Here is a 72,089-nt window from a genome sequence, read left to right as displayed (position 1 = left end):
CTAACAAACTAGAAGTAAGAGATCCGAAGCAAATATGCTAAATAATATAACAAGTGCTAATACAAATAACTATAATCAAGTAATCATTAGTTGAAAGAAATAATAAAATGAGACAAAAATAAAATATATACAAACATTAACTTTAGGGGAAAAAAATTACAAGTTCAAAATGATACTTGATTACAAATTTGTCTTACTTGATTATAAATAAGATTAATAAAAGTAAGAGAAAATAACACTCTCTATAATACTTTAACAAAAGAAGTCATCATATCTTTTAACCAAAAGAGTAATTAACCACTACTTCTCTATACTTAAATATATAATACCCAATCATAGTGTAGCAGAAGGTTAAGATACACTATAACAACAAATCTTAACAGTGTTATCTATTCTTTAACTTTTGCTTGAAAAAAAAAATACATTTCAACTAAAAATCTTTATTAAAGATGAAATGAAAGGTTAAGAGTCATTGAAAAACGCCGACTATATATATATATATATATATATATATATATATATAATTTTTATTTATTTTTTATATAAGGATTGGAAGGGGGGAAATATTTCAAACAAAAAACTTTATTAAAGGTTTTGAAACTACAACACTTCATTTAAGAACATTTCACGATTTATCAAAAAATATATAAAAAAGGTAAGTGAAATTTTCTTAAAATAACATTTAATCTTATCATACGATAATTGAAGAAATCAAAAGATGCATTAGAAATCCAATTTGAAACATGAAAAACGTAGAGCGTTAAATTGACCGACTGATAAGGTGAAATCTGAAAAGGATGAGATTCAAAGAAAAAAAGAGGCTGAATCCATTGAATTTGCACCATCACCATATCATATTGAAAATGTTTGTTTGGAAGAAATAAAAAGGCATATTAATAATGATTTATTACAATAATGTATTATGTTGCTTTGAAAATATCTTATTAATTTTAAGAAATTCAAATTTGTTTTTTCTTCCATAATAATAATAATAATTTGGTCTAATTTTTAAGAAGATAATTCTATTCTAAAAAGAAAAATTAAAACTCAATTTAATCAAAATTTCAAATATAAAGATTAAATTTAATATAAAACCCTATTATGTGATATTCTAGACACTAACACTATTACATGAAATAACAATGATATGATATACGACAAAAAAAAATCTTTAAAAAAAATCAAGTAAATAAATTAATTAAAAATACAACGAATTGATACATGACGTTAATTCAATTATTTTAACAAAAATTAAAATTTAATTTAAAAAAGGTCCAGATTTAACAATTAAAACAAAAATTAGATGCAAATAAGGATTTTAGCATAATAATAATAATAATAATAATAATAATAATAATAATAATAAAGGTTTAGAAACTTAAATAAAAACTCAAAAAGTAAGTTTATCTTATTTTTATTTAATCATGTTTTATCATATAGTGAGATAGACTCTTAAGTCGTGTAATTTTTGGATTAAGAGAAAAGGCATGTATACAAAAACTAACTCTGGTTTAAAATTTTAAATCATGTGTGATCTTTTGAGGTGTACCCAAACCCCACAAAATGGTAAAATCTCTCTAGTAACAAATTTAATTAAAATTTAGCTTTTCCAGATTAAAAAAACACACATTAAAAAAAAAAATCATAATTGGACATGTTTATAGATTAGAAAGAAAAAAAAAACGGAGACCAATGGACATCATAACAATTGTGTTCATTGTTCATCATTTCCCACTTGAGAGACTACGATCAATTCGTTACCAAACACTACCACTCTCTTCCCAACCACCTTCTTCACAGTATTGATCTTTTAAGGACTTTATTGTAATAAAATAAAAGATGTTTGGATAATTTATTTATTTTTAAAGAGATAAATATGTTTTTGGTTCCTCAAGTTTTAGTAAAATTTGTAATTATTTACTTTTTAAATTTTTTGACCAATTTAGTCCTTTATTTTAAAAAATATGTGAATTTAATTTTTTTAACTAAATTTTGTTAAGTTTATCTAACGTTTCAAACACATTTAACAATAACATTTGAATTGTTTACACTCTTTGACACATTTTCGCTTTAATATTAACTCAAATATTATTATAAAATGTGTTTAAAATGTGAAATATTTTTTGCAAAATTTGGTAAAAATGACTAAATTTACATATTTCTAAGGATAAAAGACTAAATTGGTATAAAATTAAAAAAAAAAAATTCCAAAATGCTTGAGAGAAAAAAAGATATTTAATCCATTTTTAAATTACATGTACCAAAATGCAAAAAAGAAAAGAAAAGAAGAACTATAGACATAGGGTTGTTGGAATTGGAGTGTGAGATTGAGATTCTTTGCTTGAGAAGAGAGGAGAAGTGAGTGTGGGTCCCAGCAACAGGGTCCAAGATTTGACAGTGCTATATTCTATTCTACTCTGTTCTATACTCTATTATTCTATGCTATGGTGTTTGTTTACTCATTCATCTAAAATTAGTGCATTTCACACTTTCTTTTTTTCTTTCTCTATAATGCACATTACTACTATCTATCTATCTATTATTCACTGCACACTACTTCACTGTTCTTTGCTTCTTCCTCGTAAAGTGCAATATTCTTCTTTCAAGCCGCATTTCCCATGCCACGTGTTCCAATCACACACTCCTGTCACATTCGCCGGGTCCCACCTCACACCGACCATAACCTTAAAAATCACTTTCCTCGCCGCGCGTAATTTGGTTTCAAACACGCCATTATTCTTAGTTCACACACATCATCTATGTCAAAACAATGTATATGTATACAATATTTCATATTATTTATGCTCCCATTTTTATGTGAATTTTATAAAATTGAGTATGAATAGCAGAAGATCTGAACTCGTGGAGGGATTAATTTTGTACATCAACTCTTGACACCTAAAAGAAATAGAGAAAAATGAAATAAAAGGATGAATGTAAAAAATTCTGATTTCAGATTAATTAATATCGGTCATTGTATTTAAAATATTTTTTTAAGTTTAAAATTTTATCATAGTTTTATAATTTATAGATATTGTAAATTCGAAACTTCACCGTAATTTTGTTTTTGAAAGATATTCCAGATAAATAAAGGAAGAACATATATTAAAATGGTAAAAACTAAAAACTAAAAAACTGAAAAGTGTAAATTAAATATATAAATCTTATGTATGATTGCTCTTTTAGGAAGTAAATTTACTTGACTATTCACTTGGCAAGCAGAAATTGTTGTAATAATCACCAAACCAATCATAAATTACTGTAATGATTAAAACATTAACCAAAAAAAGCGAGAATATGGGAAACAAAACTTATGCTGCAAAACTAACACGTGTCAACATAGTCAGAACAATCTTAATCCACAAGTTATTGTTCATTCTCTGGATTTGATGTTAGGTAAGAAATATGATATTAATGGAAGAAGGATAAATTCCTTTTATACTATTTATATTTCAAAAGTATAATTATTAAAATTAGTAACTAGTTAAAAACATTTGTTCTCGCAAACATGATTAGAATAGTCATTTTATTATCATAGCTTAATTATCACAAAATAGAGTTTTTCTTGATGCAAGTTTACAAAAATTAGTTTATATTCAAAAGAAAGTTTCATGCATATCGAATTTCTAGAATGTTTCTTTGGCATTCTGTGCAGAACAAGAAATAGTGTGTACTATTTCCAACATGCTCGGTATTTCCAAAAATGAGGCGCAATGACTTAAAGTAAATTTCAAATAGTATTCCCTCTTCAACAAAACATCGGAAACGGAACTCATTTTTTCCGTTCCTTCTTTAAAAAACTCTAACATTATTCATTCTTTTATTCAACAAAGTGATAGAATAAGGAAACATCACAAGTACTATACATCATAGATAGAAAACCAACATATTAAGATTTGATGTAACACTTACTACATAATGAAACATTTAATAGACATCACCAAACATAACACTATATTACTGTTAAATTTTCCCACCAAAAAAAAAAACAGAGTCTCGGCGTTTGAGTAACAACGAGGGTTCGTCAGAACCGTAGTTAAAAAGCGTTGTCGATGCAAATTAACGACTTTTAACATCGATGACTAATATCCCAACATCATTATTATCATTGTTATCTCGAAGTTGTTACGAAGCAAGAACGCGTTGTAATTGGCAAACATTTTTGTCTTTTTTGGTTCATTGGCTAGGCTAGTTCAACGAAATTGTATGCCACAAAAATATTATCCCACTTTCCAATTTGAAGTCTTCACAACAATCTTGCTTTTCTTTTCTTTATGTGATTGTGTTGATCCATTTATTTGTTTAAAATTTTGTTGCAAAGTATCTAACGAACCCATCACATCCTATAGTTGTTAATAATGAGAGTGGTTTATGTTTATTAAACACGAAGGAGCACACAAAATGAGATGACATATCAACCTCAACCATAGAGACAAAGATTCTGCGCGGAAGAAAGAAGTGGGAACACCAACCAGATTCTTTTCTTCACAGAAATGCTAATACAAACAACGTTACCGTATGTGTTGTGTGCCAAGGGGGTGTTTGGGCACAGTTTCCCATCACTCACTTTTACTTTTTTTTTGCTCTCAGTGTTTCCTTTGACTGTATAAATTTGACCAGTCAACAAACATGACTGATCCCTATGATGTTCATGCCTCATTGCCCCACCTACAATCCATGGCCCACCACAATTTTTTTTTATTTTTTTTTATTTTTTTTGCATTATTTTTCTCAAATATCCATTGCTCAACACACACATGTTCATTTCAATCACCACATGATAACTTATATTATTACTATATATCTATTCTTCTCTCTTTTCCTTTCAATCTATGGTTACTTTGAATACTAGCTAGCAAGGGACTCTTCTTGTAAGGTTACATAGGGTGCACTCAAAGCTAAATTTCTATGGGATCCAAAGGATATGTGTGAAAGTGGGATCAATCATTGTTTGCTAATTTTTTTCCACAAAGCGATAATGACACTATGAATTATAGTTAGTATATATATATATTATACTATTTTCCCACCAGCCTCTCCAAAGAATCTGATGATACCAATGGCTACGGGGACATTACACCCAATTTAGCAACAAATCACACAGTATACAACGTACTACCATCACATAATTGGACCATTCTTCTACTTTTTTCTTTCCTCTTTTGAGTGGGGATAATCTATAGATTCTTATGTTGTGTAGCAAAGTTTTGAAAACGGTGTGCTAGTTCAGTTTTGTATATTAGCATCAAGGCTTTTGGGTGTTTCAAGTTTAAATTATATGAAGGAATGTAACAAATTTTTATTACAATTTTGAACCTTGATACTCATATATAATTTAGTTAAATTTTAAACATTATAGTTATAGTATTGTTGTTCAGATCTTAAGTTGGTTGAGATAACATTGTTATATTCAATCATTATATATAATATTATCCGTTTTGAAACTTAAAACTTCTTTATTGTATTATCTTTAAAAGATATATCGGAAGATTGAACATAAAGAAGTATTTAAGTTGTCTTTGAAACTAGTGGTTGTATTAAAACAATTCCGATTGTAATTAACTTGGAATAATTAAGATTGAACAAAACTTATATATGGTTATGTTTATTTCTCTTTTAACTATTATGCGGGATATCGACAGAATAGCTATGATTGTTAGGTTAGCAATCAGTTCATGTTGGTCTTAATTGTTGGAACTAAAGAGAAAGAAATAGTATGACCCATGATTCATGTAAACCAGTGATTAAATATTTATAAAATGCAATGATGATCGTTAACTTTTCTCTAATCATTTTTGGAACGGTTGTGGAAAAAAAAAAAAAAGGAAGTGGCTCTTTTTTTCACCAGCTAAGCGACAAAACGCCATGTGTGAGGAAATGAATCTGATTAATTAATCTTTAGATTGATTAAAGAAAACAAGAAGACGAAAATAATCATTCTCTTCTGCATTGTCAAATATTGGTAACTATTATTCAATCATTCCCTGTATATTTGGCTTCAGATGAATCTTCGAGTCTGTTGTTTTTCTAAATCAATCGTGTTCCTTACAGTTGCAAGAATTTGCCCTAAATAAAGTAAAGAAATGTTGTATAACTGAGCATATGCATCAAATTTACATTTCAAACTTTGCTCAAATAATTAGAATCTTTAGGTATTGTATCATCTAAACTGTACTTACAAGGGTATGTACCTACGATTGGGTATAAACCTACAAAAAAATTCTGATGTTCAAGTCAGTGTCTGTCGGAATTTGTAACAAATAGAATAATAATTGAACAATCTTTTAACTTCATAATCACTGTCTAATTATCTAATTAATATTTCATGTCGGTCAGTTAAGGATAATCTTACTTAAGGGGAAATCCTATAACGTACATAAACCCTAATCAGCTGTGGAACTAAACTAACACGTGATTTTTTTTTTTTTGTATTTTTCTATGAAAGTATTGAAGATGAAGTTGTTAAGACAGTGTGAAAAGCAACCTTATTTTATTTTCTTTTACTTACTGATATGTTTAATCAGAGATGTATGGATGCAAAATGTGGATTCAGATTGAGCACGATTCTACAGTGAATGTCACGATCCCAACAAGATGAATCGATGAGTGAATGTGGTCTAAGAATCCACATGGATAGATATTCCAACAACCGCACAAACGGGATAAGACATGATGACAGTGGTTAGCAATGTAAAAAGTTATACCTCAAATATTGCATGGTGTTTATTTTTCTCAAATCATTAACAGCAAAAGTGTTGTTCTATGTCAAATAAAAACCGTGAATTTAGTATATCGATTATGTTAAAAACATGTTATACTAAGAAGAAGAAGAAGAGTATTAATTAATTTTGGTAAAGTATCGAAGTGTTATAATAGGAAATAATGGGAAATGCGTGTGGAGTGAGAAGGAAAAGAAAGGGCATGCAGGAGGAATTGCATCAATCCAATAAGTGGGAGTTGAGTAAGACAAGTCAGTGACTGTGTTTCAGATTATTATTGATCATCATCAGTAAGAGGGACCACCAGCACCAAAATTGAAGGCCCAAGTGACCCCAAAACAGGTAAAGCAAAAATTGACTCATGAATATGGAGTGAGTGAGTGAGTTAGTGAGTGAATGAGTGAGTGAGTGGTGACAGTAGTACTTGTTAGGTGTGAAGAATCAACCAATAACTCTCAGCCACCAATATAACGTGTTAATTCCCTTCCATCTCTCTGTCTTTACGTTACTGTTATATGTATATATGTATATACTATATACACATATATACATAGTTTTCTTCAAACAAAAAAACATTATGCAGATCACACAGATACAGAATGTTTGAAGTATGGTTGATGGATAATGAGTTAAAAAGATGAAATTTTGTGATGTGGGGATTGAAGAAGAGGGTTGGAATGTGAAGAATTTTGGGGTTTGAAGAGGAAATGGAAAAGAAGGGAATGAAGAGAGGAAAAAGACGAAGCAAGGATGAAGATGAAAATGGAGATCCTCTGTCACTGTCATTAGTGTCCCCTTGCCTGTCCCCAACATCATTACAAATCCACATCACCCGGACATTCAACAAACGACGACAATCCTTCCCTTCCATCAATTTCAATTAATAATATCTTCTTCCTGCTACACCCTCTTGGTCCCACTTCATCATACTTACACACATACCAAACAAAATCCTTTTTTTTTTTTCCATTGCAGCAAACCCTTCTTCGTTTTATTTATTTATTGCTCTCTTTTCTTTACTTGAAAAGAAGAATTGGGTTTAGATTAGATTAGATGGAGGGAATGATTAAAATTTAAAAAAAAGAAGAAGAGACGAACATAGGGACACGAGAGGACGAGGTTTTGTGTTTGGGGGCTGAGAAGATCGCAGAGGTTTTGGTTTTTTTATTTTGTTTTTGATGTTTGGATTTTGTTAAGGTGGTGAAGTGGAGAGAGAGAGAGAGAGTGGTGGATGTGTGGGGACCTATGGTGAGGTGGGGTCCATTAATAGTTGCATCCACGCGAGAGAGGGACCTTGTGTGTTGGGTTTATGTTTATGTTTCTTTTTGTTTTTGTGTTTTTTTTGGTTCGTATGAAACCGTTGCAGAACGGAATTGGGTAAGTAAGGAAGTGAGAATGCACTAGAATTTTCTTTCTTTCTTAATGCTTTCTCTGCGTGCAAGCCAACCTCATCCATCATCGTGTACGGCAAAAAACATCATTGCATTACACTCCCTTCTCTCTCTTCTCTTTCTCTCTCTTGGGATTGCTTGTGGGGTGCTTTATATATAACTAGTCCTACACAGGTTTCTATTACCTCACTTTGCATGGTCTCTCTTCTATACTCATCTTTCTCCACTTTCCCTTCTCTCTCAAGTACTCTCCTACACACACAAACACACCAAACTCCATACCCACATACACAATCTACCAAAAGCTCTTACCTTTCGAGTTCTTAAGTTATCACTTAGATCAGAAGTGCATATATTTTCTTTTGTATGGATGGATCCTTCCACCGGACAACACCAGGTAAATATAAAACAAAACAACGTATTTTAATTGTGTCTTTCGTGGATTCTTATTGTCTGGTTTTGTGTTTTCAATTTTTAGTTCATGAGATCAGTTTAGAACAGAGAAGTAATATATCTTGGTTTTGTTTTATATTTAACATTTTTATAGGAAACTTCTGTCCTCCCTCGTTATTCTAAACCATATACTTTACTATTCATGGTGTTTTCCATGTAATTGATATGTCTCTCAAGCTGAAAAGTAAGGGGAAAATTCCCCTTGAATGCAATAAAGTACAAAATCTGGAAGTTTAAATTAACCCTTTTGTATGCATGTTATAACATGGAGTCAAATTGGTTAATTTGGATGTGTTTTTTGTGTTTTTGTTTGTTGCAGCAAATGTCGAACCAGTCATTGGAGAACATGTTGGCATGTTCAAAAGCACAGCAAGAGAGGAAGCCAAGGCCTCAGCCAGAACAAGCTCTGAAGTGTCCCAGATGTGACTCAACCAACACCAAATTTTGTTACTACAACAATTACAGTCTTTCCCAGCCGAGGTACTTCTGCAAATCCTGCAGAAGATATTGGACCAAAGGAGGAACACTGAGGAATGTTCCGGTGGGAGGAGGGTGCAGGAAGAACAAGAGGTCATCATCGTCATCATCATCTTCATCTTCAAAGAGAATCCAAGATCAAGGATTCACACCCAATCCAAACAACCCTCTCACTGGTCTTCCTTCGTTGTCTTATGACTCCAGCGACCTCACTCTTGCACTGGCAAGGCTGCAAAAGCAGTCATGTGGGCAATTGGGTTATGATGAACATGACTTTTCAATTCTGGGGAACCCCACAAGCACCCCTTGTGATATCCTTGGGAACCCTGGCATGCACCACTCTTCCACAAACCCAGGGTTCTTGGATTCTCTCAGAAGTGGGTTCCTCGGAACACAAAGCAATGTTCAGAATCTGTACTATGGATATGGGAATGGGGACATGGGGGAGGTGGACAATGGCAATGCTTGTGCTGGTGCTGGTGGTGGGGTTAGTGGAGAGATGATGCTGCCTTATGATCAAGAAATGAGTGTTGCAACAACACAAGCAGTCACAGTGACCACCATGAAACAAGAACTTTGCAATGCAAGGGAGCAAAGTGAGAGTAGTAGGGTGCTGTGGGGTTTCCCATGGCAACTCAATGGAGACACCAACATGGCTGAACTTGACTCAGGAAGAGCTAATTGGAATGGCCTCACTTCATCTTGGCATGGACTTCTCAATAGTCCTCTAATGTAGACACAATCGTCAAGCTAAGGCACTGATGATTATTTCCACAAGTGTTTGATGAAAAACAAAAACAAAAACAAAAACAAAAAAACAGTCTAATTAGGATTTTCAATCCTCTCGAGTGCTGAGGTTAATAGGGGTTTGGTTGATTCCCTTGAATCATCTTCTTTTACTTTCTTGTTGTTTTCTTTTTCTTTTTCTCTTTTTGCTCCTTAAATTGTCAAATTTTTTGTACTACTATCCTTTAATTGGTGAATAGTCTAATGAAAATTTCAGAGGTTGTTTGCTAACCAAGTCAATGAAGTTGGAGCGAAGTAGATATAGAGCATCAATCATCATTTCCTTATTTGACAGATGAGAGAGTGAGAGAGTGAGAAAGAGCGAGCATGAGAGTGATGTTTCATGGTTTAATGCAGAACTACTCTCTGAACAGTTAGAATCATTTTCTTTCAGGAGCTTTGAATTTATAATTAGTGATAGTTTCGAGATATTCTTCTACGATTGCATCTTATTCTCACCAGGTAGATTCTTAGAACATGTTTGTTCTGACTATACTGACTGCTATTACTGAAATGCAGCATTAAATTAAATTAAAGTGGTTACCGTAGTTCCATTGTATATATGTTATGACATGATAGTGGAGGTGAATGAGGTGATAAGAATTTTAGAATAGAGATTTCAGTGAAGCATCAGCGCCAAGTTCGGTGAGGATTTTGTCTCTCTCTTAGGCACTTGGCAGACCAAATCCAACACAGGATTTTGGCGTGAGGAAATGGTCAGTAATAAGTTTGAAAATTGTTTGAAGTGGCTTAATCAAATGACCATGGTTTGAAATGTGGCATAAAAAATTGAATGGAGTCAGAGGGAGAATCTGATTTGTTTGAGAAATGGTTTGTTTTGGGTATGAAAACATGAAAATAGAGAGTCTCTATGTGCAGCTGTATAGCATTGAAGAAGTGATTAGTGTTGTGTCCTGAATTAAGGGTAGAGAGATTGGTGGGAAGTGATGGTGATATTTAATTAGGTGATTGTGATATGAGAAATTATTATTATAGAAGTAAAGGGACTGAATTTTTTAAAATTGACCGTCACATTCATTCACCTCAAAGAGCAACAAGTACTGGACCTACTTTGGTTGGAGTTTCAAATGAGAAGGAGTGGAGCAAGTACATCTAGTCAAAGTCTTCAACTAGCACTATCTCTTTGCTTATCTGACAAACCACATGCCACAAACATCATACTATATTATTCTCTCTAAATCTTTTCCTAAGTTTCTTAACCTCAATTAAATTAAGACTATTATTTGGTATCTTTTAAAAGAAGGGATTTTGGTACTTTTCCGCTTAAAATCACTTCAGTACCACATCATTCAAACTGTGATTGGTGGAAGGTTATAAAAACCCCTTCTTTTCTTGTATAACTAATATCTCATTATGCCGAGAAGTCGAAATCAACGTTAATCTAAAGGAAGATTCCTCTTTCAATTCTTTAAGATGTTTTTTGAGGTTAAAATTGTGATGAAATTTTACTTTTAAAATAATAATATCTCGCATATAGTGATTGATTCGAGAAAAAGTATATCATATGGAAAAAAATGATTCATTTTTGAGGGGAGATTGTTGGAACAGTCCAAATCTAAATATGAGTCAAAAGTCACACATTGTATAAAATAGATGAAGTCAAACGCTATATAAGAATAAAGGTTCATAATATCATTGTCTTAAGATTTTGGGTAAAAGTGGTGTCAAATATTTTATACCTGTAAAACTTATATCAGCACTTGAGAGTCACTGGCCAGATCAGCACGTAAGTTGTTCCTGGTTTGATAATATTATTAGTATATTCTTTTAAAATGAGACAACAACCACAACAAAGAATCCTGAGAAGACTAATACCATATTCTGTCTTTGAAATTGTCTTATGTAAGATAATAATTATATCAGTTATTCAAACTTGGAATTAGAAGTTCCTGTTGATGAACCTTAGTTTCACGTGTTACACTAAAACATTGCTACCCACGACAACAACTTACGTAAATAATTAGATATCATCTACCACAAGAGGTAAGGATTAATAAATCGACATAAGTTAACAAGAATCAAGCATAATTGGAAAAGAATTTCGTAAACATCTTCATCGTAGATGACATCTTGGAATGGATATACATCGGATTGAACCTTCACAACATTGAACCTAACTCCAAAAATATCTGCAACAGCATGCCCTTTTCAGCCGAAACCAGCAATAAGCACTTTGTCCTGCATAAGTCATAACCAGAATCAATTTTTCACTGGAAGGGAAAAAGGACTAAAAAAGAAGCAATATGCACTTACATTTTATTCGCACAAAGGCTCCAATATTCTTTCCATTTATGATTAATTGAGCTCGACCACATTTTTTTAATAGCAGAATTTGGTTGTTTAGCTTCAATCCCACTGTAAAATATGTCAGTTTAGCTGAACCTTTTGTTCCAGCTTATGGAGAATTTTCAAGTAAAAATAGCATACATACAATCAAAAGAAAAGTATATATGAGGCTAACACTTTTTCTAGAACAATTCCTTTAGCATAAATCCATGTTGAACATTTCTCTTTCAAAACATGAAAATTTCTGATGGTGAACTAAATTACCTTAAAATTCAAATAAATAGTTAAAAAGTGAGCTTTAAGTCTAACTCAACTCCACAAAACAACTTTTAAGGTAAAGTTTGCACCTTGCTTATATACTATAAAATTGTCTTATCTCTAGTCGATGTGGAACTTCCAATACACCTCTCACACCGAAATATATACATCTTGTACATGAGACTAAAAATTAATGGGTGGTCCGTTAGTGATCCGAAAGCGAATGAAACAGAATGTCCAAAAAATCTCACTAAAATAATTTTTTTTTTAAATAATAACTCTAATATCATGTTAAATGTTACAACACAAATTGATAAGATAAATTCATCAAGTGCCGCATAAGAGTAATTCGCGTCAAATAGATGTGTTTTAGCCTTAAACTTTCGTTGTAATGCAATTTGGTAAATAACAGTTCCAACAGTTTTTAGCATTAACAATGTAACTGATAGAAAGAAAACCTTGTTGTTTTGCAGAGATTGGAAGTAATGTTAAAAGGATAAAGAAAAAAGAGAGAACGAAAGAATGAATTAAAGGTGTATGAGAGAACGACCTACAGTTACAGAGATTGTGGGAGTAAAGTTGAAGAAGTGCTATGCATTGCTATGGATTCAGAGAAAGTGGAAAGTACAGTTTAAAGCACGCAAGTCTCAAACAGTGCTGCGTCTACAAAGGAAAGGTTAACTTTTTTTTTTTTTCATTTTTTTACATGCTGCAAGATTTTATTTTTTACACCGTTCTTTATTTAAAATTTAACATGAAAGAATTTTTATGCAATAAAAATTTATAAATAGAAATTCATATTTGTAATCTAAAGTAATTTTACGATAATTTCATATTAGTTATATATTTTTTTTCCAATGATGATAGGAACGAAAAGGCACTATTTTATTTTCTAAATTTTCTACCATTTAAATATTTCCATGATTTTTTTCTTGATTCAAATAAGATATCAATTTGACATTTCAACTATGCTTATACGAGTCCATTAATAATTGGTCAAAAAAAATCAAAACATGGTAAACCATACCAAATCTGTAATAATATTTATCAAAAATCTAAATAAATACATATATATACTTTTTTTAGTCATTTAACTTTTTTTTCTATCATTTTTTTTTGTTTTTTTCCAATTCTTTCATACACACTTTTCATATTCACATTATTTTTTTATTTTTAATCTTTGTATTTTTTGACTAATTTAATTTTTCTCTCTTATTCTTCTGTACTCCTTCAAATTTTCAACAATTATATTAAATAAATTTTGTAAGACATGTTTTTTTGTTTAGTGAGGATGATTTTAAGAAAATAAAATTATTTAGTTATTCATTTCTAAAATTCATATCTTATATATATATATATATATATATATATATATATATATATATATATATATATATATATATATATATATATATATATATATATATATATATATGTAGGTGCAAGAGAAAGTTTATGGAGGTGCAGCGAGAAACAAACTAAAGCATATTTGTTTTTTTTTTTTTGTGTGAAAGGAAATGCTCGGTAATGGCTACAAGCGAGCATTGAGCTAAATTACACACACAGATTTTAATAGGCCCAAATGAAATAACATTATTTTAGAAGTTTTACGAGAAGAATTGCCATGAACCAAGATACAAAAACCCAACACCAGCTCTAAATGGAAATGGCATTTAGACAATAAGAAAAAAAAAATGCAAAGAATAAGCCCAAATCAAATGTAAACAACATATAATTATTAAATACCTCATCAACAAATACATAAATGGACTTCTTTTACCTAGTTAAAATTGGACCTTTTTTATTCGGCTTTTTCTGCTTCTTATAGTTTACATGTTCATATTAACCATTAAAAAATAAAAATAAATGTATATAATTTTTATTTAATTGCCTTAAATATTTTGAGCGAGATGACATGTGAGTAAAATATTTAAAAATAATATATAACTCAAATATTATCCTAAAAACATCTTTAACAAAGTAAAATAATTTAGATCTATCATAAGTTAAAATAATTTAATCCAATTAAATTAAAAGAATTATATCTATTTATTTTTAAAATTTAAAAATAAAATTTTATCAAAATTTAGACATATTTCAATTTATAACCAAAAATTAAAATATCCCCTCACAACAACAATTATATTCAATATCGTTATTGTTTATTCTTCTTGGTTGCATCTCCAACTGCACGTCGATTCTTCTTTGCATTCTTTGAGAGGAAGAAGATGAGAATAAAACGTCACGTTTAACGGAAATTTTATTTCGAACGAGCTAGGGAGGCCCGAATACCCTGATGGGTTGGACTGGGTTGCCTGACAACCCGGACGGGTCGTGTCCGACTACCGACCTGTATGAATTTGGCAGATTTGACGACCCAAACAGATGGAGTCGGCTTGATGACCCGAATAGGTTGAGTTGATGACTTGGACGGACCGTGCCAGATGACCCGTTCGGATCGGACAGGCCTAACGACCCTGAAGGGCTAGGCGGGTCCAATGACTCAATCGTCTGAGGTCGGGTCGACACAACGATTAGACCTGTCGACCCTGAGCCGACGACATAAAGTTTAATAATACATTTTAAAAAATAATATATTTTTCATATTTAAAAAGAAAGTGTATGGGCATGCTTTTTTGCCATGTGGGTTTTGTGGGCTAGGACCTAACCTTGTGGGTTAAGCCAAATTGATAACTTTAACCAAATTGTATCGTGTCACCTTTAAGGACACAAATTTTAGAAAATTAACTTTAAATTTCTTTTACCAAAAATATATTCTAGATTTTGATCTTGATATAAATATTTGGACTGGATTTAAATTTTAATCCAAATATTTGGGTCTGGATTTAAAAAAAATCTAAACTAATTTTGCTGAAAAAATGAATTTAGTTAAAAAATCTAATCCAATTATTTAGATCTAAAATAGAGTGGATCATTACAAATTCAATCCATGACCACTCCCTAATTATTGATTAGTTTAATCCAAAATTTAGAAACGAGTATCATTTCGTTACCAAAATGTTTTTATATTCAGATTAACATTTCCATGATGAAAGAAAGTGTAGTTGCTTTCTGTAGAATGAAGAAAAAAATGTCTAGAGTTGTTTTCACCTATATATACTGTCACTTTGTTCGTTTAGTATTTCTTAAATATTTTGTTCTACAAAATTTGGTATTCCTTTTTTTAGCACATTTTTTTTTACTGGAATGTAACAAACTATTTGAACAAATGAGGAAATATCTCTAAGGTGCAACAAACTATTTCAAAACTCAGATTTTGAACGAAAAATTGATTATTGAGTAATAAATTTTGTTTTAGAAAGAAATTTAAAAACCAAAAATGTGTGAAAAATAAACAAGCTCACGTTTGCTTACTGGAGCAAATGCCAAAAATTGTTTTAGAAAGAAGTTTAAAAACCAAAAATGTGTGAAAAATAAACAAGCTCACTTTTGCTTACTGGAGCAAATGCGTAACCTTTTTTTCTATGAAAATTATCCATGGATACCAGTTAATAATAATAACAATGATAATAAAAGACTGTTTCTAAAAAGAGTTACGAACATTTACAACGTGTAGTACTGTCTTCAAATACTGCACATTATTCTCAAGTTTACATTATCCAAATACTGCGCATCAGTGAAAAAAATAGTTCAGGAAGTGAAACAGTGTGCATTATGAGACTACAATTATGTGCATCATCATGTGAAGCTTAATGTATTCAATAACTAAACACCAGCGTTTGAAGTACACTTCACAAACAGTTTCTGACGGAGAAGGATTTACAGTGCAGATTGGAAGGCAAGGATGAGACAAAATTGCAGAAGACATAAATAAACATCACATGAACACACTATTATTGAACTAAAATTCAGAACATAACAACATACATAAAACCAGACACTCACTATTTCTGAGGCTTCTTCCACAAGACCCCGAACTTCTTCAGCATGTTACCATTTTTCTTTCTCTGGAAATCATCATCCATGTCTTCAGCATAGGGTGAGCACTTGTAGTTGTTGTTATCCAGAGACACAGTTCTCTCTGTGATTTTCCCATTGTTCCCTGATGAAAGCATAGCAGCAGCTGCTTCTGCAGCCTTTCTCCACTGATCAGACTGCACCTTTAGTCTTCTCAGTTCTGCTTCCATTTCTAAATTTGCTGCTTGTGCTGCTTCTAGCTGCTCAGTCACTCTTGCAGCCTTCTTGTTGCTCCTATCTGCTTCCTCCATCACAATCCCAAGTTTCATCAGAGCCTCTTTTTCCGCCGCCTTAGCTCCCTCTACCTCAGCTGCAACTTCCTCACTCACTTTGCCACCACCATCTGAGAGCTTCTTGATTTCCATCTTCAGCATTTCATTCTCCTCAGATATGCTTTGCAGTGTTGTCTCCTTGTCCATCATCTCTGACTTCAGTTCAGCCACACATTCTTCTAGTCTTTTAGTTTCCATCTTGAGTTCATGCTCATTTTTGGATGACATGCTCTCTTGAAGCTTGGTGTTCAAGTTCTCATTCTCCTCCACAATGCCTTGTAACTCAGTTTCCTTATCCATTAGGTTAGCCTTCAACTCTTCAATGTCAGCTTTCTTCCTTTTCAACTCAGCCTCTAGCTCACCTTCCCTCTTACCGGTTTCAGATTTTATCTGCTCCACAAGCTCATATGCATTTCTGATCTGCACCGTGCTTTGGATCTTTTCTTCTTGGTATTTAGTCTCAGCAGTTTCTACGGCAGATTGCAGGCGTCTAACCTCAGACTTCAAAGAAACAACTTCTGCTTCTACATCATAAGAACCCTCTCCCTCTATCGATATTTCAGGTTGGTGTTCAAATTTGTTACTGATGGGGTCTTTCTGAAGCATGCTAACAAGTGCCTCTAGTGAGTTTACCCGTGCTTTGGACTGGTCCAACTCCAAAGCAATAGTATTGTAGCCATCAACAGCTTTTGCAACATCTGCTCTTAGGATTTCAATAGCATTTTTTGCAGCCTCATGCTGCAACATGGTTTCACTGACCAATGCTTGGGCCTGAGCTTCAGATTCTTTGTAATCCCTTAGTTGGTTTTTCATGGTCTCCACAAGAGAAAGAGCTTCAGACAAGTTCTGCTTCATGTTTAGTAGCTCCGTGTCTGCTGATTTTGCCTGTTGAGATTGTGCACTCTCACAATTGGCTACCAATTCAAGTTCGGTCTTGAGCATCTGAATTTCATTCATTGCAGAGGCCAAGGCAGAAGACTCAACTGAGAGCTGCTTTTTGGAGGCCTCAAGTTCAGATTGGCATGCCATATCACGCTCATCTATGATTTTCTGCAGCTCAAGAACACGACCTTCTCCGGCAGCACAAAGATCCAGAACGTGTTTCTGTGACTCTTCAAATTTTGCAGATAGAGCTAGTAGTTGCTCCTTGGACTCCAGGGCATCTTGCTGCGCTTGCCTCTTGCTTGATTCAGACAAAACAAGCTGATCCATCACCTTCTTCAAATCATTTTGCAGTTGAGAAATTTGAGACTCTAATTCAGATATTTTGCTGGGGCGCTTCCTCTAAAACAACACAAAATTACAATGCTTCATTGTTCACCACAAATTTCAAGGCTAGGAAAACTGTACTGATAAATTATAGAAAACAACTCATTATAAGCTACTATAATATCAAAGGAAAAAAGCATCTGAATAGAGATTGTAGTTCTTATCATCAAGGTTTTCTGTTCCAACATATCTAGTTGAAATTTGCAGTTAAAGTATCATTTGAAAAGGAAACCGTACCTCAACAACTGGGCTTCTGGGTGATCTGCGATCAGTGACTTTGGGGCTTCTCTCCTTTGATGATTTATTAGCCTGACTTGAAGAAGATACAGAATCAGTATCCACAGTAGTAGGCCTGAGTTGGCGCACAGCACGAGGAGACACCTTCTGAGGAACCTCAGAGGAACCACTTCTGAAATCAATTTACAAAAATGTAAGCAAGTGAACTTCACTGTGGGAAATTTAAACTCATATCTCTCCATTCTCGCCTCAAATACCTTGTAGCCATGCTAAACAGTATCCTCACACTCACATTGCAGCAGAAATCCTTTAACGTGATATAGAACTTAGACTAGATAAGGCGAACCATTCTTCAAAGCGAAATTTAAACAAACACATGGAGGCTAAAATACAGAGCAACAACCACCGGAGAAAGTTCCAACAAGTTACAACAAAGTCTTCCTAGTATAACATAGAGTCATCATCACCTTTATAAATTCCGTTTGAAAAAGAAAAGTTCTCCAGAAAAATTTAAAGACGCTTAAAAGCTACAAGAAAGTCTTCCTAAAACAACATGGGTGTCATCAACTTCATAAATTCTGTTTGAAAATGCAAAGTTTCTTCCAAGCACAAACGAAAATAACTCCAACAAGTTACAAGAAAGTCTTCTCGACGCATAACTTAGGCGCCATCAACATCATAAATTCAGTTTGAAAATGAGATTGTCTTCCAAGCACATGTTAGGAACTATTTTCAATTACCTAACACGGTGATTAACAGTGAAATTACAATAACAGATTTCTAGTAATTGAAAGAGAATCTTATTTTTTTGTTCAAATAGAAAAAACAAAGGTTTGTTCATTCATTAGAGTTGGTGATAACTGCCCCGGGTCCCAATCTTCATCATTCCATTCCGCAGTTATAGGGAGGAGGAACCACATTAACCAAACAAAATGGAACCAAAAAGGAAAGTGCAGAAGGATGATTAGGCCTATAGATTTGGAGACAAATATGATTACAAATCATCCAATTGTTCAACAAATTGGTCCAGTTTGTCATATCATATAGATAAATCAATAACATATTATTTAGGTAAACTCAATAATGTCTTTTCAATGTAATGGTATCTTTGGTTAGCTTTCAGCAATTGATATATTTCACATATAAAGGGAAAGTCCAGCAAAATTAATTAAACGAGAAAATTAGTTAGACTTGACTAATTGCTGTAAACAAAGTGAAGAATAAATAGAGAACTTATATCTATTAGCATTTTTCTCCTGATTTAGAAACACAACACATACCAATGTAAACAACACCACTGAAAACTCTTGGCATGTTTTAAAACCAGAAATCATTTTGAAATAGCAAACATTAATGAAACAGCATAAGAACAATGCACCAGTTCATCAAAGGTTACCTTGTCTTTGGTGTCTGCATGGCTTAATTGCCTCTTGTCCAGTAAAGAGAAACCAGTTTAATAATTTGGGCCTCGCTGCTTGAATGCTCCCTGACCCACAATGACTGTAACAGTTCAGACAACATATCACACACAGAGACAAGAGAATCCAATGAGAAGGTGGAAGTTATGGAAAAAAAATAAATGTGTTCATGCAGGATGTTATCATCTTCTTATCTTCACCTCATAAGCCATAAATGCAGAAGATTTGCTCAATAGGGTTTTCATTTCAATCTTAAAAAAAGCACCTTTACCTAATAATATATAACTACTTTATAAAGATAGTTAAAAAGAAAACACTTCATTACAACATTCTTAAGTGTCAATTATAATAAAACTGTGTAAAAACATGTCTCTGGAAAATGTTATGGACACCACTATCAAAGGAACAAAAGTCAAGTAAATTGGCATAAACACAAAATGTGTAGCACAGGTCCACACATGAGGGAAAACGTTCTCATTACCAACTGATGCTATGATAAGCTCTTTCAGGCTAAGAGCACCCAGTAATGATCAAGAGGGGCCTACAACTACAACAACAGAAAATGATGAAATTACACAGGTGCCCAACATCTGCAAATCTCTGAAAATGAAAATACCAACTTGCCCCTGTGAGTTAATGAACTAACAGTAACAGATCCAACCAGAACCTGATCAAAGAAAGCTTCAAAATTTGTGTCCAAACCAAATGTTACGACCATTACACCAAAACCGAGACTTTTTGACTTTTTAGCACAATGTTGTAATGTTGGTTAAATCTAGCTATGCCCACAAAAACCCATCAAAAACCTAAAAAAAAAATCAGACTTTCGAGGAGTTTGGACTTCATTTCAGAAATCTGGTTCGAATCAGGGTTTTCTCACCAACCCACTATAACCTGCAAATCACATTGGATCCGGTAACCCATTTTGAAACCTCTGTTCCATGTATACATGTACTAGGGGCATTATTGTAAACATGAAAACGAAAATGAAAATGTCTTAGCCCCAATTTTGCCGTGAAAGTAGGCATGGTCCACTGAACAAGAGTTTAGGATGTGAAGTTGTTGTGATATGAACACAAACCATTTTACCTAAAACCGCTCAAACCTTCTGATTCTGTCTGCCAGATGACCACTCCACTAGGCTCTAACCCATTTCACATTTTTTTTCACACCATTGCTTCAATGAGGAAACAAACAAGATGCTCATATAACATGTTGTAGTTGAATTTCGTGACAGAACATGTTCTATGTTCTATGTTCTATACATGCGCATTGCAGAACAGAAAAACGGCAAGACAGAGAAGGGAAAACCTCTGCCCCTAGGAGGTCACTTCATGCAAGGAATCTCTCTGGGAATAAGGGGAATCAATCACGTGTTACGGGAAACGAGAAAGCATGCAAAAACGTTGAACTCGACAACGAAAGGAAGATGGTGTAAGGAAGGAAAATAGAAAACAAAAAAAAAAACCCATCTTTTGAGAATGAAATGAGAGAAAGTAGAGAGATTAATTTATTGGGCATAAATAAAAAGCTGAAGAAGCAGATAAAGAAACAGACAAAAGAAGTACATTGTAGAATAGCCCCTTTTTCTTAATATATTCTTTTTGCTTTTGCAAAAGGATGAGTGAAATATATTATACACGAAAGCTACGAAACCTTGCAGCTAGGTCAAATATTGATGTGAGTTTGTTTTGGCATAACTTTTGACAAGAAAAAAAGCGCTTTTGAAGGGAGAAAAAACAGAAAGAGTTGCAGAAGAAACATCACATTTCAGGCTCAACAAAGTAACGTCTTTATTTTGGAGAGTTAAGAAGCAAAACGAGTTTTCTTAAAGATAAAAAAAAGATGAAACTGTGAAGCAACAAAATATAACTAATATCCCAATTCAAAAAAGAATAATCCTTTTAAAGAACCTTGGAGTTTGAAGTTTCTCTGAGCAATGTGGGACTTTGAAGTGTGTGGTGATGTCTTACCACTTTGCATTGAGAAAAAGTAGAATGTAGATGGAAATTAAGTAAGAGTGTAAAGATGGATCCATGAGTGCTAACCTTGTTTAACGTTGTGCCTGGTCTGGCATGTTGTGTTGCAGTGGTTTGGTTTTGTGTGTGAAGTGGAAGGTAACAAAGGAAGGTGAAATGAAAGATAAAGGGAGTGAATGTTGAGTGTTGAATAGTGATAGGAGAGTGAAAGATGAAAGAAGGAAACAAAATAGTACAGTCTTTGTCATTTGATGAAGGGAAGAGTGAAGTATTAATCGGTTTGAAATAGGAGTTTGAGTCCGCACACTGCACTCCATGTGTCCTACCCTATAATTCTCACCTGCTCCTTACACTTTTTTTCCAACTTCTTTTCTTAAACTCTTAATTAATTCAAACCTCATTTTTTAGTCTGATTTAAAAAGTGAGGAAGACTTTCGTTTGCTGTTGTCTTAAAAAAAATATTTTTTTAATATTAGTTTTTAGTTTTATTTGGGAGGAGTGGAACTCACTATCTTTTTTATTTTCTCTTTTAAATTTTTTAAATTTATATCTGTAAAATATATTAATGATCATTATTTTGAAATTTTAAAATATATTAAAAAAATTAAAATATCAATTTTGTGCATTTTTAATATTTGATGTAAGAAAATCATGTTTGGTTGATAGAGAAGTTAAAGAAAAATTTATTCTCTTTGATTTAAATCTTATATCTACTATTGATTTTAGGTATTTCTAAACAATTCATTAATATGAATTGATTTTACAAATTAATTTTGAAATGTAAAAATTTGACACATCCAAAATTAATGTAAAAAGGTATCTTGAAGCCTCATCAGATAAACATTACCAAAAATCTATAAAAAAAAAAAAAACTAAGTTCAGATATTTCATATAATACGTTTGTGCTGAAGTGGTTTTATTCTTGTTTCTCATCTCACATGCACGGGACCACAATCACTCTATCCCACAAATCTTCATTTTTCGTTTTCGCACACATCACTTGATGTAAAGATGAATGGCAACCTTAAATTTGTCTTGCCATCTACATTCACCTAAAACAAACATGGTGTATAAAGAAAAAATTGGTTTTTTTTCTAATTAATTGTTTATTCATTATTAGTTTCAACATGGGCTTTTATGAAAAATGAGAGAATTAAAGAGATGAGATTGTGGTTTATTGGAGGTGATGTGGAAGAGTTGGTGACAAAAGGAAGGTGGGCCCATTATGCGATGTATAAAGTTTTTGAATTTTGCAATGTGTTGAAAATAAGAAGTAATCACTATAAAAGTTAAATAATTAATAAAGATATATTAAAGATAATGAATTATATTCTTGGGATTTATGTCTTATGGCAATATAGTTAATTGTTTGAGTGTATAAGATAACAGTCAACTAAAAAGTAATAACTAATCCAAGGGTTAGTGTCTTTTTTTTCCAATATTTATAGGAATTGTTTAATTCTTTTATTACTTTTTTTAATGCAGTCCTAATATTTATTAAATTGAGTGAAGGTGATCTCAATATTTATTAGGAGTTAATATGATTCATTCAATTAAATCAAAGTTAACATTATTACAAAGTGATGAATTGACATGATATATATATATATATATATATATATATATATATATATATATATATATATATATATATATATGTATATACATATATATATATATATATATATATGTATATATATGTATATACATATGTATATATATATGTATATACATATATATGTATATGTATATATATATATACATATACATATATATATATATGTATATATATATGTATATACATATATATACATCTATATATATGTATATACATATATATATATATATATATATACATATATATATATATATATGTATATATATGTATATATATATATATATATGTATATACATATATATACATATATATATATATATATCATTTTGTCAAATCATTATTAACATGATCAAACAAAAGAGACTACATCATTACTAAAATTACATTGAGTCAAAAAATTAAGAAAAATATTAAATTATTGTTGAAAAAACGAAGGAAAATAAAAATATTAAACTTTAATTTAGTAAGATAATTAACTCGGCATTTTATATGTAAAATAAGCATATAAATTCTTTTATTCAAAATTAAGTGAAATATAAATTAAACATGTGCATAGCTATGATATTTTAATAGTATTTAGGGAGAATGAAAAAATAAATAACTTCACTCGCTTTATATGATTTTTATTGTAGGTCAAAGTGTTTGGAGAATAATTTTAAGACAAACTTTATATAGAAATTGGATAAGATATTTTGAGAGATGATTTAATATTTTGAAAATTTTTAATTGTTTTATGAAAAAATACGTTGTTTGGATAAGTAATCTTGAAAAAATTTGAAATTATATAATTTTATTAGAGTAATCAGATGACTTGAAATTAAAGAATATAAAATTTATGTGAATTTCAAATTCTTCATATTCTTAAATTCATATTTTGATCTTCGTAGTTTAGGTTGATTTGAGTTTGAATACTTTTTTTGACATGATGTGAAATTTACTCAGTTTATTTTGTTAAAAGATATCGATTCGATGTCGTGATCTAACATTAGCTCAATTTTACTTGGTCAAACCTAATATTATTTGTCTTGATTCTAATTGAACCCAACCCGAGCTAGATCTGACCAAACTTGACTCAAAATATACCTAACCCAACTTGACTTGATTTGGACTTAGGTCGACTCAGCTTGATCGACCCATGTTGACTTGTCTCAACTTTGGCCTTTGTTGACTTAACTCCTTGGTTAGGGCCAAGTCAACTACTTTCAACTCGCCTGAACCAACTTGATTTGTCCGGGATGAGCTCACTCAACTCGAATTAGGCCTAGGCAGATTTGAATCAACTTGTTCTTAATCAGGTTAGGCCATACCTGGTCTCGATAAGACTATGATCGACCTGGACCTAATCCAACTTGATTGAATGTGAGTAAACTCCAACTCGGATGAATGTGGACCGAACCTAACTTCATTGAATGTTGGTTCGTCCCAACCAACTCAACTTAGGCTCAAATCAACTTGGTTTGACTTGGAGTCGAACAGACTTAGATCAACTTAGAATTAAATTAATTTCTTACTTAAATATTTCTATATAGATGTGAACAAACTTTTCTTTTTCTAATTAAAATAAAAATCTTCCTAACATTTACCACGTTACTTTTGTCAAACAATTTAATATAATAATAAATTGAATACTTTGATAAAAATTACAAAGTACTTTTCACTATTATAATAATTTAATATTTTCAGTAATATTTTTTACTAGCTAAATAAGAGGTATAATCCAAACATGAAAACATTTATCACATACTCACCGAATGCTCCTTAAAATTAAATACCTTGCATATATTTTTGGTAAGGAAATACCTTACATGAAATTGATGTATATTTATTAACGAAGAATGTAACTTAATTAAGACTTGCTATGGTGAAGCTGAGTTAACATCATTGGAAATCTTCTGCGTCAGAAAAGAAAAATGTGGTGAGAGATACTCCTATGTTCAAAACACTGTTTGGTGGAATAAGAAACAATATTGTAACATTCAAGTGTACCTCATCAAAACTCAAACAGTGTCATGTTTTTGATTTTGTAATTAATGTCTATGGAGGTGAATAGAACACATAGTCGAGTTATATATTTCATGTTCCAGGTACACTTCAAAATCAATACTTAATATATTCCGATTTTATTTTATTAAATATAAATCCGCTAAATTAAAAATTAATTAAAAAATTGGATAATATAATTTAAAACACATACAGGTTATATTATAATTCATCGTAGAGTTTCAGATATCATAAAAAAACATTTATCATTTAAAAATAAAATAAAATGAAATAATATATATATATATATATATATATATATATATATATATATATATATATATATATATACTATGTGAAAATTAAACTACCATTCCATCAGAAAATAACACTATGTGAAAATTTCTACAACACATAGACTACCATTCCATGCTCTTTGACCCCAAGTACACCCACACTTTCCAAAACAAAAATTAAACTCAAATCTCACAACACTCTGCTACAAGAATATAAGAAAAGTCAAATACAAAGTTAAAGTGTGTTTAATTGAGGCAAAAAACATCATGGACTTAGAGTCCATTATAGTCAGTAACACTCGCTCCCTTCCCTTGGTTATCCTAGACAATGTGAGACTTTTCAAGACGTGTTATTTTCATCAACCCAACATTTGGTGGTTCCACAAATGCCATGTGGCAGAGACCAGGTGGGCTAAGTCGCAATCGAAGAGTGAGATTCCTAGTAGAACAATTGTTGAGGGGGAGATTGTTGTAGGTGCCATCAATTGTCCTGTAGCAGATACCAAGTGGGTTGGGTCACAATCGAATCATAGAATCATAGTGTTTAGGCTACTACACTCTTAAATAAAAAGAGTTGTGTTCTAACTATTGGTTATATTTCTTGATCTAATGGGTAACGCTCTATCTAATATATATATATATATATATATATATATATATATATATATATATATATATATATTATTAAACATATTTATTTGTTAAATCAAATACAAATTCACATTTAATAAAAAGTAATATTCAAAAAGTAAGATTTAATAATTAAAAATGTACAAATTAAAGCATCTTTAGTGATGTTAACGTAAACAAGTAACTTGATTTTAAGTAATCTAAAAGGTTTTCACTTCAATAAAAAATTATTGTTTTATAAGTATATAATAGGCTGTGATGCTCCATGGGAATATATGAACTTTTCAGAGACAGAGAGAAGAAGTTTGTTTTAATTTGAGTGTGTCAGTAGCAATGCAGTGTGTTTTATTCTCTGGTACAAAATGTAGTCTTTCCCAGAATTTATTTTATAATACGAATCATATTTTTACATATGATTTCAAATCTTTATTTTATGATGAGAATTCTCGTTATAACTTTGGTTTAATTATGTGTTAATTATGTTTTAAATTTCATGTGAGAACTTTCAATTGAATCCTTTAATTAATTTTTATGATTTTTGAGTATTTAATAAATTTAAAATTTTCAATTAAATCTTCGGTTAAGTAACTAATATGGTTATTATTTTCCATGTTACTTTGTTAAGTTGTAACTACATCTAATTTTATTATTTTACTATTTTTAAAAAATTATAAATTATAAGTTTATAATTTATTATTTTATAATTTTGTAATTTTATCGTCATATCATTATATTGTTATGATTTTATATTGTTATAATTAATTGACGAATTAATTATATTATGTGACTCATTTGAAATATTATGATAGGTCCGAATGTGTTTAATAAAATATAAGGACCTATTGATTATTATGAGAAGTCAAAATAAAATAAAATAAAGATAAAATAAAATTCAGCCCAACTTGATGGCGTTGGCTTATAAAAAGGATTAGGGTTTTGTCTCTGGCAATAAGGTTATTTAATGGTAAGTCACCAAGAACGTGTGAGAGAAAAAAAGAAAAAGCAGGAGAGAATAAAGAAAAGCAAAGAGATAGATTGGAAAACGGCGGTTAGAGAACAAACAAATTGAAGAAAACATTCTCATAGGATCTCTTATGATTTATGTTTGTGAATGGTTGGAGAACAAACACAATCTCGTAGGATTTTTTATGGATCAAGGTTAGTATCTTATTATGATTTATGTATGTGGATGTGTGAGAATCATGAATCTTAAGATCCTATACTAGTTTCCTATAATGAATTGATAGTATGAAAACTACAAAACTACAATTTATTTACATATATAATCATAATGTTGTATCCTTATCGCTTACCATCATAATGTTATTATTTTCCATGTTACTTTGTTAAGTTATTATGTGACTCATTTGAAATATTATGATAGGCCAGAATGTCTTTAATAAAATATAAAGACCTATTGGTTATTATGAGAACTCAAAATAAAATAAAATAAAGATAAAATAAAATTTGGCCCAACTTGATGGACGTTGGCTTATAAAAAGGATTAGGGTTTTGTCTTTGGCAATAAGGTTATTTAATAGTAAGTCATCAAGAACGTGTTAGAGAAAAAAGAAAAAGCCATCAAAAACGTAGGAGAGAATAAAGAAAAACAAAGAGATAGATTGGAAAACGGCGTTTAGAGAACAAACAAATTGAAGAAAACATTCTCATAGGATCTCTTATGATTTATGTTTGTGAATGTGCGTTTGGAGAACAAACACATTCTCATAGGATTTCTTATGGAACAAATTTAGTATCTTATTATGATTTATGTATGTGGATGTGTGAGAATCATGAATCTTAAGATCCTATACTAGTTTTCTATAATGAATTGATATTATGAAAACTCCAATTTATTTACATATATCATCATAATGTTGTATTCTTATCGCTTATCGCTTATCGCTCATCGCTCATCGCTCATCGCTCATCGCTCATCGCTCATCGCTCATCGCTCATCGCTCATCGCTCATCGCTCATCGCTCATCGCTCATCGCTCATCGCTCATCGCTCATCGCTCATCGCTCATCGCTCATCGCTCATCGCTCATCGCTCATCGCTCATCGCTCATCGCTCATCGCTCATCGCTCATCGCTCATCGCTCATCGCTCATCGCTCATCGCTCATCGCTCATCGCTCATCGCTCATCGCTCATCGCTCATCGCTCATCGCTCATCGCTCATCGCTCATCGCTCATCGCTTTATCATCGCTCATCGCTCATCGCTCATCGCTCATCGCTTTATCATCGCTCATCGCTCATCGCTTTATCATCGCTCATCGCTCATCGCTCATCGCTCATCGCTTTATCATCGCTCATCGCTTTATCATCGCTCATCGCTCATCGCTTTATCATCGCTCATCGCTCATCGCTCATCGCTCATCGCTCATCGCTCATCGCTCATCGCTCATCGCTCATCGCTTTATCATCGCTCATCGCTCATCGCTCATCGCTCATCGCTTTATCATCGCTCATCGCTCATCGCTTTATCATCGCTCATCGCTCATCGCTCATCGCTCATCGCTTTATCATCGCTCATCGCTCATCGCTCATCGCTCATCGCTTTATCATCGCTCATCGCTTTATCATCGCTCATCGCTTATCGCTTTATCATCGCTTATCGCTTATCGCTTTATCATCGCTCATCGCTTATCGCTTTATCATCGCTTATCATCGCTTATCGCTTTATCATCGCTTATCATCGCTTATCGCTTTATCATCGCTTATCATCTCTTATCATCTCTTATCATCGCTTATTATCGCTTATCGCTTATCATTCTCTTATCGCTTATCGCTTATCATCCTCTTATCTCTTATCGCTTATCGCTTATCATCCTCATATCGCTTATCGCTTATCGCTTATCATCCTCTTATCACTTATCGCTTATCATCCTCTTATTGCTTATCCTTTTATCATCCTCTTATCACTTATCTCTTATCGCTTATCCTTTATCATCCTCTTATCGCTTATCGCTTATCACTTATCCCTTATCATCCGCTTAGCGCTTATCGCTTATCCATTATCATCCCCTTATCACTTATAGCTTATCGCTTATCCCTTATCTTCCTTTTATCGCTTATCGCTTATCACTTATCCCTTATCGTTTATCATCCTCTTATCGCTTATCGCTAATCATCCTCTTATCGCTTATCCTTTATCATCCGCTTATTGCTTATCCTTTATCATCCTCTTGTTGCTTATCTCTTATCGCTTATCCTTTATCATCCTCTTATCGCTTATCGCTTATCGCTTATCATCCGCTTATCGCTTATCGCTTATCCATTATCGTCCCCTTATCGCTTATCGTTTATCCCTTATCTTCCCCTTATCGCTTATCCCTTATCACTTATCCCTTATCATCCGCTTATCGTTTATCTCTTATCATCCCCTTATTCTTTATCTTCCCCTTATCGCTTATGGCTTATCCCTTATCAACCCTTTATCGCTTATCCTTTATCATCCCCTTATCGCTTATCGCTTATCCTTACCGAGTAATAGGTATATACTCATACTTGCCCGTAACTATATTCACTTTATTATTATTTCAATATCAATTAATTGATTTTTATAAAATAATAAAAATACGTAAATGAAACATAATATTATTAAGTATTCAATATTATAACGAGTGTTGTTTCTTTCAATATCAAATGTTTGAAATTAAATTTGACTATAATTTTATTATAATTATATACATTTCCAATTAGAATATTAAAAAAAATTTAATTATAACCAAAACATTTATTAAATTTGCAAACATTAATGAAATATAGTTTGTAAAATGTAAAAATATTTAAAAAACATATATATTCAAATTAAAAATTATTTTAAATGTCTATTTACTTCAATTTTTTTAATTCTAATGAAATTTCATTTTTTATATACTAATAAAAGTTATATTACATCACATATGTACATCCTCATCTTCATCTTCATACTCATACCCAATTCAAAAAAAGTCATGTATTTTCTATATCTATAATTATACTCAGTCAATGCAGAGATTTCTCGTCAGAACATGTATGAGTTCAGACAATATTAACGGAAACAAATTTATTTGTCATCTCTACTTAACCGTCGGATCACTAATTTATCAAAGGTAGTGAACAAATAGAATTCAATTAAAATAATTAAATTTATTGAGTAATCAATAAACTATAAAAAATTATTAGAGATTCAATTAAAAATTTTCAAAATTTTACTAGAAACTTAAAACATAATTATACCTACACTTTTTTTTTTGGTAAACATTCAAATTGGTAAGTAAAAGAGAAATAAACCAAAATTAAATTGTTATTATAATCTTTGTATAAATGAAGTGACATACTTATAAATATTTTTAATTAAATATGTACAAAACTGTGCGTTTATTAACGGAATATTAAATAACCCGTATTAAAAAATGTTTAGTATTAAATATGAGTACTTAATTTTTTTTATTTAATACGATTATTTATCTGCTCACTCCATAAATTTACCCCTTATCGCTTATCGCTTATGATCCCCTTATCACTTATCGTTTATCGTTTATCATCCTCTTATCGCTTATCGCTTATAGCTTATCATCCCATTATCGCTTATCATCATCGCTTATAGCTTATCGCTTACCACTAATCACTTATCATTATCGTTTATCGCTTATCACTTATCACTTATCGCTTATCATCCCTTTATCGCTTATCATCCCCTTATCGCTTATCGCTTATCACTTATCACTTATCATTTTCATTATCGCTTATCGCTTATCCCTTATCACTTATCACTTATCGCTTATCGCTTATCACTGATCATCCCTTTATCGCTTATCATCCCCTTCTCGCTTATCACTTATCATCCCCTTATAGCTTATCACTTATCATTCCTTTATCGTTTATCGCTTATCACATCCCCTTGTCGTTTATCATCCTTTATCGTTTATCGCTTATCCTTTATCATCCCCTTATCGCTTATCGCTTATCCTTTATCATTCCCTTATCGCTTATCGCTTATCCATTATCATCCCCTTATCGCTTATCGCTTATCCTTTATTATTCCCTTATCGCAGATCGCTTATCCCTTATCATCCCCTTATCGTTTATCATCCCCTTATCGCTTATCGCTTATCCTTTATCATCCTCTTATCCCTTATCGCTTATCCTTTATCATCCCCTTATCGCTTATCGCTTATCCTTTATCATCCTCTTATCGCTTATCGCTTATCCCTTATCATCCCCTTATCGCTTATCGCTTATCATTTATCATCCCCTTATCGCTTATCGCTTACAGCTTATCATCATCCCCTTATCGCTTATCATCATCGCTTATCGCTTATCGTTTATCACTTATCACTTATCACTTATCATTATCGCTTATCACTTATCACTTATTATCCCTTTATCGTTTATCATCATTGCTTATCATTATCGCTTATCGTTTATCACTTATCACTTATCATTTTCATTATCGCTTATCGTTTATCCCTTATCACTTATCGCTTATCGCTTATCACTTATCAATATAGTTTATAAAATGTAAAAATATTTAAAAAACATATATATTCAAATTAAAAATTATTTTAAATGTCTATTTACTTCAATTTTTAAAATTGTATTGAAATTTCATTTTTTTATATACTAATAAAAGTGATATTACATCATATATGTACATCCTCATCTTCATTTCCATACTCATACCCAATTCAAAAAGTCATGTATTTTCTATATCTATAATTATATTCAGTCAATGCAGAGATTTCTCGTCAGAACATGTACAAGTTCAGACAATATTAATGAAAACAAATTTATTTGTCATCTCTACTTAACCATCATATCACTAATTTAGCAAAGGTAGTGAACAAATAGGATTCAATTAAAATAATTAAATTTAATGAGAAATCAATAAGCTATAAAAGATTATTAGAGATTCAATTAAATTTTTTTAAAATTTTACTCGAAACTTAAAACATAATTATACCTATAATTTTTTTTTTTTGGTAAACATTCAAATTGATTAGTAAAAGAGAAATAAACCAACATCTTAAATTGTAATTATAATATTTATATAAATGAAGTTACATATTTATAAATATTTTAATTAAATATGTACAAAACTGTGCGTTTAATAACAGAATATTAAATATTAAATAATTCGTATTAAAAAATGTTTAGTATTAAATATGAGTACTTAATTTTTTATTTATTTAATACGATGATTTATGTGCTCACTCGATAAATTTACCCCTTGTCGCTTATAGCTTATCATCCCCTTATCGCTTATCGCTTACAACTTATCATCCCCTTATCGCTTATCATCATCGCTTATCATTTATCGCTTATCACTTATCACTTATCATTATCGCTTATCGCTTATCACTTATCATCCCTTTATCGCTTATCATCCCCTTATCGCTTATCATCATTGCTTATCATCATCGCTTATCATTATCGCTTATCAATTATCACTTATCACTTATCATTTTCATTATCGCTTATCGCTTATCGCTTATCCCTTATCACTTATCACTTATCACTTATCGCTTATCGCTTATCACTTATCATCCCTTTATCGCTTATCATTCCTTTATCGCTTATCATCCCCTTATCGCTTATCATTTATCATCCCCTTATCGTTTATCATCCCTTATCGCTTATCGCTTATCTTTTATCATCCCCTTATTGTTTATCATCCGCTTATCGTTTATCGCTTATCCCTTATCATCCCCTTATCGCTTATCGCTTATCCCTTATCGCTTATCGCTTATCCCTTATCATCACCTTATCGCTTATCGCTTATCCTTTATCATCCCCTTATCGCTTATCTCTTATCTCTTATCATCCCCTTATCGCTTATCGCTTATCCCTTATCATCCCCTTATCGCTTATCGCTTACCCTTTATCTTCCCCTTATCGCTTATCGTTTGTCGCTTATCCCTTATCATCCCCTTATCGCTTATCCCTTATCATCCCCTTATTGCTTATCCCTACCGAGTAATAGGTATATAATCATACTCGCCCGTAACTCTATTCACTTTCTTATTATTTCAATATCAATTAATTGATTTTCATAAAATAATAAAAATATGTAAATGAAACATAATATTATTAAGTATTCAATATTATAAAGAGTGTTGTTTCTTTCAATATCAAATATTTGGAAATAAATTTGACTATAATTTTATTATAATTATATACATTTCGAATTAGAATATTAAATAAATTTTAATTATAACCAAAACATTTATTAAATTTGCAAACATTAATGAAATATAGTTTATAAAATGTAAAAATATTTAAAAAACATATCGATTCAAATTAATAATTATTTTAAATGTCTATTTACTTCAATTTTTTAAACTCTAATGAAATTTCATTTTTTATATACTAATAAAAGTTATTGAGTAATCAATAAGCTATAAAAAATTATTAGAGATTCAATTAAAAATTTTCAAAATTTTACTCGAAACTTAAAACATAATTATACCTATATTTTTTTTTTGGTAAACATTCAAATTGGTTAGGAAAAGAGAAATAAACCAACATCTTAAATTGTAATTATAATCTTTGTATAAATGAAGTTACATATTTATAAATATTTTTAATTAAATATGTACAAAATTGTGCGTTTATTAACGAAATATTAAATATGAAATAATCTGTATTAACAAATGTTTAGTATTAAATATGAGTACTTAATTTTTTTTTATTTAATACGATGATTTATGTGCTCAATCGATAAATTTACCCCTATCGCTTATCGCTTATCATCCATTATCGTTTATCATCCCCTTATCGCTTATCATCCCCTTGTCGCCGCTTATCGCTTATAACTTATCATTCCCTTATCGCTTATCATTATCGCTTATCACTTATTGCTTATCACTTATCATCCCTTTATCGCTTATCATCCCCTTATCGCTTATCATCATCACTTGTCATTATCGTTTATCGCTTATCGCTTATCACTTATCACTTATCATTTTCATTATCACTTATCTCTTATCGCTTATCACTTATCATCCTTTTATCGCTTATCATCCCCTTATCGCTTATCACTTATCTTCCCCTTATCGCTTATCACTTATCATCCCCCTTATCGTTTATCGCTTATCACATCCCCTTATCGTTTATCATCCCTTATCGCTTATCGCTTATCCTTTATCATCCTCTTATCGTTTATCATTCGCTTATCACTTATCGCTTATCCTTTATCATCGCCTTATCGTCTATCGCTTATCGCTTATCCCTTATCATCCCCTTATCGTTTATCATCCCCTTATCGCTTATCGCTTATCCATTATCATCCTCTTATCGCTTATCGCTTATCCCTTATCATCCCCTTATCGCTTATCGCTTATCCTTTATCATTCCCTTATCGCTTATAGCTTATCCCTTATCATCCACTTATCGTTTATCATCCCCTTATCGCTTATCCTTTATCATCTCCTTATCGCTTATCGCTTATCGCTTATCCTTTATTATCCTCTTATCGCTCATTGCTTATCCTTTATCATCCTCTTATCGCTTATCGCTTATCCCTTATCGCATGTCCCTTATCATCCTCTTATGGCTTATTGCTTATGCTTTATCATCCCCTTATCCCTTATCCCTTATCGCTTATCCCTTATCATCCCCTTATCGTTTATCATCCCCTTATCGCTAATCGCTTATCCTTTATCATCCACTTATCGCTTATCGCTTATCCTTTATCATCCTCTTATCGCTTATCCCTTATCATCTCCTTATCGCTTTTTGTTTATCCCTTATCATCCTCTTATCGCTTATTGTTTATCCCTTATCTTTCCCTTATCGCTTATCCCTTATCATCCCCTTATCGCTTATCTCTTATCATCCCTATATATCGCTTATCCTTACCGAGTAATAGGTATATACTCATACTCGCCCGTAACTCTATTCACTTTTTTATTATTTCAATATCAATTAATTGATTTTTATAAAATAATAAAAATACGTAAATGAAACATAATATTATTAAGTATTCAATATTATAAAGAGTGTTATTTCTTTCAATATCAAATGTTTGGAAATAAATTTGACTACAATTTTATTATAATTATATACATTTCGAATTAGAATATTAAATAAATTTTAATTACAACCAAAACATTTATTAAATTTGCAAACATTAATGAAATATAGTTTATAAAATGTAAAAATATTTAAAAAACATATATATTCAAATTAAAAATTATTTTAAATGTCTATTTACTTCAATTTTTTAAATTCTAATGAAATTTCGTTTTTTATATACTAATAAAAGTTATATTACATCAGATATGTACATCCTCATCTTCATCTCCATACTCATACCCAATTCAAAAAGTCATGTATTTTCTATATCTATAATTATACTCCGTCAATGCAGAGATTTCTCGTCAGAACATGTACGAGTTCAGACAATATTAACGAAAACAAATTTATTTGTCATCTCATCTCTACTTAACCATCGTATCACTAATTTAGCAAAGGTAGTGAACAAATAGGATTCAATTAAAATAATTAAATTTATTGAGTAATCAATAAGCTATAAAAAATTTTTAGAGATTCAATTAAAAATTTTCAAAATTTTACTCGAAAATTAAAACATAATTATACCTATAATTTTTTTTGGTAAACATTCAAATTGGTTAGTAAAAGAGAAATAAACCAACATCTTAAATTGTAATTATAATCTTTGTATAAATGAAGTTACATATTTATAAATATTTTTAATTAAATATATACAAAACTGTGCGTTTATTAACGAAATATTAAATATTAAATAATCCGTATTAACAAATGTTTAGTATTAAATATGAGTACTTAATTTTTTTTTATTTAATACGATGATTTATGTGCTCACTCAATTTAACTTATCCAAATTTGTGTTGATAAAGAAAACAAAACTAGGATACAACAATATTATTAATTTCAATTCCTAAGAGTATATTTAATGCAGATTCTAAATAAATTTTCTACACTAAAGACTTGGGTTTTAATAGAAAGGTTATATATATATATATATATATATATATATATATATATATATATATATATATATATATATATAATATGGTGTCTTTAAATTAATGTTTTAAGTTGTAAAAAAGTTAAATACAAAGAAAAATTATTAAATAAGAAATTGTTATTGAAATAAAACTTGCAATAAAATTTGGAGTTCGATAAAATCAACTAAAACTTCATAAAAACATCCTATAATACTTTTATATTATGATACTCTTCCAAACGTGAAGTTCTATTTTAGTTTTAAAAAAATAGTTAAATATTTTTTTTAGTCTCTAAATTTTGATGGAAAATTGAATTTTTTTTTTATTAAAAACTTTAATATATTTTGGTATCTAAATTTAGAAAATAAATTAATATAATTATTTTAATCTAATTATGTTAAATTGTTTTGACGTATTAAAATGTTTCTCAACTTACATTTAAGAAAGAATGTGTCAAACATATGTAAATAACTCATATGCTAGTATAAAATATGTTTGATACATAAAAAAATTTAATATATAAATAAAAATAATTTTCATAATTTTAACATATTTAATAGGATTAAATGTGTTTTTAACTCCTAAACATTTACGTGTATTTGTAATTTGTTTATGTCCCATTTTTTTTTTTACATTTTGCTCTCTAAACTTTACAAATAAATGAATATATTTTTGTTAATCTAATGACATTAAATTTATTTAACGTGTAAATGACATTTTTGGTAGACATTTGAGCTAAAAAATTGTTAAATGGTGTAAGCAGTTTAAACACCAAACTAAAATATCATTTGACACGTAACAAAAAATCAATGCAAATGGGTTAAAAAAATTATATTTATTCATTTTTTAAGTTTGATGATCAAATATTATCAAAGTTTTGAATAGAAACGAATCTCAATCTCGTTAAATTAAGATACCACAGTAATATTTAACCCTATTTAATATGTTTCACGCCTTCAAAAAAAATTATATCTATTTTGGCACTCCCAAAATAATTTCAGAACATCCGACATTGACTATATCAATTCATTTTTAAAGTTTGAGGACCAAAATATATTAAAGTTTCAAATATGGACATATTCCAATTTACATTAAAGTTAGTGAACTAAAAAAGTATTTAACCCAAAAATTAATTATGTCACATTGTTTCTCTTGTATCCACCTCCATTCATTTATTGTTTTAGCTTATGGAAAAGAAATGATATTGTTTCTTTCTTTCACATTGCGAGTGAATGAAGGTACAAATTTGCGGGATAAGTGCGAAGATGGATTTGGACTCAAGCGTGAAAATACGAGAGTTTGTATTGTTCATGAAGGTGTTTTTACGAATATGCCCTACATTTTCAGGTGTGTTCTTTGTGTTGATAGAAAAGAGCTAGGTGCAACATACAATGGCGACGAGGCTCACCTCACAAATGAGGGCGTAAAGAAGGGCTATCAGGATGACCACCAATTTAAACTCGACGATAGCGGCAAAGACCTTAGGAGGTGGCATCGCCAAGGATTGGAGGAGTCTGAGCTCCCAAAATGTGAAAGTGGAAGAGGAAAAAGATTGTGAAGGTAGAGTTTGGTTGGAGTGTCACGTTTTGAAACTGATTCTAAGTTGAGGAATCGATTGTGCACGGAGGGAATCAATTATGTCCTCATGAAATCAATTATGAAAACCAAGGAACCAATTCTAAATGCTTTAGAATCGATTCTGGATTTTATTAACTTCAAATTAATGTTAACTAAATACGTTATTTTTTTATTAATGTTAATAATAACGGTAAAAGTATAATCTTATATTTTAATTTATTAAAATATATTTTTTATCTATCACATTCATCAAATCATTCACAAACTTTAAGTCTCTTAAAATAGATAACACAACTTTTATCTTCAAATCTCTTTATATTTGATCACTCACTCTCCTCTAAATGCATAAATGAACGAAACTTTTAAAATTTTCTTCCAAGTCTTTTTCAAATAATAATATCTTATCTGAATTACAATTTTATACTTCACTATTTATACTTCAATTTAAAAAAAAACAATTTAATCACATAATTATTATTTTTTAATTAAAAACAAGTAACATGTCTTAGATTTAAATCCCTATTTCCGAGTATAAATCTTATTGTTGGAGCATTGAATACTATAAGAAATAAGTGTAATGCAACCATATTTAGATGGAGTACACTTCACGTTTTCATTATAACGTTTCCACTTTCTACACACTTGTATAGTGTTCTCAATTTTAGTTCCCATTGATGCCTTCTTCATGACGAGTTTGTCAACTGTGACAGTCAAACACGCAAACATGACATCAAACATTTTCTTATCAATTTTTGTCACATTGTCATTTTAATCATATAAGATTAAAAAAAGTTAAATAGTAAATAAAATGGATTATATATATATATATATATATATATATATATATATATATATATATATATATATATATATATATATATATATATATATATATATATATATATATATATATATATATATATATATATATATATATATACACACAAAGAAGAGTGATAATAAAACAAGACATGTAAAGAAAAAAAGACGTTACTTTAAACGAGTATTGTATAGTATCGTATTAAGTGAAGGAATTGATGAAGACATGTTGATTTCTTACTCAATGATTGAATTTCATATTTAATAGTATGATCCAATTAGAGATATCAATGATACATGTAGAATACGAGTAGTAGTTCATTTGTATCTTATCAATCAGATAAATATTTGTCTCGTACTTATATCCATATTTGTTGGATATTTGTTATACGGGTACCTGCATAATTTTGTAATATTTACGAGTACATGCGATATTTATAAAAAATAAAAATAAATATTTAACAACATATTTTAATCGTAAATTCAAATAAAATACAATACATAACATTTATAAATTTTAACAAAGTCCAAATAACAAATTTAAATAGTGTTGATTTATTAGATCAGTTCAATAAATACATTATTTGATTTTATCTTCCAAAGATTTAAACTAACACTTATAAAACCATTTTCAATCGAGTAAAATAAAAAATTTTGAACTTGATTAGTTAAAAATATGTAATTAATACTACAACCAAACCTACTTACCATTAACTTTAGATTTATTTTCAAGAACAAAATTTAAAATTGTTCAATATAATTTAGATATACACTTAAATTAATCATGAATAAATGCATGTTTAAAGTGGGTATGAAAACAAAAAGTAATCATTAAATCAACAATATAGTATGCAATGATCTAAATAATATTACTCTTAATATATACAGATTTAGTGAAACTAGTTAGATCATAAATATAATGTCAACATTTACATAACATAGTTGTCATTTGTGTATAGATTCAAAACACACATGAAAAAGGTGTTTGACCATAAAGTCAACTAACTATGAATTACGGTGCACCTTCCCCTGACTTTATGTCTGTGCAAATCGGTTTAGACTTTGCCTCCACAAAACAATAATAACACATTTATTTATTTGGACAGTAATAGTTTGTTTGATCAGTGATAGTCGACAAACATATTTTAAAAATAATTATAATTTTTTATTTATAATAATAATTATTTTAATAATCAATATTTTTTTATTTTTTAAATTAATATATAAATTGTCACAATAGTGATTAATAATTTATGATTATTAAAATTTGTTGTTAATAAGATATTTAAAATTTTATTTTCATTTTAATAAAATAAGAATTATTAATCATCTTATATGAAAACATATTCCATTTATGATTCTTATATGCGTCCTAAACGATCAAAAGACTAATTACTATATATGCATAAGAAAATTAATCAAGCATCATAATAAACCAAAAATATATTTTTATTGTCAAAACAAACGTCACTATAAGAGAATTTGTACATACATACAATACAAAAATCTAATTTCAAAATTTTATTTATTTATTTATTTATTTATTTATTTGATCTCCTTATTAATTTTCATTCTAATTATTGATCTATTTATTCAGTTCTAATTCTCAAACTACATTCGGTTAACTTCGTTATCTTAATTAGGGAACTATAAAATAAAAAACTATACATACGCTAATAAACATGCTATGTTAAAAACTATATATTTTATTTATTTTTTATTTCTAAAAAAAATAATAAATTACATTTTCAAATAAATAAAAAAACTAAAATCTTTATAAAAAAACAAACAAGAACTAAAATTTAACTATAAAACTTAGAAATCATGATGATTTTGGTGTGTGTGTAAAAGTTGAAAATATGCTTGAATGTACGATTTAAAAAATTCAAGTTATCTCTCCAAACACTATTTTTTTTTAATTATTATATAAAATTGTGTTCGTTAGATTAATTTTATAAAACTATAGTAATGAAACTGTGCTTCTTATACCGATTTCATAAAAAAAGATAAAAAAAATAATTTTAGTGAAATCATGTTTACAAGACTAATTTTATAAGAAAATAAAATTAAGAACATGCTTTTAAGCACGCGTACACACAAAAAGTCTACATAAAGCACAATTTACTGATTCCCGTAATTTTTAAAAAATTAGTCCATCTTCAAATGATTCACCTAAAGTTATACCATTTATGATAAAAAAAAACACTTGAATTCTAAATGTTTATTTTAGTGTTTAATGTGGCTTTATTATTGTTGAAAAGTAATTATTAGTATTATAGAACTTTTTTGAGGGTACACAATACGAATACATTTTTCCGTATTAAAGATAGAGTATTTTTGTGCTATATTAAATTTGAATTTAAATACAAAACTATACTAGATACTCATACCTTAAAGTTTAAAATATTTTTATCCTTTTGGATAAAATCACTTTTCACAAATAAAAGTCGTGTTCCATAGTAAGGTTAGACATAATTTTTGTTCCTTTATTTTTGTTCAATCTATATATCATGGTGTTTTCATTTTTAAAATGGAGAAATTCGACCTCCTATTTAAAAAATTATGTAATTCCTGTCAAATTTAATTTGTGTGCGTATTTTTATTTTTTATTGTAATTATATAATTGTTTTTATATAAACAAATATTTTACGTTTAGAGTTCATTTAAATCAGAATAAAAAATACGACACATGTAAATCCAATAACCACACTACTTTACCCTTTCAATTTTATGTGAGAAGAATGTGGTGCAACTTCTCACCTCAATTTGCAATAACCGCATGGGCCACGTAAATATCCAATAACCCGACCCATATCTTATGTCGGTAATGATTACAGAGAAAACCAACAGGTTTATTTAATTTGGATTGATGATTAATATTAATGGCATAATATATAAGAAAACAACCTTTAACCCAAAATATTATATCAAACCAAAATAAGTTAGATTATTAATTTTGTCACTCTTGTATGAAGCTCCATAAGAAAAGTATATTGATTTCTTATATTATATTCATTTTGTTTTTGGAAAGTTTACCTCTAAAACCAATATATGTTTTTCAAAATGAAATAGATTTTTTTCGTGTTGGTTTATTAACGAGTCTTTACTTACGGGAATGTTGGGTTCGGTTTCTCTTTGGGTAAAAACGATGTTGTGCGTCTATTGTTTTTTCAAAACGGTACCCTTTCACTTAAGTTAACTAATAAAATATATTTAGCTTTAATGATAAGATAAAACGGTAACGTTTCATTTATGTACTCTTTACTTTAATAAAAACCTTTAAATGGATATAGTGTTGTAGTATTGTAGTGTTTTTTTGTCTTTAAAAGTTATCGGGTAATGTTCTTAATATTGTAATTTGTCTTTTTTTTTCTTCAATACATTTAATGTAAAAATATATATTATATATTATTGTTTTTATATAATGATTTTCCTTAAAACATTCATGTTTCTATGTCTCTATCGACAAAGGTTGGGAGACTGGTGTACTGCACCTAGGCACCTACAGCCTAGGTGCCTACATAAAACCCTGCAAGCATGCAAACGGCTATCGGACGAATCAAGGAAGCAGGCGTAAGCGGCCTAAGTTGCCTACTCCAAATGATAAAATGAGACTTGCCAACTATTCCAGACTTAAGGTATTACAGGCAAGACCCCTAAGGCGAACCGTGATTGAACTAAAGGGCCTGGGCCACCTACAGCCCCAAACGATGGCCCAGCCCATGACATGGTCAAGCATAATCAATAACTCTATAAATACGTGTGGAACCCAATAATTAAAGGTACACATTCATTAATCCCTTAATCACGAGATTTAACTTTTTGAGAATCTGTTGGTTGACTTGATGTTGGAGTCCTTTCCGCAGGTAACCCTTCATGGGTCCAAGTCGTGACACTAGCAGAGGACTCACGCGGAGTGAGGAGAAGCCAACTAGAGAGGTTATGAATTGAGGTAACTTATCTTATTTGTTCTCTGCAGGAACATTTGCTAATCCTAATTACAAAGATTTGATTAACATAATTATAGGAGAATCATTTCTAATTCATTTAATTGGTGAACAATATATTTTCTATCATAACAAACTAACTTTTACTATTATTCTTGTTTATGCTACCTAATTACCAATAAAATTTTAATTGGTGTAATTAAAATCAAGTAACAAACTTTTGAATGTGTTGTTTTAAATTTGGTGCTTAAGTCTTAATTGTGGATTAAAGCTAACGGTTTATATATATTAAAAAGTATCATACACCCTATTTATTGAATAAAATTGAATTTAATATATTTAATGTGATCAAAATATGACGAGTTGACGACAAAACAATATCTATTTTACGTCTTCTCAATATCTGCACTTACACCCACCGTGATCTTTTGGAAGAGTTTCACATATGGGGTCATGTTGTTTCATATTCTTGTGTCATTTTAACTTTAAGTGTGTGCAAATCCTTGTTTAGAAAAAAAAAAAAAAACAAAGGTTCAACCTCAGCGGTTACAGGACAGATAAGGAGAATGTCTACTCCTAAGCAGTTGAGTTTTACAAACTTTTATTAGAACTGTGTGATGTTTTTGGATCCGCGTAAGAGGTTGGTATTTATGCATCTCGCATGTTGTTTTATTTTATGTGTTTTCTGTTTAAACGTGATTTTGTTGGACAAAATTTTGTTTTTTTAGTCATCTTCTGCATTGAAATAATATTTGACTTGTAAACTATGAAATGTTGATCTTTTCAAGGTTTGTAAACGACAAGAGTTTCTTTAATTTGATGAAGGATTTTATCTAGAATGTGGGAAAACATTAGTGATGGGGACAAATTATTTCTTTGATCTTAGAAAAAATGTCATCAACATCGAGTTTGAGGAGAATCTTATCGTTAACCGAAAGATCTGTGTTGTCCATGAGGTATTAGGGTTTTATAATCTTGATGATGTGGGTTATGCATGTACTTTGTATCGCGTTGATAAGTATTTTCGTTTAAGAATCTTTGATTTGGATTGAAATGAGATCCAATATCCTTTGGGAGGAGATTCGACCTATGCATTTCAATCTTACCCTTTGTCTTCACCAAAGTTTGTTCAAGCCTTCTGAGTAAAATTTAATGAGTTCCAAATGTTTTGTGAGCATGAACTTTGGCTTCATAAAGAGGTCAACCTGTATGATCCTCTATCCAAAAAGTTTGAGATGTTTGTAGACAAAAATGAAGAAGGGAGTATCGTTTTGTTTAGTTTCTCCAAGTTTATTATATATTATGGCTTGAATAATAGTTGTTTACTGTTATATATTTATGATATTCTTAAATGGATGAACTTTACTCTGGAGGCTTAAAAAAACTTTGGTGAAGACAAAGGGTAAGACTGAAATCTCATTCTAATCCAAATCAAATACTCTTAAACGAAACTACCTGTCACCACAATAAGAGTACATGCATAACTCACATCATCAAGATCGTAAAATCCTATTAGCTCATGAGCAACACAAATCTTTTTGTTGAAGACTCTCCTCTAACTGAATGTTGATGACATTTCTCCTCGGATAAGAGAAATAATTTGTCCTCGTCACTGATGTTTTCCATCATCCGAGATAAAATCCTTCATCAAAGTAAAAAAAAAAAACTCCTGCCATTTACAAAACTCGAAAAGATCAACATTCCATGAAGAGGAAGATCAATATTTACTGGTCATATATTATTTCAACGACTGAGAAAACAAAACTTTGCCTTCAAAACTTTGTTATTATTATTTTTTTTTTTCTGAACAAGGACTTGCACACACTTAAAATTCTTAAAATTGAAATGGCACAAAAATATGAAACAACATAACACAATATCTGAAACTTTTCTAGAAGATCACGGTGTAGATATTGAAAAGATGTAAAATAACTATTATTTTTGCCGTCAATTCTTCATGGTCTGATAACGTTAAATATATTAAATTTAATTAATTATATGTTATTCAATAAATAGGTATATGATACTTTTTAATGTATTTAGACGATTAGATTTAATTGACAACTAAACGTGAACACCAAATTTTAAAACAACAAATTCAGATAAAAAAAATTGTTACTTAATTACATCAATTAAAAGTTTATTGGTAATTAAGTAACTTAAACATGAATAATAATAAAACTTAGTCTCATATTAAAAAAAATTCATAACATCTATATTATATAACTATAACTAATTACACTTTACACCGCGTAACTATAACATTTAATTATAAAGTTTATTAATATAATAATTCTACAATATTACGAAGTAGTAAACATTTATGTTGTTAAAATATTAAAATATTTATTACTTAATACTATAATTGATGCTATTTCTTTTAAATAATTAAACTAAAATTAAATTTTCATACTCAATTATGTGTTATATATTTAAATAATTAATTACAAATAATAATAATCATTTTATCTATAATAACAGTAAAAATTGTTTTAAAAATAAATAATGTTAAAAAGCTCAAAAATCCCGATCCGTACGTATTACATAACCAAATCTGAGAAACTCCCTAAAAATGTATGTATGTGCATGGATTAAAAGTAGATCATATAAGTATAATGGGTTAAATATATTTTTAGTCTCGTAATTTTAATTTTAAAATTAGTCTATTCTAAAAATTTTGATCAATTTAATTTTTTATCTTTCCTTAAAATATGTAATATATAAATACGAAACATTAAATAAATTTACTAAAATTTGATTAAAAAAATTAAATTTATATATTTCAAAAAATAAATAATTAAATTGATTTAAAATTTTAAAATAAACTAATTTTAAAATTTACTAAAAATTAAGTAATTAAAAATATATTTAACTTAATTATAATATTCCAAAATTAGCAAATAATATAACTTGTACCTTTAGAGATTTCGCATCACCTGCAGATATCTGGTTTAAAACTTTGTTTATTCTTTTCAAGCGAGAATTTGACTTGCCAACAATAATGCTAATAGCAAAAACATTAATAAACAGATAAAGTTTCACACAGATAAAAATATAATAAATAAAAAATGAATCCATAAAATTCACATTACCTACTATCAACATTTATACTTTCAAGAATCATATGAGAATTCTATAAGCACAGCAATCACGTGTAACGCTTGAAGATCAAAACAAGAAACTCATATCAAGACATATTTCAAAACAAGAAACTCTGGGCAAAAAGTTTTAACAATTTAGCCTTGTTAACTGAAACTTGAAAAACCTTTTCAATCAGAAGGAGAACTTAAAAGGGTTACAAAGACAACATCACTGCAACCCTAATTTCAACTGTGAAGAGTTACTTACCAGAACCCCAATTTCAATTGTGAAGGGTTACCAGAACCCACTGCTGGCCCCAATTATAATCTCGTACCCAGACATTGTTGGCCCCAATTTCAGTCTCGAACTCATCGTTACCAGAAACTGCCGAATCTGACTCCAATTTCATGGTAACCAGAAGCCACCTTTGCTTTTTTCACTTGCTCATTCAAGAGTGGGGCTACATTACAAAGAACCTCCAAGATATATTTCTTCCAATTTTAGAAACGGTGCATAAATGAAAAGTTACCGTTTTATGTTATCATTAAAACTGCAACGGCACCGTTTTGAAAAAGCACCGCGTCACTTTTTTCTAGAGTTGTTAAAAGGGACGGGTTGATCACTTAGTGAATTAATCTAACCCGACTTATTTATTAACAAAAAAAAACTTTGAATCTGATCTGACCCACTACGAGTTGGTGGGTTAAACGGGTTAACTAACGGACCCACTAAATTAAAAAAAATACAATTTTTTCCAGTCAAAATTAAATTCTAATTTTAATTAAAATCTAAATAAACTTTAATACAATCTAAATAAAAACCAAAATTACAAAAATACAAATTACATGGTTAAAAAAACAACCTAGTATAACCTAAATACAAATCCCAACTTAATATAAAACACTTGTGTGATCTTTTATTTAAGGGTTGGTGAACCAACCCGGCTCACGAGTTCAACCTGGGTGAACTGAGTTCTAAATAAACCGGATCAAAAATCAACTCGTATTAAAATTTGTAAGAAAATTTTAATCTAACCTAACTCAAACCCATAATGAATCAAATTGACTTATAATTCGAACCCATTTGACAGTTTTACTTTTGCCTGTAGATAAATCGAAACCCGGGAATGTTTTACATGACGCATGCAATGTTTATTTAATTTCCTTTTTATGAGCAATTATACATTCATAGTAAAAGTTATGAATTTCCAAAAATATATTGTATAAGTTTTAAGAAAAATTTAGAGATGCACTTAGCTTTTTACTCTGTCAAATAATCTCGTTCGATTATTGGTAAATTAATTAATTATGTTCTACTATAAAACAATCTCTTCTTTTTTTTCTATCATTAATTTCTTCCTCTAATTGAGTTAAAGATCAATTCTATCTATCATACTACGATTATTCATGATCTAAGAAGTTCTTATATACATAAAGTTGAACACGGTTCTCCGTTATAAAGTTTCGAAGAAATGTACCTAAAAATTATTTCACTAGAAAAAGAATAAAATACAGTTAGTATACTGTTTAAAATAATAAAAATGCACGAGGAAATAACTTAGGTAATTTTAGTTGACATTATGTTTAAGCTTAATTAGTAATTTAGTATTTTAATTTGTTGGTTTGTTTCATTTTGGTTGTCCTATTACTTTTAGATTCAATTTAGTCCTTTATTTTTTAAAAATATCAAATTTGATCTTCCAAATTTTAAAAAGGTTTAACCTTTTAAAACTTTTCAATTTAGTCTTTCTATTTAAAATTTTAATTTAATTTAGTCCCCTATATTTTAAAATGATAAAAAATGATCAAATTTCCTATCCTCCAATTCGAAATCAAATTAGTAATTAACCTTAATTACAAGTTATAAATACATGTTAAAAATAATTTTTATAATTTATACATCAACCCACTCCACCTAACTACTTAAACCATTTCTTTTAAAACTCCACCTAAATACACAAATTTTATATATTTAGATGAAGTGATTTGATGTATAAATATATATTTTTTAGTATGTATATATAAATTGTAATTAAAATTAATTACTAACTTGGTTTCAAATTGAAAATTATTTTAAAAAATAGAAAAAATAAATTGAATTAAAATTTTAAATATAGGAACAATTTCTTTTTTAAAATATTGAAGCTTTTCAAACAATAGAATATCCAAATCGAACCTTTTTGAAAGATTTGAGAATTAAATTTACCGACAAAAATAATAAAAAGACTAAAATGAACAAAACCAAGAAAGCTAAATCACTATTAAATCTTATGTTTAAAAATCCTTTTAAACTAACTTTTATACAATAGAATTAATAATTCAAAATTATAATCATACATCATGTTAATCACTATGTACTAAAAATTAAAATTAGTAGATTCCGTATACTTTTTAAGTATGCATGCTAACTAAATTTTACTTTGTAATGATATTTTTTGTTTAGATTTTAGGAGTATCTTTATAATTGTTTTTGTTTTCATACGAGTATTATTCCTGAAAAGCGAGAGATTTTTCAAGAGATGAAGACTATATTGCTAAGGAGGAGAAGCATTAATTATGGAAATGTTTAACAAATCACAATTTAATTTAATTAATTAAAACTTCTTTTAAGATGAACTAATCACTCACTTCTTATTTTAAATTATTTTCGACCAATCACATTTTTTTAAAGTTAATTTCAATTAAAATATTCTTTTATCTATCAAAATCATTTACAAATCTTTCCATTTTTTATTCTTGTCAATTCTATCATTTAAAAAAATGATTACGCATTTTGAAACTCCGTATTTGTCGCGGGAAATAATGCTTTACGCATAAACCATAGAAGAGAGTACAAAGGACTTGTTTGGCTACTGTATAGCGCGTTATCGGTGAATGAACCACTAACGCTTATTGGTAACTTCCCTCACATTAGGTATACCAACAAAATTCATATCCACGTATGTTTACAGACAACATTCTTAACCGATAAAAAATAGATATTGAAAATAGATATTTGCAGATAATAGATATGAATATTTTTTATATCGATATGTTAATGGGACGGATAATATTTATATATGTAAATATTTATATTTATTATACTTTAATTTAAATTTAAATTTTTATTTATTTATAAACTATCATTCAATATTATTTAAATGAATTATTTATATTTTATTTTGTTTGAAATTTATAAATATTATATATTATATTTTTATTTAAATTTATAGTTAAAATTTATTATTAAAAATTTAATTTTTTTTATTATAAATATTTGTAAATATTTATAAATATTAAAAAAATATATAAATATTTACATAACAAATAATCGTATAAATATAAATATGAATATAAAACAAATATTTATCTAAAAATAAAATACGGAATAATTATTATGGATATCATATCCACTCCATTGACATCCCCTCTCGCACCCAAATCTCACGATTTCACCCAAACAATGCAAAAAAATAATAATATTCTACAGCAATCTCCATTTATACTGAAACGGGAATCTTATAAGACGTAATCCATAATAGAAAATTTTTATTCCTTTCAAAAGAACAGATATCTTTTTTTTACTAAACGTCAGGGTTATAAAGATATTATTAATGAATTAATCTTGTTTATATGATTAATACATTTTTCCGTTCAAACATGATCTCTTTCCACATGTTTAATTATTTTCCCACTTTTCCCGTTTTGACACAATTTGTTTTAAAATTATTTATTGTTTTGTTTTTATTACAGTGGACAAGATCTAAAACCACGACACACCTAACAAGGGTAGCCAACACATAACCTAATTTAATTCAAATTTTTATAAACTCTTGTTTTCTATTTATTAATTTTGTTGTTTGGATTCGTCCACGAAAAACGGAGTTAAACTCATTGTTTGGATGTATATTCCACCGACCATTTTTGGAAAAAGCTAAATGATTTTATATAAATATATTTATTTATTTAACATCCCAAAGAAGGATCAAGAGCCACGGACTTTCAAAATGAACGAGGCTATTTCAGTCATTTAAGCAGACGTGTCCAACACCAGCAGCGAGTATCCTTTTCCTCACGCGCTCGCAACTGATAGTCAAAACATTACGAGACTCCATAATTAAAAAAAAAAGAAAACACTTCTTTCATTTCATTTCATGGTTACAACACAAACTGCATCTAATAAATACAACACAAGCCTCCATTACTACTGTCATAACTCTATTTTCTGAGCTTAAGAAAGGAACAGAAGAAGATAAGAAAAAAAAAAAAAAGAACGAAGAAGAAGAAGAAGATTGTAAGATGAGAACAAGCAACCACCTGATCGGTGTGCTGAACTTCCTAACGTTTCTGTTGTCGGTTCCGATCCTAGGTGGTGGGATATGGCTGAGCAGCAGAGCGAACAACACGGACTGTCTGAAGTTCCTGCAGTGGCCGTTGATAATAATCGGAGTGAGCATCATGGTGGTGTCGCTGGCGGGTTTCGCCGGCGCGTGTTACCGGAACACGTTTTTGATGCGGCTGTACCTGGTGGTGATGTTCGTGGTGATTGCGGTGCTGATCGGGTTCATCATATTCGCGTACGTGGTGACGGACAAAGGGTCGGGTCGGAGGGTGATGAACCGGGCATATTCGGAGTACTACTTGGAGGACTATTCGGGGTGGTTGGAGGAGCGCGTGGCGAGTGATAGCTACTGGGGGAAGATAGGGTCATGCATTAGGGATTCCCATGTGTGTGCCAGGATGGGGAGAACCATTAATGGAGTTCCTGAAACTGCTGAAATGTTCTACCTTAGACACCTCACACCTATTCAGGTATATACATTAATCATCACTTTTCTTTCCTTTTCCTTTTCCTTTCTTTCTCTGTTCACTGCATTTTCTTTCTTTTCTATCTCTGTTTCTTCAATATTCTGGACCAATTTTTTATACTATTTGTTCCATGTTTTTTCAACTGAAAAAAAAACTCTGGAAGAAGAGATTGTTATTTGTTTGGGCTTGTTTTTGTTTTTTGAATTTTGAAACACAAAAGATAGAGGGGCACCCCATAGGTTGTTGATTGATTTGGAACGGTTGTTGTTGGAGCAGGAATTGCAGTTATTTACTTTTTGATTGGTTGTTGGTAGTACGAATTTTTCTGTGATTGATCATTAAAGAAAAGAAAACAATCAACGTTAAAAATAATATAAAAAAATGTGTTATATTATAGATATTGTAAGAAATGGTTTATAAAATAATTAACGTTAAAGTTGACGTAAAGGTTTATAAAATATATATGTTGTGTATTTTTAGGGATTTTTTTTTCTTTCTTTTATGAAATGGTTCCAAAGAAAGTATGGGTGAAACAAAGTTGAAGGAAAGTGTTTGATTAAATGCGTAGATCTTAAATCTCTCTGCAAGAAACCCAGCGGCATGTGGGGGTGATGGGTTTTCATTTGTCAATTCCGGAAGTTATGGTTCTCTGTCTAATTCATTGAACCCTAAACAAATGGGAACAAATAAAAAAGAAAATGATATAAATACACCGTTTGATAGATATTTAATATGCATATAATATATATACTGTTTTTCTTCTTCAGTTTCTAATCATATAGTTTATAAAACTATTTTTCCTTCAGCTATAAATGATTATTTTAGATGTTTATAAAACAAGAAAGAAAATATAACATGAGTACCTATAGTGTATTGTGATAATTGATGCACTTTGTTTTGGAAAGGGGTGGCATCACTACTAGATACCAAATGTGCCATGATCACATATTTGGCTTTGATTTTTACATAATTGTCTATACTCTATAGTATAACATCATATATATGTAAGATAACATGTCATGAAGGGATTTTTCTTATGGAGACCATTGAACAGGTTTTTGAGTAATGACAGATAGAGAGTGATGTGTCATGGTAGGACCATTTTAGGGGGTGCCCACGTTGCTGATAAGTAATAGATTATGAGACTGAACAACGACATTCATTAAACATAATCATGGTACCAAAGAATTATATAGGTTGATTTCAAAGAACCATTATATCATTTATCATGAAATAATACAGCTCTCAATTTGTCCATATTCCTAACCCTCTTTTTCTTTCTTGATAATCAAGCTTTGCATAATGAGTTAGAATTATTGACTTCTTATGCGTTTCTGTTTAGGCTTTTGTATACTTTTTTTGGCTGGGCCAAGCATGATGTATACATATAACCTAACTACTTGTCGCTTTCTCCTTTTTACAAGCTCCCCCGAATGTTCTAGGATACGTTTTTGAACTTTGAAGATGATTTTTATCTTTTAGGTGAGAGTGGGATATACTTTCTCTTTTTTGTTTTCTTGTGTAGTACATGTATTTAAGAATCTTGAGGTGACACAATCGTAGAAGATTAACCTTATAAGACCATACTTTTTATACACCTCAATTGTTATTCAATAATGGAATTTGTACATGTGTTTTAGGTGCTAAATTGCTTAACTATAGCGATCTATAATTGTTGAACATTATTGGTAAAAGATACGTAGGTAATAGCTACCTTTTCCTTATGAAAAATTATACTATAACTCTTAATTTTTTACCCTCATCCTTTATTTCGTGACATGGTTTAATGTGAATTATTAATTTTTTCAAAAAAAAAGATAGTAGTACATTAATCAATGACTTACACTAAACCATGTCAAAAAATAAAAAATAAGAGTCATAATATCATTATCTTTACTTTTATACTATGTCTTTAGTTTTATGATTTATTAAGGTTTTGACTTCAAAATGTTTGATTTCTTATGGTGTACTGGCTGATATTATGATCTTTTAGAATATCTTGGCAATTTCCTTATCTAATTTATGATTCTGTGTTGCTCCAATTGGTGCACGAGACACTGACAATTTTGGTCTCAGCATGTTGTTATCTATGTCTCTAAAGAATAACTTTTTAGTGCATGCTCATGCATGTGCCATAAGATTTTTCTGGGGAAAAGAAAAAGGGTAATTATACAATAACTGCCACGCGGCACAAACGATAAAGACAAATACAAAATCTCTTCTTTTTCAAAGCACAAAATATTCATGCAACTGTTTTCACAAACTTATAGCACAAGACAGCAGGTGGGGTGGTAGTTTCAAGGTTCTATTTGTTGAAATGCAGAATCACTCCTATGCTACATAAAAGACATAGATGCAGTTAGAAGCACACATTTTCAGTATTTTCTAAAAAAAAATTAAATAAAGCAAGTTATAACTTTTTTTTTACTGAAACACACTTTTGACTTCTTAATTTACTTTATTTATTTAATTAAATTTTCATAGTCATGGCAGTGTCAGCAAATCATACAGATTTTTGAAAACATGTGATGAACAGTAATGGTTTGATTAGAAGAGTAATGGTACAAAACCAGGAGAGAAATAAACTTGTTTGAGTTCTATTCACTTTTTCATTTTATTTTTTGCTATTTTTCTTATCTCTCATATTTTTCATACTTTTTAAAATTAAATATCTTAATTTCTACTTCATTTCCACCCACTTTTATCCATTTTTAAATTCCATTTACCCTTTTTACTTTGTACCAAACAGACCAAAAAGACAACCCATTATGATAGAGTCTTTTCGGTCAACCAAAATTACCAAGAACTTTCTTCAAGAACTGACCAAAATACCAATATAGATTTAATGCTGACACTTTAAGATACTATTTTTAAATTTGTTAAACCTAAAAGTTCAAAATTAATAAAACAAGATAAGAGACCGGAAATGTATTTAGAGTAGAAATTCATGGTGAGTTGAAAGACATCAGTTAAAAACAAGAAAGATGAACAATACATAAGTTCAATGAGTCATAAATCGACTGACTTCAGATTTTCCATTAAAGACAATGTCTTGATCTTTTATAAGAACTCATGTGAAATATGTTCTAAAAATCTCACAATTTGAATTTGAAGAATGATATCATGATTCTATTTTTTCTACTATTATCCTTTATTCTTTAACGTAATTTTGTGTGGATCACTGATTAATGATTAATGTACCATTATTTTTTTTTTTGAAAGAATCAATAATCAATGCTAAGCAACTTCAGAAAGTAAAGAACTGAGAGTTATAATATAATTTTCCTTTGAATTTTTTTGTGTCAAACCAAAATGACCTTAATATTTTGTTGTTAAACCTATTTGTGATGAAGTTGAATGAAGCAATTAATGTTGTGTTTTGCGTGTTACAGTCTGGTTGCTGCAAGCCCCCCACAGAATGTGGTTATGTGTATCAGAATGAGACAGTGTGGAACCTGGGATCAGGATTGATGGGAGCCAATGCAGATTGCACAAGGTGGAGCAATGATCAAGAACTGCTTTGCTATACCTGTAATTCCTGCAAAGCTGGTGTGCTTGCAAGTCTGAAAAAGAGTTGGAGGAAGGTCTCAGTGATCAACATTGTAGTTATGATCCTTCTTGTGATTGTTTACATAGTTGCTTATGCAGCATATAGGAACAACAAGAGGATGGATAATGATGAACCCTATGGTGAAGCCAGGATGACAAAGGCACAACCTAGTGCCTTTCATCTTTAGTGCCACCATCTGATGCAAAACATGTCTTAGGATTTTGAGTTTTTTTTTTTTCTCATTTGTAACTAGGTTGTTCTAATGGTTTTGTGTCGAACATGAATTTGGTTTTAATCTTGAAAGAATGAATGTATTTAATTATTGTATACTTGCTTGGTGTAATAAATATGTAATAACTTGCACCAAAGAAGTTTTGCTGGTAGATGGCATGTTAATTGTTTCACGGGTGTTTTTGTATTTCAAAAAGTTTAGCCCTTGTCTTTCTAATTTGAAAAAAAGCACGAAAAAGAGACAATCATGGTGAATTCAAATGCTGATAGAACTTCTACAGATTTTGACACTATGATCCTTTATACTTTGAACTTTCACCACTCAAGATGGTTTTGAACATCATTTGATTTGGACATAGCGTGTGCAAGTGGGGTTGGTCTCGCATGCATTTGGGAAACATTGTCATCATTTTACTAAGGTTCAAACCTTTGCTGATAAGAAGTTACCACTTTATGGTACTGTGTTTCTTAGCTTTGAATGACTCAATGAAGTCTCGTTTATAAGATTGCTGTGGCTTTTTTTGTTTTTCTTTTTTTTTTGTTGAAATCGGATTTCAGATTGCTTCTACTGTTACACTTACAATGAGAAAAAACCTGTATGAAGGAATGCTGAAGTTGCAAGAAAGCATGACACATTGTGTTCAAAATCTAAAGATATAACTAATTTAAAATAAAAGATAAGATATAACTAATTTAAAATAAAAAATAGTTTGATTACTAAATTTTGATAATTTTTTCTTACAAATATGATGTGGCATATTCTAAGTGATTTTAGAAAATTGAGAATTAAAAATAAAAAAATGAAATATCACTTAGAGAATGACATCTAAGGTTGTAAGAAAAAATTGTCAAAATTTAATAGTCAAAAAATAATTTTCGTTTAAAATATATGTGTGAATGTAAATTTTATCTTACAAACTGATTAGTTATATAAATTTCATTCTACTATAGATGGATTATGCTGTAACCCAAAGGCAACAAATTCTTAAAACAAGAAATAAAAATTTATGTATGTGGACTTTATTACTGACTTATTAATAACCATTTATATTTTGTTTTTCCATGAAGTTAAAAAATTTTAAGTGCAAAATGTTTACTTCCATCAGCTCTATTCAGTCACTACAGAGATTATATTTTACAGCATCTTTAACATATTTTAATGCATAACACACTCCAATGTTAATTTTTCTTTACATCTGAATATTTTGAAAACCCTGTCTTCTGAAGATGAAAAGACTAAACCAGTCAATATTCATAAACAAAGACATCATCACTGTATATTGAAAAATCATACAAAGTTTTGTGCTATTAGATAGCTTATTTATTTATTATTGATTGTTTAGTCTACCTAATCTATCTGGCAGTGACTCAACTATTTCTAATGGTCATTGTTGAATCAACACAACACGTCATTCTGCAACAGGGTTTTTGATTTTCTATTTTTCGGTGAACTTTGACAACTTTAGACTTGAGTTGAGGTAGCAATTAACAACCTTGTCTGGGCCTTGAATATTGCCTAAACTTTAGCAGAATACTAGAGAGTGAACTTGTTTCAGTATTGCTCTACCTTGATCTTTCAATCATGGATGTTCATGCATTTGCATAATTGTATATTTATCCAAAAAGGTAGAAAAGATGGTTTTGGGTTTAATTCCTCCACTGACTAACAAAAATCAGTAATTAACATTAGCTGATGTTTCTATTGTACTCAATAATTTTATATCGCTTAGAAGACAAAGTCTAAGACGGTTTAAATATATCTTTCTCCTCTCATCTTTTAAATTGTTCTTTAAAGATAAAACCGTAACAAAATATACGTTTCAAACAGACAATACCTTACCTTGTGTCTTAATGAATCTTCTTCAAAATGATGTGTCAATTACTATACATATCAATCCAAAGAACTATTAGGATTGGATTAGTGTTAAAAAAAATTGAATAGTTTATAGATATGTTCAAATGCTTTTTTTTGACTCTCTTTCATTTCAATTTTGCTTCCAGACAATATGAACACTATTTCTAAAATGGCATAAGAAAATGTTTCAAGAATTCAAGTTAGCCGCTATATAGCAATGTGATGGATTAATCAAATAGTTACACTTACATAAATGGTTAGTGTGTTAATCAAAGACCAAATCATTCAAATACTATAAAAGTTCAATTTTTGAAAAAAAGCTATTCTTAGCCAGACTTTATTTTTCTTCAAGATCAAATTAGGTTAGGACAAGACAAATACTTGAAACACAAGTAGACCAAGTCCACCATATACAAAAAAATGATAGATTGAAGTATCTCATGAAAAATGGTAACACAATGACTAATCAATAATATACCAACTCTATTCACCAATATGGTATCATGGTTGTCTTAAAAAAGTAAAATAAAAAAAAAACAAAAAAAAAAAAAACATTGTGGTCATGTAGAAAACTTTGTATTGTATGGATTTAGCGACAACGTGTGATGCATGTTTAATAACAAAACTTGACCATATTGCTACTGAGTATCACGACCGTCAATTTAAATAAAACACAATTGTATGAACATTAAGAGAGAAAACTGATGCCTGAAAACGTGTATTGAAGTTGTTATTTAAAATATGAAGTAAAAGAAAAACACCAATTTTGGTTCCTAAACTTGACACCAATATGATATGGGACGTTAAGTTTTTCTAAGATAAATTTTGCCTTAAAATTTTGTGTTAATTATAATTATTTTAGTTTTATCTTTAATTCTGAACCGCGGAAAAAGAGTAGTTTGAATTTCAGTTAGGATATTAGACGTAAAATATAAATTTTTATTTATATATTATAAATCGGTTATATTTCTGATCGATATAATGATGGAAAAAAATTGATAAAAGGTTATTTGTAATTAAGATAGATATTTAACAATTCTTACAGTGATTTAAATTTAACTCTATAATTTGATTATTATTTTTAAGTTAAATCTTTAACTAACTTTAATAAAATATTGTAAAAAGAAAAAAAAATTATTTTGACACGGAAGAAATGACTCCCACTAAACAACCTTTATGTACCACCTGATAACCATCCAGTGTAAATGAGCCTCGTTTTCTTTAAATATTATTAAATTTTTTTACGTCAACTAGGAGTATTTTAAAACTTGAGTAACAATTTCTCATCAGAGTAAATTAGAAGCAAAATTTATCATGAATTCTAATTGAAATAAAAAAAAAAAAAAACTCCATTGAATTGTTTTTTTCTTAACTGTTTAGTTCAACTAAACCTTATAATTGAAATTCAAACACAAAATGAACAGTTCACTAAATTCAAAAGGATTATCACAATTTGAGTGGGGAACTTTTGGTAATTTGGCACTTATCTCGTGGTTCTAGCCTTAGTGAGTGGACTTAAACTTGTGTTTCTAGAGCACTATGAATTTGGAAGCAGAAACTAGATTCCTTCTATAGTGACAACATTAGTTATAGACATGACCAAAAGAACTATCAACATGTTAGTAAACCAGCGTGATACTTCACCAATATATTAAAGTAAAAATATAAATAAAAGGGTAATAATATTTTGAACTATTTTTTTATTTTTTTAACTTATATTTTAATTATTTTTAGATCATCACATCATATTTAAACAAAATCAAAATAGATTATCTAAAAATGATTAGAATAATGGGTTAAATATGTTTTTGGTTTTTCAAGTTTCAGTCAATTCTGGAATTAGTCTCTCTTTAAAATTTTATACCAATTTAGTTCTTCATTTTTATAAATATGTGGATTTAGTCATTTTTACCAAATTTTGTTAGGTTTATTTAACATTTTAAACGCATTATCTGATAATATTTGAGTTAACATTGAAGCGAAAATGTGTCAAATAATGTAAACAATTCAAATACTATCATGAGATACGTTTGAAACATAAGATAAACTTAACAAAATTGGGTTAAAATGACTAAATTCACGTATTTTTAAAGATGAATGATTAAATTGGTCAAAATTTTTAAAGATGAACTAATTTTAAATTTCACTGAAACTTGAGGGACCAAAAACATATTTAACCCTTAGAATAATAAATTAAAAAAATTGATGAAAATATCATTATTAAAAAAAATGTTAAGATACAGTAACTATAGTATATTAACATGTTAACAATGATACAGGTATCACTGTCCTATTGATATTTATAACTTTGTCTTGTATGTCATGTTAAAGAAACTCCTGAATTAAAGTTTTGTAAGGAAAATCAATGTAATCATTTTTCTTTTCCTAAAATAGCAAATAAAGTTTTTCAAGATATATTAACTTTTAGTACAATTGGTAAATGTTTCATACCTATTATCATTCAAAGTTTAAAAGGAATTATTGAAAAATATTTTTCTTTTGAAATTTACATAGTTGTTGAAAACCTTTTTTTCTTAAGTTAGTATATGAAAGTCATTTTAAATCTCAAATAAATAATCAATGGACCCACTTAGAAAAAGTAAATTTGTCTTAGTAGCGTTTACTTTCCATTTACAATATTAAACATAATTTCTTACTAAAAAAAGTAATTAAGTTGTTCTCTACATAAGTAAACGAAAAATAAAAATATTACGATGCATTACTATATTCATTGATAGAAAAAGTTAAAAAGAAAAATCTTAGTAATGATTTATAATTTTTTATCTTTGTTGAACATTTTTAGCTTTAGTTTCAGTCAGTGCTCATTAAACAGCCATTAATATTGGTTGAAAGAAAATAATTGAGAGATATAATCTAAAGGAACAAAATATTTTAATCCTTAATTTGGTTAAACGTGGTCAAGATTTCTGTACTATAGCGATGAACTTTGTCCTTTAAACTTGACAAACTTGTATATTTAATTCTTATCTGATCATTTATGAAAATAAGTAAAAACTTTAAAATACAACTGAGTACAATTAAAAAAAATGATGACTAATTGAAATAAATAAAAACTTTGACTATAATGAAAAAAATATAAAGGTTAAGAAAACCATGACTATCAATAATGGATAACAATTAGAACAAGGTTCTATATTTTTAAACACCTATAATTTCACTTCATCTTTTTCATAGGTGTTATTTAATATTTGAGGCATTTATATGTTGTTTTCCTAACCATTAAACTCTATTTCTAATCCAAAAGTATATTATAAATATACCCAAAACATTTACTATATTAAATACTAGTATATTATAAATATGTTATGGTAGGTGCCATGGGCAGAACATGCTGATATATATCCACATCTTCTGCAATTTATTAACACGAAAATGACATTTCCAAATCAATTGTTTTTTTACATTATCTTTCTGGAATAAACAACATCTAAATTATGTACATCATGTTCATGATAGGAAATAAAATGTGAAAAAAGGCCTCACAATTGATTACTAACGATGAACTTCAACGATATATACTAATGTATACTGAAAATGATATATTTATTAGAGATAAGATGAATTTAAAATATATAAATTTTATTTTATAAGTTAGTTTTATGAGATTAAATTAAATTTAAATTTTATTTTATAAGATGATATCAAAACTATCTAAAATTTATCTCAACAAAATTTATAATTTATTAATGTGTTATTAGATTATTATTAATTGTTATTTAGCTTCATGCTGAATGTATATAATATGAGAGAGATGTGCTAGAAATCCTACAAAGATCGAAGGTAAACAAATGTTAAGAACTCAAGATAAGCTTGAAGTCTCATATCAGATAAAAATGAATAAGATAACTAATATATAAGTAGAATGATCCATAAATAAATTATTTTAAAATTTTGGATTGAAAGTAATACTCCGGTCACTTTTATAAACTTATTTACAAAACTTATCTTAGAAACTATAATCGTAAGGATGAGTTAAGTTTATTTTTCAAAATATATATATATATATATATATATATATATATAATCTAAGATTTATTGTTTTAAAATTTCTGATTTGAAATATTGTATATGAATTTAGGATTCGATAATTCATTTATGACGAATCTCTGGTCATTTAAATTTAAATTTTGAAAAATGAGGTGTTTAATTTGAGTTGTAGTTAGTGATTGATGGTTGAAGTTATGCGTCATGATCCTCGCACAGCAATGCGGTGCACAAGTGAAGAGGGTGAATAGTCAAAGGTTTGGAAAAATTTGGTCAAGTCTAGAGAATGTTTCTAATCACGGTCTTTTTGGCATAACTCTCTACCCTGTGCCTCACGACATCCTCATTTCACCCATAACAAAATCACACGACTTTTCATTTATTAAGCAAGCACAACCATTCTTTAGACCAACTTTTCAAGACCAAACATACAAACAAAGGATGAGGATGAATGAATGACACATCTTCTTCTGATGTTCCTCTTCCTTGCATACCAGGATAACCCACTTCCAGTTTTGACTGCTTTTTCATGCAACACTTCATTTATAACTTTTTCAAATTTAGTTGCGATATTTCGCTTTACCTGTCAAATTTATTTAATTATGCCCATTTGCATCATTGTTATATTCAAAATATTAGTTTCTAGTTGAATGCACTAAACGAATCTATTAAAAAGAAAAGGCTTTTGGTTATATATCAATTTCAGCTATCACAATGTTTGCTTAAAAAAGTTGAGTTATCATGTTAGATTTAAATATGAGTTGTTGGAGTCTCATAATCGAAAAATATAAAAATAATACCAACATATTACATTAAAGCTTTATATTAAAAGTGGTACATAATGTTGACATGGTTTTTGAAAAAGGTTATACTGAGAATACACTACACCAGTAAAATATCAGTTCAACTCATTAAAGATTGTTTTAAGAAGTTAATTTTGTAAGGTGAGATTGGAAATAAGTTCAATTCTTAAGATGATATAAGAGTCATCCAAAGCTTATTCTAACGAAATTTATTATTTGTTAGATTAATTGTGTCAATCACTATTGAAAAATTTGTTGTTTGTTAGGTTTATTGTGATTATGTCAACTGACATTGCATCATCCATTAATATCTCGTTTCACACAAAATTTGTTGGCAATAATGCAAGTGTGAGTCAAAGTCCTACATTGGGTAGAAGAGACAAAGTTAAACACTATATAAGATAAAATACCCATAACCACATTGCCTTAAGTTTTTGGGTTAAAAGTGGTGTCAAATGTCTTATATGTGTAAGACCAATATCATATATCTAGAACAACAATCTCTCAATGACTATAACCAAACCATAGGATAAAAAAACCATTCATTTCTCAAAGCGATTGACATTACCTCCAATCCAAAACCTTAAGATCGTAGGTTAATGAGCCTCTTCTTTATCAATGTTCAATTTTTTCATTTCTACTCGATGTAAGACTTAAACTTACATATTTTCCTTTATGATGAAAGATTAGTATCACACAATTCTCTTTATTCAATTATCTTTAGTGTTGAATATCTTTGGTATTACTAAAGTTTGTTTTCTTAAAATTTTAAGTTAAACAAAAAATTCTTCTAATACATCTCAAAACATGTGTTTTTTTTGTATTTGAAATTTATATTGCCTAACTGGGATATATTTTAATTTTTTTTACCTTATGACAACTAATGAAATTGATTTGTGTGACCTCTAACCAAATCACCACCATGTGTAATTTGAGTGGGAAGAAAAAAAAGGACTTGGTTTGTAGTGCGAGTAAACCTTAAAGTGATGGTGGCTCGTGTTCTTTTCTTAAGGTCCACGCGCAAAAGAAATCTTAAGGGCTACACAGAACAATTGAGGAAGAAAATGTAATAAATTATAAAGGTCCAACTGCTTCCACCGCAAAGTTGAAACTTCAAAAATTTTAATTTTCTAAGTCGTGGAAAAATTAATCACTTCAAGAAGATAAGTTCGAATCCCAGTTTTAAAATAATGACTCTTTAAGAACTTCATGTCTCATTCTACAAATATAGTATTGGCGCCATCTATTATATTATCAATACTTCAAAGTTCAAAAATCATGAATTATGCAAAATTTGACTTGGGTGTTCCTAAATCAACTACATGATGTATTATTACATAGTGTATTTAATGTTATTAAAATTATATAAATCATTTTATTGTTTGGATTTCGTATTAAATAAATAAATAAAAGTGAGTAAAATGATTATAACTTATAATTGAATCGTGGTAGCTATAAGTTGAATAAGTCACTGTTTGTGTACTGGAGTTAAGTTGAGTTTGAAATAAAATAAAATGTTGATAATTAAATTTGACTCAATCCAATTATTCCTTAATTGTAACAAGATTAGTTTGATCCAATTAGCTTTTAAGTCTAATTACATTATACGTTATATATGTTTGGATATTAAAATTTTCACTGTTTTCAGTGTTGAAATGGCTTTTCAGGAACTTCAATCACTCATTATCAACTTTATACATGTCACAAAATATCAACTTTACAAGAAGCTTCCGAATTTTTTAGAATAGGAGGTAAGAAAATCTCAACCCAATTCACATTGATCAGTAACTAAAAGAAAAAAAAAAAACATATTTTTCCTATGGAAAAAAGCATACAAATAAACAAAATATAAGTAATCCACTAACTAAATTTATCTTATTTTTAATTGATATAGAATTTTCATATTTTTATTTTGATAGAAAGTTTAAGAAAACTTATTTTTTATTTGATGCCAATTTTGAATTGATATTAAGGTAATTTGGTTTACTAATTATGAAGATTTTCTTACATGGTTATCAATGTTCAACGAGCTAAACGACCCCCAACAACTTTGTCCCTCCTTGTGACCAATTAACTCTCTGCCACACACATGCAAACACCCACATACACCCAAAGAAACGTGTGCACGTAATTTCCACCAAATACTTATTACACAAAGTTTCTGCATCAATAAGCAGAGTCTCTTGTAGTAGTTGAGTGAGTAGAAATTAGAAAGCTACTCTTGTCTCTATCGTGGCAGCAACATACCCTAATATCTCCTTAATCAAACCGTTTTTACGCACAAGAAAGAGTGATTAAGTTTCTAATTTGACAGATTTGGATAGTATCAGTCATGAATCAATTCATATAAAAGAATAGGTGTCACATTTGATGAGTCTTTTAAACAAAATTTATTAGAGAGATACGATATCAATGAGACATAAATTCGTAAGTGCAATCTATGTAAAGTATTGACACTACTTTTAACCAAAAATCTTAATTTAATGAGTCACTTTGCAGAAAAATAACAACTTATGACGAGTTACTCACTACCAGGGACATTTCATGCAGTAAAATTATGAGTTTCATAATCAGATAACATCTTAGGTTCATAAAGGATTGTTATTATGAGCCAGATGTTTAGTTCACCGTACTAAGCAAATTTAAGGAAGAAAAACAAAAACTGTGACCAGCTCAACCAATGATTTTTCAGATAGTGAGAAAATATGATTGTTTTTGCTTTGTTCTCTGGGGCTGCTTTGCATTGTGTTGTCCATTATGAGAAGGTTCAAGGATAAGAGGGAAAAATCGAAAACAAACAAACGAAGGAGTAATGTAGAATGAACGGTCTAATTTATATGTGTAACTTACTTGTTATACACGTAAAATGATTTTGGGAAGGAGAATTGTATAGTATGAATTGAGAGATTTAAGCATGTTGGTGATAGTTAATGTATGATTCATTTTGGTTTTGAGGGCATGGTGTAATAATAATAAAACTCAAGTCCAACAAAGGTGGAGAGTGAAGAGGACATGTTGATTCAAACATATATACATAGGTTTGGTTTTCTAACTATGTACAGGGGAAAGCACTTTCCACATTCCTAGACAAGTTAGGCAAACCAGAAAAGATTTTGTGTGGAAAATGCAGAAGCTGGTTCTTTATGGAAGGAAATTAATTGTGGCGAATAATTTTTATTTATTGTTTTGGAAATTGTTGATTGAAGTAAAAGCGGGGCAAATCACAATCAGAATGTGTCTTGAAAAGGGTATTTTTCAAAGAGGAAGAGTTTTGATTCATACAATGAGCCAAATCCACAACACCTAACCAAGAAGTGGGAAACCACAAGCAGCCACGTTGGTTAACAAAATTCAACTCTGACATCACTTTTTCATGCCATGACATGCTTCCATCTTCTCCTTTTCTTTATAAAAAGGATTTGGATTCAGCTTCCAATAACAAACCCCACCAAGCCACAAACACACCCTCTTCTTCTTTCTTTCTCTTTGTCCCTCAAACACAACACAACCAGAGAACAGACACACACAAAGGAACAAACAAAGGAGGTTAGAAACTGAGATGGAGAGCAGTGACACATACACCCCTACTTCCTCTGCCCCACTTTCTCACTCCCCCACTTCCTCTTCTTCCTCACCACCACCTCCTCCACCTCCCACTGTTGTCATGAGCCCTTGTGCTGCATGCAAGATTTTGAGGAGAAGATGTGCTGAGAAATGTGTTCTCGCACCTTATTTCCCTCCCACTGAACCTGCCAAGTTTACCATTGCTCACCGTGTGTTTGGTGCCAGCAACATCATCAAGTTCCTACAGGTTCTGCTCACATCACCCTTTTAAATCATACTTGTTTCATTCCCTCTCTTCTTCAATCTAAACCAAATCAAAAACGTTTTTCAACATGTTTCTGCTATCTGAAGTCTGTGTGTAAGATGTTGCGGTAAGCATTGATCTTTGAGATCATGGAGTTCCAACAAGATTTTCTGAGACTCTCCATTTTTGTACTGTATCACCCGACAAAGCATCCTATGCTCACACACACACACACACACTTCTAATCTCTAAATATAATCGTTTTCTTGTGCTTCATCTCTTACAGAAACATGTGAAGTATGTATAATCTTTCTCCTTCAGAAACAAAAACCTGTCTTTTTTCATTTTTTTTTTCATCTGTGAAAAAGAGATAACAGAGAACATATTTCTACACATGATGAGTAAACAGTTTTCTTTATAGATTCAAAGCAAAAGTTACTTTATAAGAAGTAACATATTTGATTATTGTAAAAACCATTCCCTACTTTAGCAGTGAAACTTGAAAAGTAAATGGTACTAGAGACTAATTATGCCAAGCTTCTGACTTTAATTGTTGTTTCTAAGGTCAATGAGGCCCTTTTTTCCTGATAAGTAAAAATGAGGCATAGTGTTCTAATGCCATAACAAATGCGTTATCAACCACCTAATTTTAACAAACACCTGGTGGGGTCTCCAAGTAGTGATATTCATTTAACAATCTTATGTATTCCAAGTCTTGGTCTTTGTTAAGTCTTTCAAAAGAAACTTCAGATCTAGAAGCAATGAACAGATACCTAATTTTAGACCCAATAAATGCTTTTATTTTCTGAAGCTTTTTCATTTTATAAATCATCTAAACATGTTGTTGCACATACCTCTCAGGAACTTCCAGAGTCTCAGAGGGCTGATGCAGTGACCAGCATGGTTTATGAGGCAAGTGCAAGAATAAGAGACCCTGTTTATGGTTGTGCAGGAGCAATTTGCCAGCTCCAGAAGCAGGTGAATGAACTTCAAGCACAATTGGCAAAGTCACAAGCTGAGCTTGTAACCATGCAACTTCAGCAAGCAAATCTTGTGGCTCTAATTTGCATGGAAATGGCACAGAATCCACAGGAATCACCACAACAATCAGTGGACAATTTCATTTCAACTCCTCCTCACAGTGGTGGCTATCAAAGTGGCATCAACAACTTCTTTGAGGACAACACTAGCCCAAACTCACTATGGGAGCCCCTTTGGACTTGAAACAGAATCATATCAACTTTAATTAAATATATAATTACATATAGTATAGACATTCACAAAAATGTTCCAATGATTGTCTCCTAAGGAGAAGTTCAAGGAATCAATTAGAACTAATAAAAATCAATTCATGGCTAGGGTTTATTAGGCTAATTCAATTCCATGCATGAGGAAAAGAATGTGATTGCTGGTTTATCTGGTATGAAGTTCCTGTATTCAGTCCTGTGATCATAATCCAATGTTAGGAGATTTATTCACTTGGTGATCATAATCTCCAACTTCTTGTAACACCTAAGTTAAACACCATCATCATACAAATAGTAGATGTGTTTTACTCCATGTAATCTTTGAAATTTAAGGGAAAGAAATTTGTTCTTACTATAGTCTTTATTTCCATTGCTATTTTGAAATTTGTATTTGTTGGATTTTTTTCATGATGGGAGATTAACACTACTTAATCATATGTTGGATTTCTTATGTTTAAATATTAATATGTTGGATTTCTTATGTTGGATTTTTTTCATGTGTTTCAATGAGCACTAATGTCAATACTAAGAAAATTTAGTGCATGTGTTTAATTTCACGCAGAAAACACCACAATCAATTTCTAAATCAATTTATGTTCGTGTCTGGTTAGTGTCGTCGAAGTTCATTCTAAGTAACAATTAGTCGATTCTCATTCAACATAAATTTTTTATCTTTAAAATGATTTTGCAAACCAAATACACGGTGATTCTGCAATAGAAAATCAATTATAACCAATTTTACATCACTTTAATACATAACCAAATACTAACATAATAAATGATTAAATATTAAACTCTCACTTGAAATCTTAATATTGCTATCGATCTAGTGTATATAATTAGTAAGAGAAACGAAATGTTTGGTGATTGTTTAATTCCTTGACAAAGTGGTAGTTCTTGACCAATCTCTCTTTTGGCTTTGGATTCCTTATTTGGTTCCATAATCCATTTTGTTTTTTGTCAATCAATAGGGAACACTACACAACATAGAGATGCAAGATCCAATACCTACCAAGTAGCTAGGTAAGCCTAAATATGCAACCTAGCAATAAAAATAAAACAAAAAAAACGTTTATTGGTGAGATGATTAAGAGTGATTAGCTTCACTTTAATTACATATTAATGATGGAGAGAACAATAATTTGATGATAAGCAAAGGGCAAAACATGTTCCTTTAATGGAATAAACTCAACCAATGAGAGAGTAAACTTCCATATCATTTGCTTCAAAAAACAATATATTTTATATACATTGCCGAGACAGATAAATCAAAACAAAACAAATTAAAAGTTATTTTAGTATAAATGAAAAATATTTTAAATTTTAACGTACTTAAAAGTTTTTTTTTTCTTTTAGAAAGGGAGTTTATATTGGTTGATTTTGATTAGTAGTGTTCGATTTTTTTCTGGATATTATCTATTGGTTGTGGTTAGCGAATAAAGATCCTATGATAAAATAGAGAAAACAAATTATTTAAATAAATATATATATATATATATATATATATATATATATATATATATATATATTTTTTTTTTTTTTCATTGTCATGGTTATGACTAATTCTTCCTTGGGAGTTTTCACCACCAAGTTTTCTCCTTCGATAGCTCTAGTATAGACCCTAACTAAAAGAAATTATAAAAACAATTTTTCAAAAGAAAAATCTCCTCAAGAAACATAGAAAGGGATGTGGTCCAAAACATTGTCTTCATTATTGAAATGGGATTATAACGATTTCTTTTCTATAAATAATATAATTTTTTTATGATATTTGTTGTTAAAGGATTATTCTTTTCCTCTCATACTATCACTTTTTTTTCTTAGTAATTTTTTAGTATCAAAATATCAAGGTTAAACTCATCATATGTGCTCCTTAAGAGAAAAATCAACTTATATTTTGGTGAAAATTATTTTTATTTGAAATACATTAATTATATATAAACTCCATCACTTTACCTGTGCCATAATGCTTCGAGTGAAAATAAGTTATATAGAGTATACATAAAAGTGAGGTTAAAATGTATTTTTTGTTCCTCATTCAAATTTAAAAGTAAAAAAAATAGAAATAAATTTATAAAAGATGAACAAAAACATTTTTTTTAACAAAAATAAATATCAAAATATATTTGAATATGAAATTACTCATAAAAAGAGTATGATAGCACTAAGTTAAAAATCACCTTTGAAAATTCTTTTAATTATAGTTGTTGGAAAATAGAGTTTCATTCAAAATTAGTTGGGATTAAAAGAGCTTGATTTCTTTCAATTATAATTAGATTTAAAATCACGTGTTTCTTAGGTAATTAATTTAGTCATAATGGTGGAAAAGTATTACTTTTTATTTTGTGACAATGCGATTTTTTAAAAAATAAAAAACAATTACGTGAGAGGAATATTATATAATGATATCATAATACATACGATTCTTATCCGTGTTTCTTTTCAACACATTCTCAATTTTCTTCTGTTTACTACTTTTTTATTTTGTAATTGAAGAGTTGTTTCAAAAATCCAGAAGTATTTATCACTCCTTTTTAAATCAAGACATCAAACGTTTTATCTTAAATTTGCCACATCTACAACACTGTATCACAATAAATGAAAAATCGATTTGTAAATTTAAATAAAAAATTAGAAATTTTGAAAATTCGATTTGTAAATTTGCCACCTTGATACATTGTAAAGAACCTGTCTTTGAAATTTAAAGTTAATGATAATAACTAACACAAATAAATAAGTAGCATCAAATCACTTATACAATAAATATTGTGTAAGGTTAAAATATATTCAATATGAAAAATATTATAAAGATACATATTTGATATGTGTTGTCACTATAGAAAAATCTTTTGAATGATCCTTACAATTGGATGAGACAAAAGTGTCGACACTGAAACACAAATAAATGTTCCATTATTCAACAAACAAAGCTAATAAATAATTTAAAGAAGAATATTATCATAAATAGTTTACAAAAATTAAATTGTTATAAGGTTAAAGTCAAAAGAAGTTGTGGAAAATTAATTTTTAATCATATCTAGTTTAGATTATAAACTCTACCCAGTTGACTAGAAAAAAATAAAAAATATATATATATATATATATATATATAGTTGAAAAATAGTATTGAAATATTTTAAAATATATATTCCCATTTTAGAATAATGAAATCATAAAAAATATATAAATTTTGATTATACAATGGCCACTAATTAAAAACCAATAAAAAAATCAATATACTTAAATAAAAAAATCTAAAATTAATTATAAGATAAGTTCTTGTTTTTCTAATTGCTACTAATATATTTTATTAGAAATTTAAGTTGAGTTTGAAGCTTTGTGTTAAATGTAAGATGAAAAATATATAACTATAAGAATTGAAATACTAATAACAAAAGATTTATATTATAGAATTGATATATTAGTTTTTTTTAAATATAGATTTGGATATCGACTCAAAGAATTCACATTTTATTGTTTAAAATGTATTTTTTTAGATAAATTAAATATTTGAAAAAAAATAATTAAATTCATCACTTTATTTTATAGTTCTTTTATAATAAAAATAAATACAAAAATGATAAATTCGGAAGACAATTCCAACAAGTAATAAAGTAAAGCCAACAAGTTCCAGCCCATGAGTAATCTGAAGCCAACACAACTTTGATAATCTGAACAAAATTAGTTTCACATCAAATTAGTTTGAAACTTTGAAATTGAATAACGAAAAGTGAATTGTAAATTAAATAAAAAGGAATATGGAATAAATAGTTGGTTTGTCACTTTCACACCACTAAAGTTAGAAAGAGTGATAATAAAAACGACAACAAAGCACGTGCGAGTGCTGCGTTACAGCGAGCTCTCACATGTGTCTTTAAACGCGTTTGATTGCGAAACTATTTTGCAAATCATGTGCTCCGCACGTGATCTGATCTCTAGAGCCATTTGGAGTAGCTGTGGCAAAACATGTCAGTTCATAAAAAATAAAGCTAATTGATTGATATCTTAAAAAATGTGTAAGAATATATATTCAGTATTTATTATAATTTAATTATTAATATATAACATAAAGAAACCTTTAAAATTAAGTACTCTTCCGACCAACCTGAGTCAGTTGAACAATATCGTTAAAAACGATCATCACATTTTTGAGGTAACGATTATCACGTTTTTGAGGTATTATCCGTTTTGAAGCGTGGAGTCTCGTCACGGTTTTGTTTTTAAAAAACACTTCATAGAGGATGGAGGGAGCAATGAGTATTTAAACTGTACTTGACCTTTATTCATAAACGATGTGAGATTTATTGGATGTACCGGAACAAGCTCCTAGTCGATGGCAAGGAGAGTTTTCGTCCCCACAGATGACGCCAATGTTCCGACCTAAGATGGAGCAACTTCGTAAATCTTGGGCCCAACAAGCAAGACTTATCCAGGTAGTATAATATAAATAGTTTACAATTTGCGAGATATGATTATGATTCACTAATTACTATTCACCATTTGTGTCTTTGCTTACTTAAGCTTCGAATTGTCTTTGTAGGCATCTTCTCGTTGAGGCTACGCCACCCAGATTGAAGGAGAGGCGCTCGGAGATAGAGGCGGAATATGCATCAGGATTGCAGAGAACTTCTCGGCCCTTGCATAAGTTTGTGTCCATCTAGGCACGTTTGGTCTCAACAGGAACATCTAACGTCCACCGTGGGACCGACAACTCCCCTTGCCCTCATCTAGAGGCTTGTTCCAGTATACCCAATAAGTTTTACATCACTTAGGAGTCGAAGTCAAGCGCAGTTTAAATATTTATTCCTCCCTCCATCATCTGATGTATCTTTTAGAGACAAAACCGTGAGAGAATTTCACGTTTCAAAGCAAATAATATCTCAGAAACGCGGTCATTATTCCTAATAATTTTTCCATACCGATTTAGGCGGGTTAGAAGAAGTACAATTTTAAAATGCATGTGCCATACTTTAAAAAAAACACATTTTTTCTTTGTGTGGGAAAAGCAAAGACGTTTCTTTTTATTGACTGAAAGGTGCATCTTAGAGGGTAAATGACATCAGAATCTTAACCAATATAGTACTTTTTGTTTATTAATATATTTTAATTGGTTATAAAAATGTACTTAAATTTGGAATTTCAAGACATTGAGTGTTCAAAGTAAGAGGTTACACTTTATGACTGGTTGTCTAATTTCCAAAAGTTTTATGCTTTAAATTTTTATTTTTATTTTCAAAATCGTGATCCTTGTGTAAGATACCTAGCCTAAGATCATTGTTCTTGACATTAGTCACTTGTTGACCATATAGATTGAGTTTAATACAATAAAAACAATTCCATTGTCGCTACACTTCGGAATATTTTCTTATAACCTTCTAACAGACACAGAAAATATACATTCTTACTTTTATGTAATACCAAGTAATATAAGGTGAAGTATTTGCTTTGTGTTATTTTTTTTATGTATGGTAAAATGTTTGTAGAGAATTTGATTTGTTGAATTAGAGTATTCAATGTTACATCTCTAAAATTATTCTTTCAAATATCTATTAATAAGTTTTAAAATAATCATATTTATTTTTTCATTAATATAATATTTATGATAAAAAAAGACATACATAATAAAAAACAATATATTCTTAAATACAATAATTATGTAGATAATCTTTAATTAAATTTCATCTTAGAGTCAACACTTTAAACTATTTTTTGTTTTAACTTCTAAATTCATTTAAATAAGGATACTACTAGTATTTTGACACCACACCTCTTTTTACTATCATTTGATATTATCTCTCGTTACTATTCATTTTCTCTTTCTTTTAAATATATAAAAGTTAACATTTATTAAGACTATTTTATTCTTCTAAGAGTTTTTAAATGGTGGTATTAAGATGAAACACACACCCTTTTTTTTCATTTTCATCTAAAGGTTCATTAATTGTCCATGGAAGTCACACACAAACATAAAACATGGTGAGAATCTTAATAAGAACAAAACATTGTTCATGATAACTCATACATGAAGATGAAGGTTGAGAAGAAAGATTGTATATGCACGTGCTTATCATTGATAAAGGGTAAAGTTTGAAGACAATGTAAGTGATCTTGTACCCTTAATTGAACTACAAAACACATTCCTCTCTTTTTGACTTGGATTCCTAAATTGGCTTCTTCTTCCCTAACTAGTAGACAACGTGTCTCTTGCCATGTTCCAAAATTGAGGGCCATAGTTTTCCACGAAAAAATAAGACCTAAAAATGAAGACCCTATAGTACTTGTTTTTTTTTTTCAACCCAAATATATATTATAATAATACCCTTCTTTT

At 29.6% G+C, this 72,089-nt stretch overlaps 4 protein-coding genes across 13 annotated transcripts; 3 read left to right on the top strand and 1 right to left on the bottom strand.

The window, feature by feature from the left end:
* The first annotated feature begins 8,221 nt into the window (after positions 1-8,221).
* On the top strand, positions 8,222-10,061 carry LOC114170059 (dof zinc finger protein DOF2.1). Its single transcript, XM_028055537.2, has 2 exons — positions 8,222-8,507; positions 8,883-10,061. The coding sequence occupies exons 1-2, from the start codon at positions 8,481-8,483 to the stop codon at positions 9,774-9,776; spliced, it is 921 nt and encodes a 306-aa protein (XP_027911338.1). The 5' UTR covers positions 8,222-8,480; the 3' UTR covers positions 9,777-10,061.
* A 6,017-nt stretch (positions 10,062-16,078) lies between these two features.
* RIP5 (ROP interactive partner 5) lies at positions 16,079-21,794 on the bottom strand. Of its 10 annotated transcripts, XM_028054716.2 has the most exons (6): positions 21,614-21,778; positions 20,655-20,742; positions 20,047-20,112; positions 19,544-19,647; positions 18,148-18,319; positions 16,079-17,925 (listed from the first exon to the last, which is right to left on the bottom strand). In XM_028054716.2, the coding sequence occupies exons 4-6, from the start codon at positions 19,561-19,563 to the stop codon at positions 16,297-16,299; spliced, it is 1,821 nt and encodes a 606-aa protein (XP_027910517.2). In that variant the 5' UTR covers positions 19,564-19,647; positions 20,047-20,112; positions 20,655-20,742; positions 21,614-21,778; the 3' UTR covers positions 16,079-16,296. The 10 variants fall into 10 exon arrangements, with proteins under 10 accessions (XP_027910517.2, XP_027910515.2, XP_027910519.2 ...); XM_028054714.2 differs by lacking the exon at positions 20,655-20,742 and having other exon boundaries at positions 21,614-21,785; XM_028054718.2 differs by lacking the exon at positions 20,047-20,112.
* Positions 21,795-49,619: 27,825 nt separating this feature from the next.
* LOC114169857 (tetraspanin-3) lies at positions 49,620-54,141 on the top strand. Its single transcript, XM_028055198.2, has 2 exons — positions 49,620-50,265; positions 53,655-54,141. Exons 1-2 carry the CDS (start codon positions 49,753-49,755, stop codon positions 53,997-53,999), a joined length of 858 nt encoding a protein of 285 aa, XP_027910999.1. The 5' UTR covers positions 49,620-49,752; the 3' UTR covers positions 54,000-54,141.
* A 9,918-nt stretch (positions 54,142-64,059) lies between these two features.
* LOC114168842 (LOB domain-containing protein 1-like) lies at positions 64,060-66,118 on the top strand. The gene is made up of 2 exons (XM_028053805.2): positions 64,060-64,517; positions 65,376-66,118. Exons 1-2 carry the CDS (start codon positions 64,266-64,268, stop codon positions 65,736-65,738), a joined length of 615 nt encoding a protein of 204 aa, XP_027909606.1. The 5' UTR covers positions 64,060-64,265; the 3' UTR covers positions 65,739-66,118.
* Positions 66,119-72,089: the final 5,971 nt, after the last annotated feature.

The sequence above is a fragment of the Vigna unguiculata genome, chromosome 11 (assembly GCF_037176805.1).
Source record: "Vigna unguiculata cultivar grain cowpea cultivar isolate G323 ecotype 2 chromosome 11, ASM3717680v1, whole genome shotgun sequence".
Lineage (NCBI taxonomy): Eukaryota > Viridiplantae > Streptophyta > Magnoliopsida > Fabales > Fabaceae > Vigna > Vigna unguiculata.
This window is presented reverse-complemented; position numbering and strand designations above follow the sequence as displayed.

Excerpts from the sequence above, each read along its gene's own strand:
- LOC114170059 (XM_028055537.2), top strand. The coding sequence starts at position 8,481 with ATGGATCCTTCCACCGGACAACACCAG. Across the intron at positions 8,508-8,882 it reads CTTCCACCGGACAACACCAG|CAAATGTCGAACCAGTCATT; the intron begins GTAAATATAAAA and ends TGTTTGTTGCAG.
- LOC114168842 (XM_028053805.2), top strand. The coding sequence starts at position 64,266 with ATGGAGAGCAGTGACACATACACCCCTACTTCCTCTGCCCCACTTTCT. Across the intron at positions 64,518-65,375 it reads ACATCATCAAGTTCCTACAG|GAACTTCCAGAGTCTCAGAG; the intron begins GTTCTGCTCACA and ends CATACCTCTCAG.
- RIP5 (XM_028054713.2), bottom strand. The coding sequence starts at position 19,563 with ATGCAGACACCAAAGACAAG. Across the intron at positions 18,320-19,543 it reads ATGCAGACACCAAAGACAAG|AAGTGGTTCCTCTGAGGTTC; the intron begins GTAACCTTTGAT and ends AATTGATTTCAG. Across the intron at positions 17,926-18,147 it reads CCAGAAGCCCAGTTGTTGAG|AGGAAGCGCCCCAGCAAAAT; the intron begins GTACGGTTTCCT and ends GTGTTGTTTTAG.
- LOC114169857 (XM_028055198.2), top strand. The coding sequence starts at position 49,753 with ATGAGAACAAGCAACCACCTGATCGGTGTGCTGAACTTCCTAACGTTT. Across the intron at positions 50,266-53,654 it reads GACACCTCACACCTATTCAG|TCTGGTTGCTGCAAGCCCCC; the intron begins GTATATACATTA and ends TGCGTGTTACAG.